The sequence below is a fragment of the Pinus tabuliformis genome, chromosome 5_2 (assembly GCF_031772625.1).
Source record: "Pinus tabuliformis cultivar Carrire ecotype Pingquan chromosome 5_2, CPIR1, whole genome shotgun sequence".
Lineage (NCBI taxonomy): Eukaryota > Viridiplantae > Streptophyta > Pinopsida > Pinales > Pinaceae > Pinus > Pinus tabuliformis.
In genome coordinates, this window is record NC_142306.1 from 884294559 (window position 1) to 884366647 (window position 72089).

Here is a 72089-nt window from a genome sequence, read left to right on the forward strand (position 1 = left end):
CGGTTGATCCTCCTTAGTTACAGCCCTGAAACATTGGGCCGAGTACTACTGTCAAACCCTTATGTATATTGCGATTTGTAGCACCTGACACTCCTCAAGACCATAGCTCCCTTTTCTATCTTGGGATCACACATCATCTCTGCCAGATCCGCTCGTGCAAAGGGGCACAATAGCATCAAACATCAGTCCCACAGTTTCGACCAGCCATTTCAATCTATTAGATCCATCAGATCTGCAACAGTAATTTGTTCCGCCGCTCAGAGCTATTCGATCTGCCATTCAGATCTCTCAGATCCACCGAATCTGAGTAGTTGTGCGGGGTTCCTATACCGAGGCGCTTATTGGTGATCTAGCCCATCGTAATCAAGACGATGAGCTGAGCACAGTGGTACAATTCAATTCTTAGTGAAAAAAAAATTTGGCGGTCCCAAATTTCAAGAACATCAGGTTGGTTCATGGTAGAAACTAGAGCTCAAGCTATGGCCAAAGAAAGGATGGACAAACTAGAACAAACCTTGCAACCCCTCCAACTTCAGCTTGATAGACTAACTAGCATAATCCCGAAGGGAAAGGAGGAAGCCCACGAGGAGGCGTATATTGGCAATGAACAGAGTGACGGTGAGTCTAGCCACTCGCTTCACCTCTGGGGCCCCCACCAACAATCCCGTCCGTGACCTCCCAAGTTGGATATGCATAAGTTTGATGGTTCTCACCTGGTAACATGCATAGCACAAATGGAGCAGTATTTCAATCTAAATAACATCTTATATAATGAGACTTAGCTTATGGTGGGGAGCATGTACTTGGACACTGAAAGGTGGCAATGGTGGGAATGGCATCAACGTTGCAATGGACCTTTTGTGACTTGGACCACCTTCAAAAAATCTCTTACAGACAGCTTTGACCAGGAATCTTCTTTTCTGCGTCGTCTTACTAAGCTTCGATAGACTAGCACAGTGGATGAATATGTTACAGCCTTTGAAGCCTTAGTCTTCTGCACTAGGGGTCTCTCAGATGTGTTCTACATGGAATGTTTTATCAGTGGTCATAAAGAAGCCATAAAAGCCCACGTCCTACTGCACCACCCTCCCACATGGACGGAGGCTTGCAAGGTAGCTCGTAACGTGGAATGTGCGTTAGCAGCCCAGTACAGTCGCCCAAATTTCACAGCTAAGGGTCGCCCCCCACAGGCTCACAACAGGACTCAAACACTTAAGGTTCAAAAGGTGTCACCTGCAGAAATGGCCAAAAGAAGAAAGCAAGGATTATGTTACTACTATGATGAAAAATACTCCCCAGGTCATAAATGCAAGGAGCCCAAATTTTTTCAAATTGATGCCACTAATTATAGCTCATCGGAGGAAGATCCACCACTGGAGGAACATGAGGCGGTAGAAGAGGACAACGAAAAGGACAATGTCCCTGACGAACCCGTTATTTTGCTGCATGCTTTGGCCGGGATTTCTTCACCTCAAAATCTCAAAACTAGAGGTTTTATTAAACATCGCCCAGTAGTACTCTTGATTGATAGTGGAAGTACACATAATTTCATCCATCAAAAAGTCGCAGAATTAGTGCATTGTTTTGTACGAGCAGTTTCTAACTTCCAAGTCCAAATTGCGGATGGGGGCACAATGAAATGTGAAGGCCGCTGTGAAAATTTCAAACTTCAAATGGGGGATTATCAGTTGAAGACCCACATGTTTGCCATACACATGGGAGGGTGCGACATTGTCCTCGGTGCTAAATGGCTTTGCACCCTTGGGCCAATCACAATAGATTTCCAGGAGTTATATATGAGTTTTAAGCAGAACAACTCCACACATACCCTCCGTGGACTCCAGGTGGGAGCTCCATCTATCATCAGCTAGCATAGGATGGAAAAATTGCTAAAAAAGGGCCATCATGGAGTTATGGATCAATTTAATGCCATCCAGGCAGTCGAAACCAAGTCTCTGCCGATTCATCTTGAGATGCAACAGATTTTGAATAACCATCTGCTGGTCTTTGACAAGCCTCATGAGCTTCCACCCTCGAGAGGGGAACATGATCATAGCATCACCTTGGTTCCAAGGGCCCAACCACCAAATGTGTGCCCATACAGATATCCATTCACCCGAAAGAATGAAATAGAAAAAATAATCAAGGAACTTTTGGAAGCAGGTGTCATTCGTCCCAGCATTAGTCCTTATTCATCATCGTTGGTCATGGTGCTCAAGAAAGATGGGGAGTGGCATATGTGTCCAGACTTCAGGGCCCTCAATAAGTTGACAATCAAAGATAAATTTCCCATCCTGGTGGTTGATGATTTCCTGGATGAACTCAATGGAGCTCAATTCTTCACTAAGCTGGATCTTCGCTCAGGCTACCACCAAATTCGCATGAAGGAAGTCGACATTCCAAAGACTGCTTTCCGAACTCATGAAGGTCATTTTGAGTTCCTGGTCATGCCATTCGGTCTTTGTAATGCCCCATCTACCTTTCAGAGCCTTATGAACCACCTTCTCAAACCATATCTCAGGGAATTTTTCCTTGTCTTCTTCGATGACATCCTCATCTATAGTTGCACTTGGGCCGCACATCTTTAGCATGTAGATCTACTCTTGCAACTGCTCCGCAAGCATAAATTATTTGTTAAGATGTCCAAGTGTTCGTTTGGCATGGAAGAAGTTGAGTATTTGGGCCACATTGTGGGGCATGAAGGCGTCAAGGTGGACCCCAAAAAGATCCAAGAAGTGCATGATTGGCCTCAACCTAAGACCTTGAAGAGCCTAAGAGGATTTTTGGGTCTCACAGGCTATTATCACAAATTTGTCCGCAATTATGGTCGCATGGCGAAGCCCCTCACTCAACTCCTGAAGAAAAATTCATTCTTCTAGAATGAGGACGCACAACAGGCATTTACAACTCTCAAAAATGCCATGTTTTCCACTCCAGTCTTAGCACTCCCTGACTTCATCAAATATTTTGTCATTGAATGTGATGCTTCGGGTACGGGTATTGGGGCGGTCTTAATGCAGGAAGGGCGACCTTTGGCCTTCACAAGCCAACAACTATGTGGGAAGAATCTGGGCCAATCTACCTATGAGAAGGAAATGATGGCCATTTTACATGCATTAGAGACCTGGCGACCTTACTTATTGGGGCGATGTTTCCAAATCCGCACAGACCATCACAGTCTTAAATATTTTTTGTAGTAATGCCTATCCTCCCCACAACAAAATAAATGGCTTGCCAAAATTCTGGGATATGATTATGAGATCATTTACAAGAAAGGACAAGAAAATAGTGTAACAGATGCATTATCTTGCCAATTTGAGGAGGGAAGTACCCTGTTAGCAATTTCCCTTCCCATTCCAGAATGGATTGAAGAGGCTCGCAGGGAATGGTTTTCACATCCCGGGCTCTCCCAACTCATTTCTCAATTGCAGGTGGATCCAAATTCCACCAAGGGCTACTCGTGGTAGGATGAGATTCTTCGCTACAGGGATAGAGTCGTAATATCACCAACATGCACCCTCAAAAGTCGCATTTTGGCAGAATTGCACTCATCCCCCATTGCAGGCCATTCAGGATTTTAGAAGACATATGCTCGCACCAGAAGATCATTTTTTTGTACAGGCATGAAAAAGGACATCCTTACTTTTGTAGAAGAATGCGATGTTTGTCAATTCCACAAAGGGGAGACCGTTAAAGCACCAGGCACATTACAACCGTTGCCTATCCCGACAACAATATGGACGGAGGTTTCTATGGATTCAATTACAGGTCTTCCAAAGTTAGGAAAAAAGTCAGTCATCATGGTGATTGTAGACAAAATTTTGAAGTATGCTCATTTCTGTGCCCTACCCCACCCGTTTACACCAACTTTGGTCGCTCAATATTTCATGGATCAGATCTTCAAATTGCATGGCATGCCCACTTCTATTGTGTCTGATCGCGACCCGATCTTCACCAGTAATTTTTGGCAGGAACTCTTCAGGTTATAAGGCACCCACCTAAAACTCAGTACTCCTTATCATACACAAAAATATGGTCAAACTGAAGCCGTCAACAAATGTCTGGAAACCTACCTTAGGTGTTTCACTTCAAAAAAGCAACATCTTTGGGTACAGTGGTTACCTCTGGCTGAATGGTGGTATAACACCAACTATCATGCCACCACCAAAATGACTCCCTATGAAGCAATATATGGTCAACTCCCTCCTTCTCCTACTTCTTATATCAAGGGGTGCTCAAAGGTACAAGCAGTGGATCAACTCCTACAAAACTGCGCAACCATGCTCACCCATCTTAGAGAGAATCTTCATCAAGCTCAAAATCGCATGAAGCAACAGGTAGACCAGCATCGCTTAGAGCACCAATTTCAAGAAGGGGATTAGGTCTTTTTGAGGCTGCAACCATATAAGAAAACATCACTCAAAGACAAGGGTTGTCAGAAACTATCTCCGAAATTCTACGGACCATATTGAGTACTTCAGCACATTGGAGAAGTAGCCTACAAGCTGGCTTTTCTGCCTACTACAAAAATCCATCCAGTTTTCCATGTCTCATGCCTAAAGAAAGTGATTGGGAACAATTGCAGAATTCAAACCAGTCTACCTGAATTGGACGAGGAAGGGTCAATCTAGCTCCAACCTGAACAGGTCCTAGACGCACGAGAAAGGCACCTGTGTGGCCGCATGATTAGGGAAGTTCTCGTCAAGTGGAAAGACACCTCTCTGAAAGATGAAACTTGGGAACTAGCCACTATTCTTCAGCAGTTTCCACAGCTTCAGCCTTCAGGACAAGGCTATTCTTAAGGGGGAGGGCATGTTAGGGTCCCACCCTAACCCCCTTATTTATGTAGTGGTATTGAGTCATAGTAAAGAGTCAATAAAGCCCATATTAATAATTGTAAGTGGTTAACCCGCAATTAATGACAGGACCACAGTTAGTTGCAAATGGGCCATGGTATTAGATAGATGGTATTAATAAAACCCATGGCATTGATCTATGGTATTGCATGTATGAGTCATATATAAAGGATAGAGACTCCCTGCGAGGAGCATCGTGTCTTATTTTTGTATCGAGCTCTGCTCTATTGGAGGTTGCCCCCTCAAAGAGGCCAGTGAACATTGCTTTTTGAATAATAAAATATTTGTTGTGTCTCTCAGTATTCTACGTTCTGGGTATCTTCCTTCGCATATTTGGTATTTGGGTATTTTTTTGCAGGTTAAGAGCATAAATTTTTTATAGGGTAATTACTTAATAATATAAATTAGCAGTTAATATGACATAATGAATGGAAAAAGCGCTAAGTCTAAAACATTTTCATGTGTGTATTTAAAACTTAGGCTAAGTGAAAAATGAGGGTTTTTATGGAAAATATTTAAATTTCCCTAAGTAAAATAGGATTTTAATTAGGAAAAACTTTATCAAGGGAATGTATGACTTATGAAGGGGTGTGATCATTGATGAATGCATTAAAGTACTTAGGCATTATAAATTATTGGGCTGAGGGTCTAGTCCCTCCAAAAGTTAGAGAAATTCTCTGAGCCCCTCTAATTTGATAGATACCTTGGTACTTAGGGGAAATTAGTGAAAATTTGGGGGAAATGAATAGGGAAGTTAATTATTCTGACTTTTCTTGCTTGATGTGCCTTCCATGTGATACATGCCTTTTCTTTATAATGAAAATAAAAATATTTACACATTTAGACATATCATTCACCACATATTATTCTGCAACCATCATTTACCTACCCTACCTACTTAACCTAGCATTTTCACTTCTTTATTAGGGTGCACTTAGACTGGCAAACCCTTATCAAACTTTCTTTTCTTTTACATGGTAATTCCTATCTATGTTTGCACTTATTACATCCAAGGGCTCAGATTAAACTATTGAGCTCCTTTTTAACTCTACCTATCTACTTATTTGCCAAGATTACACTGTTTGGTCAGATCTTTATTCTTTATTTCTACAACTTGAAATTGAAATATGAACTAGCCAAGTTTAAACTGTTTGACTATTCATGAATTGTGGCATAAGTGACAAGCTCCACACAATTTTTTATTATACAAAAGTAAAAAATTAGTGGCATTTAGACTTGCACACTTTCCTATTCTTTATTTTTGTTGGGGTTCATTTTCTTTCATCTTTTGACCATCTTTTATTCTTTTTACCCTTTGATTTTTCTTTGGGGGTATACCCTCTTTACATTTTTTAAATTTTTTGATCTTTTACAAATATGGAAAACCTTTGCAACAAGTAAAGGTATGAACATATTACATAGCTACAAGTCAATCATGATATATGACACCCATTGTTATAGGGGCATAACAACATGCACATCTATTCGATAGTTAATGCATAAATCTTGAGACTATTTGAGCCTTCATTGATTGAAGATCCCGAAGAGCAGAGTCAATTATCTTTTGTTAATGATCTGTTGCCTAAATATCTCAATGAATTGTTGGAAGATACAGTTCTGGACAAGAAAGTGAGAAATACATGTAGAGGGGATGTTGAGTACCTCACGATTGGACTCAAAGGTTCAAAACAAAGTAGTGCAAAATGGATAGAAATTGGGCAAGCGAGAAATCTATACCCTTACTTGACTGATGATTAAAAACCAACTTTTGGTGGTCCAAAAGCTCTTTCAATGGGAAGGTAGTGATCTAAATTGGATCCTAGAACACTCTCTAAGTTTTCATGAACTTTGTAAAATTCATGCCAAAGTTTCAAAGTCTTATAAAGATCAAGCTCATCACAGATATTCTCGTAACAGTTGCAATATGTGATCAGTGTGGAGCAATGGGGACCCTTGGTCAAGCATGCAGACCATCGGCCCATGGTAATGTGCGCTATCAAAAATTAGCAAAACTAGAGGCGAGTCGAGAAACGGGCGCAGTTTCTGATATGCGATATGCAATTCGCTAATCGCATATCGCAGGGCAAACCCCTCAAAGAAGAAATGGGCCACAAACACCTAGACCTTAAAAATCATAAAATACAATGGATATCGCTCTGATTCTGCCAAAAGCGGGGTCCCACAAAAACTAGCAGAATATCGGAGGGGCTTCGAGCAGTAAGTGATTTTGGCCGAGTTCCAACCAATTCCACACAGCATTCGCCATGCATCACAACGGGGAGAGAGAAAACCACTCACATCGGACAGGTAAACGCCATGCGACTTAGCCGCCTGATATGAATGATGACTGTAGGATCTAGGGCCCCCAGATCAACAGCGAAGGTGCGTTCCGACGGATGACCAGACCTGACGAGGTAAAAAAATAGAGTTGTATAGGATTTGAAGTTCGATATGGACGATGCGTTGGTAGAAGGTTGTGTTTCGTGGGCATTCTTAGAGTGAATGGAATAAATTGTCATTTTGAAAACGTCCAAGAGAACTGACACTCAGTTTGTTATGAAATAGGTGGCCACTTCCCTGTGAGGCGTTATATAGTGGCGATTACACAGAACAGAGGGATTCAAATGGATAGAGGTAGGGGAACCGGAAAGCCGGGAAGCAGAAACAAACAGTCAGAAAGAAGATTGACTTAAATCCACGAACTGACAGAGAGAGCAACAAGTAGTAAAGTAGAAAGTGAGTTAAGAAAACTAAGAGTAGAGAACAGAGAGAAGAAGTCGAGCTGACTTGCAAGAGAAAAGGCAGCATCGAGACAAAGACAGAGAGAGTCAGAGAGTCTGTGTACTCTAGAAACGGCTTGAGAGGTTCAAGCAAACTCCTTTGTATATGCATGTCATGTATTGAGTCTCAGATCGGACTCATACCATTGTGAAAAATAGAGGTCGAGATTCAGTAAGGAGAGTCTATGTAATATAGAGACTTGGGGGATCCAAGTACAGTCTTGTTGATTTATATCTGTTGAATGGGACTCAAGTTGAGCTCACTGTTGTAAAAAGTTTGCTTTGAAAACATCATAGAGAGGCCACCACTGGAGGCTAGACCTGGACACGTAGCCCAAGAGTATTGGGTGAACTCCTTATTAAACTTGTTGTGTTTATATGTTTTCCTGTTTTGTTTTGTTTAACTTCTTTAGTGTCTGTGTATTTCTCAATCTTATCAATCCGTTGCATAAAATAACATAGACACATCCATGCACATGAGTCTGTAATACCTTATTGTTTGTCTTAAATAAATTTCAGATCAGAGATCATTATGATGCACATTCACATTAGTGCCATCAAGATCAAGTTTGTGAGATCATCTTTAATACCACCATTCACTGAGATATGAGAGTTATATCGAGATCAAGTAATGATCCTATAACTGTCATAAGGTTGTAATTAAGAACATATCATAGAGATCATTCTTTATCATTGAGTAAGTCATATCCTTGCAGATGCCGAGATATATTATGAAATCATAGTGATCTTCTATACTATAATAGTTATGCAGAGAACGTAGTCCTTCTGTTTCAAACCCTAACCACTGCTAGCCATTATGCTGAGACTGCTACTGGAATACCACCTAGATCTACTTCATCAATGGTATGCCAAGATTGTAATGCTGCTTCAGTGATGACTAAGATTGGGAGGAGGCTAAGAATATAACAAGACAGTGAGGAGGTCGAAACTCCATGATTGTGTATAACTATCTTCATTAACTGTGCATAAGGTGTTTCTATTTCTGCGTATAAAGGGTCTCCATGACTGCGTATAACTATCTCTATAATCTATGTATAAATTCCTTCATGAACAACATATGAGAAGTCTCCATGACTATGTATGGACCTACGTATAAGAGTCTTCAAGAATTATATAGATTGTTATGCGATCAACACAGTCCATTTGTCTGAGATCTTCATCGAACCAAGATCCTTACAAACTGGACCGTAGATGGAGATTGACTGTGGCTCTTATGTGTTTGACTGTAGCTCTCACATTATCACTACGGCTGCCTCTCACTACAACTTCATCTCACTGCAGCTACCATCTATGCCTACGGCTCCATCTCACTGCGGTTGCCTCTCACTGCGGCTTCATCTCACTACGGTTGCCATCTATGCATGCGTCTCCATCCCACTGTGGTTTCCTCTCACTGCGTATAAGAAGTCTCCATGACCTGCGTATAAGAATCTTTATAACTACGTATAGAGTCTTCATTGACTGCGTGTTAATAAGTCTTCATGACTGCGTTGGATTAGGGCATCATCATACTAGGCCAACGTATCCTTTAGTGTCTCTCCTTCTCCAAAAACACAAGATGTGGAGAGGAGATCAAATGAAGAGTTTTTTCAAATGACTTCAAATCCTTTTCTATTTATACTAAAACCTAGATGATGAAGAGACATGAATATTGGGCTTCTGAGCCTACTCAAGTTGCTGGCTAACTTGACAATTTGTTTTATAACATAAATAAATTCATAACTTCATAAATACTTATTGGAATCGGATGATCTTTAGATCAATCCTACACCTCTCGATCAGAGGGATCCAATAAAAATATCAGCTATCATAAATAATATGACCCACATGGAGTTTGACCCTAGTTTCCAATTTTAATAATAACAGACTATGCATTTAGCATTGCATTCGATGTCATCGCATGGAGCAATGAAAAGCAGAACATAGTATCCTTTTCTTTAGTAGAAGTTGAGTATCAAGCAATGTTTACAACAACTTGTGGAGCAATTTGGTTGAAGAGACTTCTCCATGATGCCGGAGAAGAACAAAAAGTTGCAACAATTATCAAATGTGACAACCAGAGCTCTATCAAACATGCAAATAATCCAGTATTTCATAAAGACACAAAGCACATTGATACATAGTTTCATTTTGTTAGGAAGAAATTTCAGTCAAAGGAAATCCATATTGAATATTTTAATGCATGTTAAAATGTTGTTGATATTTTCACTAAGCCTCTCAGTAGAATCAAGTTTGAATTGTTTAAGGAAATTTTAGGAATACTTGTGAAACCCTTTCTCCATTAACGAGGAGTGTTGAAGATAATGGAGAATATGTAAATATGGATAGATTCGATCCACTGGAGCCTTAGATTAGGAATTAGTTCCTACTTCTTAGGTAGTTGTTCTAACTTCCCTACATGTGTGAAAACTATATACTTTTTTATTGTAAGATGAAGATTGTAGAGTATTCTGCCATAGGTAGTCTCCACATTGAGCTCAACACCTGTGAGCTGCCCAGTTTATCAATAAAGTTGATTCTTTAGTTTTTAATAACTATTAATATTATAAACCCAAGGTATTAATAAACCCTAGGGTTTTTTAATATTATAAACCCAACAAGTTTAGAAATTGAAGAGATAGACATTATAAACCTAAAAGGGATTAATATTAAACTATAGGACTAATATTTCACCATTAATATTTTGATATAATAAACCCAAGGGATTATTAATATTATAAACCCAAGAGATCAATATTACCAACCCAAAGAATTAGAAAACTCTAAGTATTATTGTCATAAACCCAATGGACCAACATACCCATGGAATTATTAATACTATGAACACAAGGGATCAATAAACTCAATGGAGTATTAATATTATAAACCCGACATATTAAAATTATAAATACAAATCATTAATAAACTCAAGCGATTAATAAACCCAACAAACTAACATTAAAAACCTAAGTGATTAATAAACCCTAAGAATTAATATTTTAAACTCAATGGATTATTAGTATTATAAACCTAAGGCACTAATAAACCCAAGTGTTTAATATTATAAACCCAAGGAATTAGTGAACACAAGGGACAAATATTAAAAACCTAAGGGATCAACAAGTCCAAGGGGTCTATATTATAAACACAAGATATTAATAAAGCATAGGAATTAAAATTTGAAACACGAAGGAGTGATAAACATCCGTGATAATTAATATTATAAACCTAAACAATCAATAAACCTTAGGGATTTTTTTTTTTCTAAATAAGATTAATCTATTAACATAAATGGAGTAAAATTACAACGTGACCGAAGTCAAAACATTGCCGTGAAGAGAGGCAAAGTTTTCAAGAGAAGCATGGAATGATACCGCCGCATTTCAGGGAGCTCAGTCTTGAACCATTTACTAAGTTTACAAAAATTCAAAAAAGAACTGAAATTCCATATAACAGTCTAAACAAAGACTTTCCCAATAGTATGGGCTGCATGGCATGCTATCAAGGCAATAATGAGCAAACTAATCATCTGGCAGTTCTTCAGCAATCCGACACCAACCTGTATCAGGCATGTCCCCTACAAAAGTTGTTGTAGAATTGGATGGACCAGGGTCAGCCGACACCATTACCACCTCGTCAACGCTGCAAGCTTGAGCATCTGGAACCTGTAAAGATGCGCTGCCAGTCCCCCCCTTGAAGTTCGAATCTGGAACAGAAACAAAGCTCAGGCCCCCCTGAAGAGAGCTAGACTCTCCCTGTTGGACTTCCTCATGGAAGACCACCGAAATGTGAGCGGTGATCCTTGGGCGGTTTAGAGAGATACAAAAGGTGAAGAGCGCAAAGCCATACATGGGATGCCCTCTCCCACTTCAAGTGCGAGGGTAATGGCCAACGGAGAAGTCGCTTGAAAGGGAGGGCAACTCCGTGTAAGGGCTGGAAGGCACCCATCTAGGCTGGCCTCGGCGAGACCTCATTCTATGGCGACGGTGATGCATTCGGGAGACAGAAGCAACGGGAGGACAGCGAGGCCTGGTAGTAACAAAGACAAGGCCAGAGGAAATCAGTAAAACGACAATGCGAAGGCCTGAAGCCCAGGAGAAAAACCAAGAGGAAGACGGAGGTAGCTCCACCGAAAAACTAGAGCAATGCTTCAGAGCAGCCTCCCCTTTCAATCTACAAGAGGGAGCAGAGAGGATGGAACCCACATGAGATAAGCAGAAGTCAGAGCTGCGGCCAGAAACTGGATAAATCTGCGGATGGATCGATGGACATTGCTCCACCCCAAGCTCATAACTGAGCCTTAAAGTGGCAACCTCCTTCAGGCATCAAGATACATCTGTCATAACTACAAAAATGAATGGAGCCAAGTTCTGAGACGAGCCAAAGCGTGCGAGAGCATAAACCAAGGTGCCGAATAGGGTGGGAGATTCAGAGCCGCTTAACATGGAGCAAATGAACTATGCATATTCCAAATTCTGAGAACCTCCATTCATAAACCGTGTTATCATACTGTACTGGGTGGGCATGTGTCGTCCCTCCTCACACCACCCCTGTCCCATCCAAATTGAAACCTGTTTAAACATCGGCATCCGGGGAACCTTAGGGATTCTTAATATTATAAACTCAACAAATTAATACGCTGAAAGGATAAACGTTATAAACCTAAGGGATTAATAATAAACCCTAGGACTAATATTTAACCCTTTATATTAGGTTCTAATAAACACAATTGATTATTAATACTAAAAACCCAAGCGATTAATTATTTTTATTATCTATTTTTGAGGTCTCACCCAAGAGAGACACCAAATTGGTGTATGAGACCCACTTGTTTGTGGGCCAAGGGATCCACTTCCTCGCAATGATTTTACTGCTAAGTCTAAAAATGCATACATACTCTACCCCCCTCTAGTTTTGAACTTGTGACCTCTTAGGAGGAAACACATGCTCTTAACCAAACCAAAGAATTAGAAAACTCAAGGGATTAATATTAAACACTAGGACTAATATTTAACCCTTAATATTGGGGTTTAATAAACCCAAGGATTATAAATATTTTAAACCCAATGGATTAATATTACCAACCCAAAGAATTAGAAAACTCAAGGGAATTGTTATTATACATTTATGAATATAATTGTCAATATATTTTTTATATTTACTTGGAGCATATTAATAACATTAACTATATGCACAATATATATGAAACTGAAATATGTCATACTAATACTTCGATATATATATATCATACCCTTAACCAAACCAAAGAATTAGAAAACTCAAGGGAATTAATAACATTAACTATATGCACAATATATATGAAACTGAAATATGTCATACTAATACTTCGATATATATATATATATATATATATATATATATATATATATATATATATATTAAAAAGAAATTGTTAATATATTAATAGTTATAACTCAAACTATAATATAATTTAAATATAATGTAATAACAGTATTTTATTATTATTATTTATAATAAGTATATATCTTTTATCAATATCGTCAATAGTTTTTATATATTTCTTAATATAATTGTTAATATCTTTCATATATTTATTTATATTCAAGAGAGAAATAAACCAAAGGGATTAAATTATAAACCCAAGGGACTAACAAAACCAATGGTTTAATATTATAAACCCAAGCATTTAATACTACAAACCCAAGGAATTAGTTGTCACATCTCCCATTCATTGCCTAATTTTTATTTTTATTTTAAAGTTTATAGAAGATGCAGTATTCCATTTCCTAGGGTTACGGTGTTACATAGAAAATTTTAATGCATTGTCCTCAAAGTTTGAACTCTTCAAGTGAATAAAATTATATCCCCTTTTCCATGTTCTGATCCCTTATGAGAAGTATAAACCATGTTCTTGTCTAGGTGATAGGGTTTCGGGTTTCCAGTTTATAAGTGGGATACTCATACACCCTAAGGTTGAAATAACTCACTCGCGAATTTTCCTATAATGCCACATATAAGGTTTGTTACATCATACCATTGTATGTTTTCTCCATAATTGTTTCTCAACCTATGCATAAGTCCTTTTCCTCCACCTTACCCTAAATTAGCTACATATAGCGCTTATGGCATACTACTGTATTCAACTAAGTATTCCCTTGCCTTTACATATAGTTTAATTAATGTAGAGGGTAGGGGAATACTTCATCTAATGTATGATACCTATTGTATATATATGAATTTCACAGTGAACCTTAGTTAGGAAGTATATGGATGCCTGGACATTTCCCCTATTTCATTATACATTGGTACCTCGAACCCATTCTAATAGGTAGCACAACTTATGGTTGTGGAATTCGGTGTTAACAAAGGTCTATACATGGTTAGAGATACTCTATTTCACTTATTACCCATGATGGTTATATAATAATTTTTTTACACCCTTCTACATCACCCTTTCGAAGCCCTTAACTATTTTGATTATACATTAAGTCACTCATAAAAATATGTACAAGACAATAGCGATTTTAACCAGTATTCCAACGTCCCCCACTCCCCATACACAGTACCCTTACCTGAAGTGTCCCTCCTAGGTTAGATAATTTGGTGGCAATCTCATGGGTTTTAGGGTTTTTGGTACAATGTCCAACAAACAATTGCGATGTGTGCTACTAATACAATGGTGCTTGTAGTGTCTTTGGACCCCTAACTTTTTTTTTCATTTTTCCTCTTCATTCCACCTGATTCATTTCTTCTGTCTCCATGGGGCTATTGCTCTAATATACTCAGAGTTCATGCCAAAAACAACCTCTATTAATGTAAGGGGTTTACTTGCCAGAGCATTGTAGCTTACTCCTAGAATGACTACATGTTCTTTGCGCTACAACAATCTGTTGGTTTTCTTTCCCTCTTCGCCTTCTATCCTTGGAGATGATATCAACGTGGAACTAAACGTTGATTATACCCTCTATGATTTCCCCATCGTACACGGAAATGGTATGATCCCTTCACCTCTGAACATAATTTTATTTTTCTAATTATTAACGGCTACATGTTAAACTCACCTTCTTACCTTTTTAAGATTTACATTTCTATGTACCTTCTACTTCCAAGACACCAATGTCACATGAATTGCAATTTCTAGAGCAGGTAAAGTAAAATCATTCGGTCACATGGATTGAAATTCCTAGAGCAGGTAAAGGAAAATCATTCTTAGAATAACACATGGCTTTTTTTTTAATCTTCTATATACCTATTTTGTTCCATTCTCACTCATAAATGTTTTTTGGTAGCCTAGAGTCAAGGCTTCTATGGAGCCAAACTGGACCACGGTCTTCTTCTATAGGTGAGTCTATTTATTTATTTTTTTCTTTTTCTTCCTCCGTTGTAGCTTAAGCTTACTTCCTTTCTCAAGTTCTGTAATACATGCATATGGCATTGATGGACTAATTTTTTGTGTTCTTTTTTTTTGTAGGTACCTTTGAACCCTTATTATCATGGCTAACCATCGGTACCATTATTCCATCGCTAACAAAATCCTATTCTTGCATAGGTCGGTGTTTCTCCTAAACACCAAAGGGACAATTATTTTCCTGGATTTCACTCCAGACATAACATAGCTTGGGGGTTTGATCATTTTTCTCTGTTTTCAAATGCTCTTATGACACTTATAGTATTTTTACTTTTAATTTCTAATTTGATATTGTAGACTCTCCAAATTTCGAGAGATATCCACTCAGAGGATTGTAATTCACAATATATTTCGTTTTCCTTTTGGGGAAATTTACACACAACAATCCTATACACATAATATATCAAATTCCTATTTTCCAGGATTCTGTATTCTCTCTATGAGAAACTTTCATTTCTTTTTAAACAATAACTTATCAACAATTTTGATTTTCTCTTTTACTGTTGCAAAATTTACTTCAAGTAAATGGTGTGCTCGTGTAAGAGATAACTTTCGGCGTTTGGTAGTAATTATATCCATAAATTCGGTTATGCACAATACCAACACAATTTTTAATTAAAAGTATGGTTTCCTTTTGGGTTTTCTAGAAAATGAATTTATATGTTCTAGAAGTGGAGACATATTTACTTCCCCTCCCCTCCCTCCCAAGCTTAGCTTGTTACTAAAACCTCGTGATATAGAATTTAAAGAGGTAGTGTTGGTATTTATCATTCAATGTTTTATGGGTCCTTCTTTTATAATGTGAGCATCGACCTTGTCTTGTCATGATTTCAAAATCGCTTTGCAGTTCTAGGAATAAAGTTCATTATTGTCTTGTAGCATGGATAATTAATTTGCACAATATTTTATTTAATCACTGTTTAACATTATGGCCTATTGGCCGGATAATTAAATCTTGGAGACAAGGCCGATCTCCCTAGTATAAGAAGATAGTCTAGCAACAAATAGACAAACAAACCTATCTTTCTCTAGACATATGCAATTTATAAATAAATACTATAAAGGTGTTAAGACCCTACCTTAGATCCAATGCTTGTTTTTAGTAGCCATCCTTCAATCGTTCGAAAGAGTTATCTTTGAGGACATACAATCACAAACAAACAAACATTAAATAGCAACTACATAGAAAATATCATAAATCATGTCTATTATGGTGATCAAGGAATCCATAAAATAAACCATGAATCAACAGCTTATTGAGAAAAACAAACTTATTTGTATTAACTTTGAAGTAGAAGAGCCTTACAAGCTTTTCAGCCTTGATGTTGAACAAGCTCTTCCTGGGATCTGAAACAGGAATTTCCTTTACTTTGACAAGCCTTTCACTCTTCCAAATGAGATCTTAGAGGTACGTAATCTCTCCTCATAAAAACTCAACTAAAGAAGATTAATTTCCAACAACATTTCACCTCAAAAATATTAAGCTTCTAACCTCTCCAGTAACCAGCCCAATGCTTCCTTTTATAATGCAGAGGAGGAGGTTACAGGTCCACCTATGAAGGGATAGAATCCTCCTTCAAAGGGATAAGCTCCTCACATCAAGGGGTTAGCTCCTTAAGGTATGTGATGCATGAACCTTAAGAGAGCAAACTTGTCACCTCAAGATTCCTTCTAGAAGCTTCTAGAAATGACTGAAAGTGAGTTTTTCAGAATATACTCATGCCTTTTTAACTTTTACAGGGGTTTGCACCCATAACATAGAGACAAAGTGGTCAGGTGAGCAAGAGACATGACCATTAGGTGCGGGACCACAAGTAATGTAAAGAGAAAGTGCAGAACCAGAGTTTTAAAGACTTTTGAGGGCTTTCTCTTATTTTCAAGGCTTGATATGAGGAACTGAGGCTTAAGACTTGTGAAGGAGTAAACTATGAGTGGTAATGGACTCACACAGATTGCAGAATGTTAAGGTGACAATTTTTAGTGCAACAGATTGCCCCTTAAAGTGTGAAGTCTGTAATAGATGTAGATAGAGTATATCATTTATGAAGAGTGAAGTACTTTATCATTTCAAGGATAAACCTGTGGACACCCCAGTCAGAACCTGTAAAAACATTCAATGAAAAATATATATATGTAGACATATCATCGCTGAGGTAGGCATTCCCATACTCAGAACAAAACTGACTAGAAAACTGACTAAATTGTTCTGATACAACAATGATTTTGTAATACATCAAGAGTATAGACATATGTAGATACAGTATGGACGGAGCCATCTATTTATGAATAGTCCACTGTATAATGCATAAAAATATTCCTCGCGGCCTGGATGGTAGAAACTAGATCCAGGGTCTTGATTTCTGCTTCCCGAACTAGTACGATTCCGTCCATGTGAATGAATGTGTCGAAGTCGAGCATGGTAGAAACCACTTGATTACTAGTTAATGATGTGAACTATTAACAAGTGTGAGAGAAACCACCAGTAATGTCAATGGCTCTCAAGGTACCCAGTACAATCCACGAAATGTGAATAAATGAACTGAAGTCGAACATGTCATAGAATCCTTTGATCGAAGGTCAATGATGTAATCTATCATCGAAGGTGAGAAACCTGCCATTAGGGCATGTAGATTTCAAGGTACTGACGATTTCTAGATCAACTTCCTAGATAATGAGCTGATGTCGATAAAAAGCGATCCATCGTAGGCAAGCCCACAACACGAAATCATAGATCAAGTTTTGAAGAAATATATCGGCAAGGACTGACTTAGGGATGGTCAAAATGGATGACAGATATTTTGCAGATGAATGGTTTGTTTGAATTGACCTCTTGAACACATAACGACACTACAGATGGCTTGGTGAAAATTGACCCAGAGCTAATACCCAGAAACCGACTGAAGACTTTCAATGTGGTTTGATTAACTGTTAGGCAAAGGATTTCCCAACCTAGGTGAACAAAAAGTGTCATGTTCAAGAGTGGTTAACAGTTTTTCTAAAAATCAAAGTGTAACAAACAGGTTCATTTTTCTCTCTTTTCCCCCACCATTTCTGACAAGTACCTCTTTATTTTTGACAAGCTTGAGGAGGATAACATTTGCTTGTTTATAAGCACATCCTTCGGATGAGTCCAACTTAGTTTAAAATTTGAACCCTAAGAAGGAGTGGTTTGTTCATGTTTAAAAATTGAACAGGTCTGTTACTGTTAAATTTTAACGAGTCCAGTATATGAAAAACTCGGTGTTTTTCAATTTTAGGGAGTCAGAAGAAAAAGTTAAGAAAACTCCATGGGGGTAATTTTGCATAAATAATCCCTTAGGTCCAAAAAGGATAAAATAATACAGGAGGGATGACATTTCCAATACTTTAATGAGCTGGAAAGGATAAGCGCTCGACAATATTTTCATATTTAACAAGTCTGAAAAGGGTTAAAAGAGGACTCTAGTCTCATCATGGTGACGAGTCCAATGTCGTCAACATTTAACAAGTCCGACATAGGTAAAAATCAGAGTCTTTTTCATGTTTAGAGAGTTTGAAAAAGAAACGGAAAAGAAAAATCCAGGGGGGTCCTTTTTCGTAAATTTGTGTCCCTTGAGCTCGAAAAAGTATAAAATACTCGAGAGAACCGCTTGACTATTACGATCAAGGAATACTTTTCATAATTAGTGGCTTCAATCCGAAAAAGTAGAAAAGTGATAAAAGACACATCGTTTTGTAACCAGTATCGAACCTGAAACGACAAAAGTCCAGCGATCTTTTCATGTTTATATTGTCAGAAAAGAGTTGAAAGTAGACCGCCTTTTTAATTCCGTTTAATGAGTTAAAAAGGGAAAAACTCGGCAATCTTTTCATATTTTACAAGTCAGAAAAGAGCTTAAAGAAGCTCGTCCTAGAGGAACGAGTGGTATAAAGGGTAGTAATTGGTTCCGACAATGGTGGAACTGCTCAAAACATGTAATGGTTAAGAGGCTGGCTAATAAAACCACTCATTGCTGCGGTCCCTCAGGAAAGGAAAAACAACCAAGAGAAAGCATATGATCAGCCAAAGAGATGGTGGTGATGGAATAAAAACAACCAAGGCTCATCTAACATAATTTAGCAGATAAAAACAGCAATCATGAGATGTAAAACAGGTATGGGTTCATTTTTACACAAGCTTGAACCATAAAGAACTTTGCTTGGATTCGGTTTCATGTTTACACAAGCTTGAAATGAAAAACTATGCTTGTTATAAGTCCGCATTCCTCGAGCATAATGACTCAAATCGAGGTACATGCCCCCCAAGCTTCATTGCATTCAACGCGGTGAATGAAATGAAAGTTAACTTTCGAGATCTTGGAAAGACTCGACTTGGATTTTACGAGATCTTAATCAAAGACTTGATTTGGAAAGGGAGTTGTCTCATTTTTTAATGAGTTTGACGTAGGAAACGAAATATCCTCATAACCCTTGTTTCATTTTTTAACGAGCTTGACACAAGACAAGGAACTATGCTCAAGACACCCGGTTTCATTTTTTAACGAGGTTGACACAGGAAAAACTATCCTCAAAACACCCTGTTTCATTTTTTAACGAGGTTGACAGATGAAAAAACTATCCTCAATACACCCGATTTCATTTTTTAATGAGGTTGAAACAGGAACAAATTATCCTCGAGAGACCCGGTTTGATTTTTTAATGAGGTTGACACAGGAAGAAACTATCCTCGAGACAGGTCAGAATCAAAAAACGACTGTACAACCTGATATGCAATTTCAAAGGGACTCAAAGGCATTGCGCCATCAAATGAATCCACCTCAGAATCAGATGTTACGATCCAAGAATCATGAAAAGTAATAGGATTCGATGAAATCATATGAATATTTGCAATCGAAGGCAATATGTTAGGAGGATGGAAGGAAAACGTTCCCAGTAAACTAGAATCTTTAATCAAACCTACGCCAACATCCTTGTAAGGGATAGTTGTTTTATGGACGTGCTGAACACTATCTGTAGAGGTTGGGTCGGATGAGAAATAGGTCAGCTGGTCTATCGTAACGACCTTTCCGTTATTATGAAACTTGATAAGCCGAAAGACCGATGAAACAATAGAAGTCATAGCATAAGACTAACTGTGACCTAGGAGAAGGTTGTAATCTAGAGGGGCATCAACCACTTCCACATCTAGATTTATGGTTTTGCCTTCGACCCCTATAGGTAAATCCTGCAAAATACCAAAAGGATGGAACCCTCGGCCATCAAAAGCCTTTAGAATTGTTGGAGACTGATTGAGTGTAGGAGAACCAAGCGATCTCCAACACTGGATCGACATAATACATGTAGAAGCCCCTTCATCAATCACAGTCCGAAAGCAAGGTCTGTTTTTGACTAAAATTGGAATCTGGAAAGCCATTTGATGAGGTAGGCGGGGTGTACTATTCTCTAAATCAAATATTATTAGGTTCGAATCCTAAATATCGACAGCTCCTATAACAGACAATAGTAATTTACGTTGTGCTGGGCACGATTGCAACACTTCCAAAGCTGACATTGTTGAAGGGGAAATAGCTAAGTCTTCAACAATGTTATAATTCTGAGCAGCTCTCGCATGTGGATTGAAAGCTAATTTCTGAAATATACCTTTAGCAGGCATTTTGATTAGTAAGTCAGGGTTGGGTTTCTCGATCTGTAGTGGACCAGAACTAGGAGGAGGTGTAGTTGATGTGTTTGAATTAGAAGATTCTACTTCTTTTACACCAACAAGATTTTTACTATCATAATCTTGCGATTGCATCGCAATCCTGATATGAGACATCATCATAATGGGTTCTTCTAAGGCATTCGAGGAAGAACCAATCATCTTACTATCTTGAGTAGGAAAAGGATCCTTCAAGACAGAAGGCATTTAAGAACCTTTAACGATTTTTGAAACCTCTGCTAGATGTGGGCAGTCTTTAGTAAAATGATCCTTATCACAAATGAAACAAGGATAGCGAGGTTTACGTTTTTCGTCAGTAGATTCATTTTTATCTGTTTTATCTTTTGAATTTTGTTTGTTTTCTTTCTTCCCCTTCTCTTTACAACCATATTTGGTCGTAGATGATTCTATGACATGGATGTCAGCAAAAACTTCAGCGAAAGAATCTCCTTTCGAGGAATCAGGTAAAGTTATTGTAGGAGAAGAATTCTTTGAAGATTTCTTGTTTCTTTTATTACTAACTGAACTAATCATACCATCAGCAACATGAGACCCTGAAGGAGCTATAGTTATTTTACTGTGTTTTGGAAGATCAAGGAATTTTTCATGTAAAGTACCTGACTACGTGTAGATGAGGTCAAGGTACTGAGCCTGAGCAATGACTTGCTCTTCAGTGACAACTCCACCCTTAGCTATATCTTCAATGATTTTAGGTAACAATGATTAATGAACCATTGCACTAAAATTTGATCCGGAATGAAAAATTTCACTAAACGCCTTCTATGTCACCATTCATGAATATGATCTGAAATATATGTGGACGTGGATTGTTTCATTGAAGTTAACAGTTCCGTGCCATTTTCGTATCTGATCGGCAACTAAAAATGAATTAAGAAAGTAGTAGCTAACTGATTGAAATTATTAAGAGAGGCTCGTGGTAACTCAATGTACCATTTGGCGGCACGACCAATAAGAGTTCGTTGAAAAAGATGCAATCAAATTGAATCATCAATGATTGAATTAGATGCACACCAGAGGTGATAATTCATAATGTGATTTGGCAGATCCTCTCCCGACTTACCCTCGAATTTCGGGATATCACTGGGCAACTTATTAGGTATTGGCGGCCAATACGAAAGATAGTAAATCAGATCGTTCGTAAGGCATGAAAAATCAGGTAAATCCAAAGTTGAAATAAATGGTAATTGACGATTAGGGTCGCAAAAACCTTGAGTAATGAGACCAGCTCCAAGAGGAGGATATCCAGGATAACCTGGAATTGGATTTTCATTAGCAATGTTATAACCTCCTGGAAAACCAGGATTAACAGGACCAAACAGAGGTTGTTGAGGTTGTTGATAAGTATAGCCAGACTATGGTTGTGTTGAAGCCCCAAAAATCGGGTCGACAACAAGGGGGATACCCACCCAGTCTGGACCTTGGTTGGCAGCTCCTTATCCGTTTGGTATAGCGGGTCCGACTGGGGATAATGGGACCAGTTTCCCAATCTAAGGGTGCGTGTGTGTGCAGAGTTGGATGTTGCTGATCTAAGAATACTTAAAGCTAATCTAATTCAAACTTTTAAACTAAATCTATGCTATTGTAATCTAATGAAAAACAACACATCTAATCTATGCAAACCCGGGGTGTATTTCTTCTATTATGCGATCTAAAAAGATTTCAAACAATAACTGGTAATAAAGATCATTAAGCTATCATAAGAATAGAAATCAATTAAGATGAACTACTTTGCATAAAAAGTTAGGCAAAACAGTTGTGAAAAACATATCGCATAACAATTTATTCATATATCAGACATAAATAAATGGCTCCACCATACAAAAGTGCCAAATGGTAACTCACACATTCATGCAATAACATATAAACAACTAAAACTGTATATCACTTTCAGAATATAAGCAGAAATGGCAAAGAGATAAAAGTACCATTTATGACTCATCCTACTTATAAGCTTCAAGCAAAAATGATTTGTCTCTACTTGTTCTAACATCTACTAAGAGTACAAAAGTGCAACATCAGTAGCAGACATCAAATGCAAACATTAATAAACCTCGATCCATCCATTCATCAAAACCTCCTCTGAGGGTGCAGAAGTGCATATTCTGAGGACAAGTTTTTGACAAATTTCTGGACCCTTCTCCAAATGAATGAGAAGGGTTTAAATACTGCTAACTAATCAGCTTAATTACATAAATTTAGGATACGGTTTAAATCACCGCCCTTCTTCTAAAGCAAAACTCTTTCTAAAAACTGAATCTAATTCCTAACTATTTCTGCATTTGCTCCTTAAATGTTGCGAGCATTCAACATTCGCCTGGGAAGAGTCGGCTGGTTGCCTTCTGCTTTTGTTTGAGTTATGAAAACAGAAATGGCAAGCGCTGGCACCACTTTTTAGTACACTAGAAGATATTTTTGAGAATTATCTTCTGGTTGGGCGAATTTAATGCATATATACTTGGAAACAACCCAAATTTCCCTCAAACTGTTTCTGCTTTTTCTATTTCAGTTTCCGGAATTGTGAATGACTAAGCAAGTTAGGGACTTTGCTTTCTGAACAATTTTCTTAGCGATAGGCGATTAGCGCTAGGCGCTAATCGCGCATCGAAACCTGCCTCTGTTATTTGATTTGGGCTTTTTTGGTGTGTTTTCCTTCTTTAGCGCCTTTTTTCCTTTATCGGGTAGAAGTTTCAGGATTTTTTGTAAACATGCTGCTTTTGTGAGCTTTCTGACCCTGAATGTTGAATCACCTATCGACCTTAGCATCTGTTGAGTGATACTCTGGAATCTATGGTTCTGTTGCATGCGACATCCGTTCATGAAGGCATCTCTTCTCTATTCTCCGAGCATTGACGCTTTCCCCTTTTCCTTAGATGTTTCCTGCTCATTGCTTCATATTGTTTCCTGTTTTTCATTCCTGAATTTCACGCAAAGGAAAAGAGTAATGATAATAAATATTGATACGAAAGCTCTAACCTCTATGAATGTATAAAATCATGACACCCATCGTGAACTGACTCTTCGAAAAACACAAAACTGTCCTTCACTGACACTTTGGCATATGTTCATTAATTTCCTTTAAGGCGCGCGCCTAATTTTGGTTTATAGACAGCTTTTTTTGAATGTTGAGCCGAGGAAATTTGCGATGGGCGATAGCAGCATCGCGTCATCGCATTACCTAGATGTGTCATCGCAAATTTTTTCAGATCGGATTATCGCAGATCGCAGATCGCGTTTATCGCAGATCGCAGATATCGCAAGATCGCGTTTATCGCAGATCGCGTGAGTCATTAAATCATTGTGTGCTGCTTATGCGATATTGCGATATGCGACGTCGCACATCGGCCGTCAGAGATTTCTTAAGATTTTCATTTAAAAGTTCTTCTTAATGTGTGCGATGCGATGAATTTCGCGTCGCTTCTTCGCAGTTTTTATTATGCTCATAAGGGGGTGTTTTATCTTCTCCACGCAATGCGACATAATTTCAAGGAGTAGAATACAAAAAGTTTTATAAAATGTTTTTTGAATTTTTTATTAAGGGTCCCCATTTGCTTAGTGTTATTGCTAATACTAAATAAAGAGGGGGGTTGTTGGTGGCCACAACAGATTGATACTGATAAACTAGGTTTTGTATAGTAGGACCGAATTGATACTGTCCCTGGTATGGTTGATAAGTGAATTGCGGTTGACTTGTAGCAATCGTACTTGGACCAACTTGTCTTGCAGGCATCTGGACCGAAGTCTGAACTGTAGGTCCTAATTGTGGCATAGAGACTTGAGGAGTTTGCACTGAAGCAGGGATAGTAGAAACCGGAGCTACAGGTACTCCAGAAATAGGTGTGGTAGGTTGAACAGAAGTTGCAGTAGTTGCAGCAGCAGTTTGAGGCAGATTCTGAGGTGAGCTAGGCCCAGGTTGCTGAACTAAACCAGGTGTAGGGGTTTGAATAGTAGGCTGGACAAGTTGCCGGGTTGGAGCAGAAACCAAAGGTTGTCTAGGTTGATTAGACAACTACACATTAGGTTGCATATTCTATTGAGTTTGAAGTGGATCCCATGCCATATTCATTCTGGAGTATGGACTCATAAAAGGTTGTGCATATGGAGGACCATAACCTGGTTGAATGTAGGGTTGATAATTAAGCGGTAGATTTACAGCTCCTTGTAAAAAAAATTGACCAGAAGGCGGTTGGAAACCTTGACTTGGGTATTGACCTTGAGGTTGATAACCCTGAGGCATGTACTAAATCTAGGGTTGATAAGCATCCTGAGGAGTATACTAAGTCTAGGGTTGACCTTGGGGTATGTACTGTCCTGAAGGTATGTATTGTCCTTGAGGTTGCCCCCCAGGTGATAACTGATTACCTTTAGGTTGCCCCGCAAGGAGGTAACTGACTACCTTGAGGTTTCCGCCTAGGCGGTAACTGACTACCTTGAAGTTGCCCCCCAGGCGATAACTGATTACCTTGAGGTTGCCCGCTAGGTGGTAACTGACTACCTTGAATTTGAGGATTAGGAATACTACTAGACATCATATGGATTTTCTCTGTGTTCAACGTTTCAGTTCCCATACTCCCAAATGATAATTGATGTTCAGTCGGTCGAGGAGTTGCTCCTAAAAAAGTACCATAGAGTGACTGGTACCCCGAAGAAACAGAAGGACCGCCATATAAAAATGTTTTCGGTGATTGGGAAAACATAGATGACTTTCTTGACATGATCGATGAAGGATAATAACCTCTTGGTGTAGGATGAAAATAATCACATGCAAAAAAAGAAAATTTCAATAAAAGCACCTAAAGTCTCTAAAGAAACAAAAAACTGAATCACACGCCTAAAAAATCTAAGAGTTCAAACCACACACAAACAGTAACTCCCCTTACAAAAAACACTAGTTGGTGATGACATCCAACTTCGTAGAAGTTTAATATAGAAAAGGTGGTTGGAACAATTACCTTGACAACCTACTTAATGAAACAGACTGGCACAAGTTTCTTCACAAAACCATCTCAAGTGAAGACAACCCCCAAGAGAGTCCAAGTGAGTCTAGTTGACGTTTGTTCCAGGTACAATGAGTTCCTTCTTTCACCATCACCTTAGGAAATAATCTTAAGTTTATGGACACTAAGGTTACCAATAGCAACAAATGCAACTGGGGGAACAGTCTATGATCCGATCTCGCACAAGGGTAGAGTAACAAAGCTCAATCCCCTTGAAGGCTCCTCAACACGGGAAATCCGAGGTTTACCAACAAGTGACCCCAGGCTCCTCGACAATGGTTAATCTGAGGTTTACCGTTTATAATATGTGAAAATCTTCTATCTTTCCCAATGAAACAGAATTGATTGTCTCAAAGTTTCGGACATGATCTCGTGATTGACTCCTTTAAGAGAAGCTTCCTAGAATGTATCAATTACAATTGGATTTATTTCCTACCACAAGATGTATCTACTTGTTTGTTTTAACTACCTCGGAGAGTTAATTACTCCCTACTCCAAGATACTAGCTTAAGCTATATTGGTGATAAGAGCCCTAGAAATAGAAGAGATTACTAGATCAATTTAATTAAGCGTTGCTTTTATGGGTTGTTCTTTAAGTCGATAGGTATGGAAATGAAATTTTGATGGTGTGAGGACTCGACTCCAAAAACACTAAAAAATGCACCTAAAATGATAAGCAATTCGTTTTTCTTTCAATGAAATTCTAGCTAAAAGAAAGAGTTCGAGAATTCAATTATTTAAGAAACAATTCTTTCTATCAACATGGAAATGGAAAGAAAATATTTTTGTCTCTTTTAATAAGAATTCAAAACGAGACTAATAATTAATGCTCACAATAAATCCCTTTCCCTTTTCAAAACTCGAAACTACAAAAAAAACAAACAATTTGCTTCAAAAGAGATCTACGAGTTCTAGAAAAACACTCAAAACTACAAAAACTAATTTTGAGATCTAAAAAATTTAAAATTCTAATTGAATAAAAGCTTCAATTCTTTTTTAGGACATTTTACTTAGTTGTTCAGTAAACTAAGGATTCATTTTTTCAGAATAACAAACCAATCAAAAAACGTCTAGATATGTTTTCTTTTGTAAAAATGAAATTCAAAACTTATAACAAAGTTTGTTCAAAGATTTGCAACGAGAAAAATAAATCTATTTCTCACAAAGGATAGATTTCACAACCAAGTCAGACTCATCAAGAAGACAAAAAGACACCATGGTGATCTAAGGTTTCTCAAGCTTCTGATCTTTGAGTCACTACAGAGAAAAAGTGAAAACCACTCCAGGCATGCAAAACTTCTAGAAAATCATCTAAAACAAAAATACCATCGGAACTCACACACAAGAGATTTTTGACAGGAAGAATGCAGATCTGGGTAGACACTAAAAACCCTAAATGAAACCTAAACTTAACTGGAAGAAGATATTTTAGGTTTTTCAAAAAATTTACAGGGTCCGTAGGCTTCCAGAAGAAACAGGTGCAGTCCCGCTCTATTTACTAAAGGAAAAGTGTGGAGATGCCTGCACTGTCTGTAACGAGAAAATGTGGTCCCCTGAAAACTTAAAAAAAAACAAAAAATAATCCAGATTCTAAAAACTACCCAAGCCAACATATGTTATGAAACCAACTCAAGAGAAGATAGAAAAGATAGATCAACGCCTTAGAATTCAGCCTCTTCGAGGGGGCAACCTCCTTTACATTACATAAATGAACAATTATTTGATGATTGAAATGACAAAACCTCCTTTCTATATATAGTAGTCTAAGGAGTCACAATATAATCCATCCGACCTAACAATAATAATATAAAGCCACAAAAATAACAATAGAGGGATTCTATGGGGCACAATAATAACAATATGGGGGCAATAGGGGCACAACAATATTAATAAGGGGTATAACTACAATATTAATGGGGTAATCACTAGTATTATAGGGACCCAACATGCCCCTCTCCTTCAAAAAAGTGTTGTCTTCAACTCTTGAGTAGTTCTAGATACTTCTGCATAAAATTCTCATCCTCCCATGTGGAATCTTTAGCGGATAAGTTCTTCCACTTGATAAGATACTCTGAAATTGATCGATTTCGTAGCTGTCGAGTTCTTGTTTTTGTGACTGCTTCCGGTTCCAATATAATTTTTCCTTCCTTGTCAAGTTCTGGCAATATTGTTTGAATTGGAAGCTTGTCGCCTATAACCTTCTTTAAACATGAAACATGGAAAACTGGGTGCAATCGAGAAGCTGCAGGAAGCTCCAATTTGTATGCCATAGTACCAATCTTTTGCAACACCTTGTATGGACCATAATACTTTGGTGATAATTTATTATTCTTCTTAGCTTGCTTGAGGGAAATTTGCTTATATGGTTGTAGCCGTAGGAATACCCAATCACCTACATCAAAACTTCTTTCACTGCGATGTTGATCTGCCTGTTGTTTCATTCTATTTTGTGCCAACACAAGGTTATCCTTTAAGAGTTGGAGGACTTGTTTTTGATGCTCGATGTGATGTTCCACTGCCTAAACATTAGAATTTTCTCTTAAATATGATGTCATGGATGGTGGTTGATACCCATAAAGTGCCATAAATGGGGTCATTTTTGTTGCTGTATGGAAGGAAGTGTTATACCACCATTCAGCAAGAGGCAACCATTTGACCCATTGTGTCTGTTTATTAGATACAAAGCAACGAAGATATCCTTCCAAACATTTGTTTACTATCTCAGTATGCCCATCAGATTGAGGATGATAAGATGAGCTATGAGCTAACTGAGTACCAAGACAAGAAAATAATTCTGTCCAAAAATTTCCAGTGAAAGTGGGATCTCTGTCACTTACAATAATCTTTGGGTTTCCATGTAGCTTTTGAATTGTTTCCATAAATGCAGTAGAAACTGTACTGGCTTTAAATGGATGTGATAATGCACAAAGTGTGCATACTTGGTAAGTCTGTCAACTACCACCATGATGACACTCTTTCCCTCAGACTTGGGTAAACCTGTGATAAAATCCATTGAAACCTCCTCCCAACATTGGCTTGGAATGGATAAAGGTTGTAATAGACCCGATGTCTTAATTGTTTCAACTTTATTTTGTTGGCAAACCAAACATTCCGCCACAAACTTTTGAATATCTGATTTAAAGCCATCCCAAAAAAATTCCTTCTTAACCCTGTTGTAAGTTTTTAAAAATCCTGAGTGCCCTCCTAACGGAGAAGTGTTCAATTCCATAAGAATCTCTTTTTTAGCTGGGAATTCTTACAGAGGTATAGGCGATCTTTGTACCATAACGAATCATTTTGCCAGCTAAATGTATCAGACGTATTGGAATCTTGTTGTAACTTTTGAATAAGTGCCCACACTTCTTCGTCATTCTTCCATTCCTCCCTTGCTTCGTTTATCCAATCTGGTTGGATAATAGAAATGGCGTACAACAATGCTTCCACATCCTCATCCTTTCTTGAGAGTGCATCTGCCACCACATTTTTCTTCCCTTTTTTGTAGATGATTTCAAAGTCATAACCCAACATCTTTGTGACCCACTTTTGTTGCTCTTCAGAGGATAATCTTTGTTCTAAAAAGTATTTAAGGCTATCATGATCCATTTTTACTTGAAGTGTCTTCCCATTAGGTAGGGTCGCCATTTCTTAAGTGCATGGAGTATTGCCAACATTTCCTTCTCATAAATAGCTTTTCTTAAAAAATTTCCCTTGATTGGACGACTTTCAAAAGCAATGGGTCTTTCATCTTGCATTAGAACAACACCAATTCCATTTCCTGAAGCATCACATTCCACAATAAAGGTTTTTGTGAAGTCCGGTGTAGCTAAGACCGGTGCTTGGCACATTGCCTCTTTAAGATGTTCAAAGGCCTTTGTTGCTTCCGGAGTCCATGAAAATGCATCTTTCTTCAATAATGTTGTTAGAGGTGCTGCTATTCTCCCATAATTCTTAACAAACTTGCGATAATACCCTGTCAACCTGAGAAATCCTCGCAGATTCTTTATGGATGTGGGGATTTTCCATTCCTTAATGGCTTTAATTTTTCTAGGGTCTACCTTAACTCCTTCATGAGATACAATATGACCCAGATATTCCACCTCCTGGACTCCAAAGAAACATTTGGATCTTTTTGCATATAATTGTTTCTCCTCCAATAGTTGTAGCACCTTGTCAACATGTTCAACATGATCCTTCCAAGACTTGATGTAGATTAGTATATCATCAAAAAATACTAACACAAATTTTCTAAGGAATGGTTTGAAAATTGAATTCATCAAACCTTGAAATGTTGAAGGTGCATTGGTAAGGCCAAAAGGCATGACCAAAAATTCATAATGACCCTCATGAGTTCTAAATGTTGTTTTCGGAATGTCTTCAGTCTTCATTCTGATTTGATGATATCCCGAACGAAGATCCAACTTGGTGAAGTAAATTGATCCATGCAATTCATCCAGTAATTCATCAATGACAGGAATGGGGAACTTATCTTTAATAGTGAGCTTGTTGAGCTCCCTATAATCCGGACACATGCGCCATGATCCATCCTTCTTGTGCACCAATACTACTAGAGTAGAGAAAGAACTTTGACTTGGTTGAATTATACCAACCTCTAGCATTTCTGCAACCATACGTTCAATTTCACTCTTTTGGACAAAGGGATATCTGTACGGCCTGATGTTTGGAGGAAAACTTCCTGGAATAAAATGAATAGCATGATCATGATCACGCATAGGTGGGAGACATTTGGGAGTCTCAAATACCTTGGAATGATTTTCCAGGAATTTTTGGAGATCTAGAGAAATAGATGATTCTGATGTGGAAACATCTAGCGAACATAATTGTGCAATTACACCTCTTTGCTCCTTTTTTAGAAGCTTTGTCATACCATTAGAGCTGATTATCTTTCCTGGTTTCCGTACAATACCCCTTAATTCAACTTCCTTTCCTTCCATAGAAAATTTGATGAAAAGTTCTTGAAAATTAAAAGCTATTGTACCCAAGGATTGTAGCCATTGGACTCCTAGTACACCTCCCATTGGAATGGAAAGCATTGGGCTAGTCAATACATATTCTCCCATGGATAGCTTGATATTATGGCACTTTCCAGAGCAATTTATTGTTCCTCCATTTGCAATCATCACTTGACACTCTGGTGCTGGATATAGGAAGCAATTCAATTCTTTTGCTACCTTACAATGAATAAAATTGTGGGTGCTTCCTGAATCAATCAACACTATTACCTTTTTCTTCTTGATTTGTCCTTCTATCTTGATGGTTTGAGGAATGGTAATTCCTGCCAATGCATTACAAGATATGGTTAGATTTATTTTTTCTTCATCTAGGCTTTTTTCCTGGAGTATATCCTCTTCTTTTGACCTTTCTTGCTCCTTTTCTTCTTCCTCTTCACAATCTATGTAGAATAATTTCTTCTCAGCACACTTATGACCTTTAGTGTATTTGCTATCACAACTGTAACAAAGCCCTTTTTCTCTTTTTTCTTCCAATTATTGTGCTGTCAACCTTATAGGTTGTGGAAGACTAGGGGCAACAACACTTCCGTCTTTATAGTTGTGAGTGGTATGCTTCTTGGTTGCCATAATTTTGCTTTCCATTTTTCTTGCTAACCTGAATGCCTTCTCTAATGAATCAGGTTCCCAAAGGCGAACATCATGTTGGATATTATCCTTTAAAGACCCTATGAACACATCAATCCTATGCTCCTCTGGAATATCTTTTACCCTTATGTTCAATTTTTGGAACTCCTCAATGTGCTCCATTATTGAACCCTTTTGTTTGAGACTTATCAACTGGCTAAAAAAAGTGTTGCTTTTTGTATCCTCATAATGTCCTATCAATTCTTCCATAAAAATTGCCCAAGTGATAAGTTGTTTATGAGAGGAAAGCCATTGATACCATACAAACTGATTTGGTTCCAAATATAAAGTTGCCATACGTACCTTTTGTGTGTTTTGCACATTATTGAGATCAAAGAATTGCTCCATCTGTAATATCCATGTGGCGGGATCCTTGCCATCAAACTTCCTCATATCGATTTTTGGAACATGGTGAGTCTTCGATCCAACATTAGAGTCTATGGAATCATGATTAACATTTCTTTTGTTCTCATCATGAGTTTCCTTTAGTACCCTTAGTGACCATTTCTTATAGCAACTTATTCATATTTATCTTCAATTCTTCCATCTTATCATCCATGCCATCAATTTTAGCGTCCATGCCATTCACCTTAGCTTCCATGCCATCCATCTTAGCTTTTACGCCTTTCTTTAAACCATCCATCTTAGCTTCTACATCTTTCCTTAAACCATCCATCTTAGATTCTGTTGCTTTTTGTGCAAGTGACACTTGTTGCACTTGTTCTTGTAATTTTGATATATCATATAGCATTTCTTCTTCTTCTTCATGAGTCATGATAGAGATTTCAGGTTCCTTACTAGGTGTTTGCATTTTCTTTCCTCAGGGAATCAGTTACCGATAATAATTCTCTATTATTCCCTTTGAATTCCTTCAAAATAAATTTTCAAACCGAGCTTAAGCAAAAATTTAAGAAAATCTACACACCTTTTTTCACTTTGTAGGAGCTCGATATTGCCTCTGATGTATCTATGTACTTTTCGATCATCTAGTTCTGAATTTGTGACCTGAAGTAGCCCTATGTGTCCTCTTTCCAATGCCACAAGTCTGATCCAAATTGGATTCTCCAAGGAAGAGTTATGCAAAATCTCCCACAGTGACTTGATTATAGACTAGTTCAGTAGAGTGAACTTGTACGAAATGCCGCGAGTCACTGTTTCAATCTTTGGATCTAAAAATATGCATACAAGAAACTACAGTCTGTCCTCTTTCTGTACCTTCTTATGAAATTTCAATTCAATCCCTAGAGAGAAAGTTATGACGATTTTCCCCAGGTCACCTGTTTGGAATGTAATTCAGGAGTCTGCAAAAAGACCAGCTTCCTCAGATCATATCGCCGCACATATAGCGTGAAAAGCTCTGAAATTCGGACTCGAGGTTCCGCGCGATTTCTTCTCAAATGGGTTTTCTTTGTAACTTCTGAAATGCCGCAGAAAAAATGTTATAGTGAAAATGCCACGATGACCTGTTTGGAGCAGCGAAACCCTAGAATCCAAACCTTTCATACCAAATGTTATGAAACCAGCTCAAGAAAAGAGAGAAAAGATAGATCAACGCCTTAAAATTCAGCCTCTTTGAGGGGGAAACCTCCTTTACATTACATAAATGAACAATTCTTTGATGATTCAAATGACAAAACCTCCTTTATATATATAGGAGTCTAAGGAGTCACAATATAATCGAGTCGACCTAACAATAATAATATAAAGCCACAAAAATAACAATAGAGGGATTCTATGGGGCACTGTAATAACAATATGGGGGCAATAGGGGCACAATAATATTAATAATGGGTATAACTACAATAGTAATGGGGTAATCACTAGTATTATAGGAACCCAACAACATACATCAATCAAACCCCAGAAACGAAAACAAGTTTCTCAAGTCAAAAACAAAGGAGAACCAAAAACTAAATTAACTCCCCAGTGGAGTCGCCAATTTGTTGGCCGGATAAATTGATCTTGCGGACAAGGCTGATCTCCCTAGTATCAGAAGATAGTCTAGCAACAAATAGACAAACAAACCTATCTTTCTCTAGACATATGCGATTTATAAATAAATACTATAAAGGTGTTAAGACCATACCTTAGATCCAATGCTTGTTCATAGTAGCCATCCTTCAATCGTTCGAAAGAGTTACCTTTGAGGACCTGCAACCACAAACATGCAAACATTAAATAGCACCAACATAGAAAATATCATAAATCATGTTTATTATGGTGATCAAGGAATCCATAAAATAAACCATGAATCAACAGCTTATTGAGAAAAACAAACTTATTTGTATTAACTTTAAAGTAGAAGAACCTTACAACCTTTTCAGCCTTGATGTTGAACAAGATCTTCCTGGGGTCTGAAATAGGAATTTCCTTTACTTTGACAAGCCTTTCACTCTTCCAAATGATATCTTAGAGGTATGTAATCTCTCCTCATAAAAACTCAACTAAAGAAGACTAAGTTCCAACAACATTTCACCTCAAAAATATTCAGCTTCTAACCTCTCCAGTAACTAGACCAATGCTTCTCTTTATTGTGCAGAGGAGGAGGTTACAGGTCCACCTATGAAGGGATAGAATCCTCCTTCAAAGGGATAAGCTCCTCACATCAAGGGGTTATCTCCTTAAGGTATGGGATGCATGAACCTTAAGAGAGCGAACTTGCCACCTCAAGATTCCTTCCAGAAGCTTCTAGAAATGACCGAAAGTGAGTTTTTCAGAATATACTCGCAGATTTTTAACGTTTATAGGGGTCTGCACCCATAACATAGAGACAGAGCAGTTAGGTGCACTGGAGACATGACCATTAGGTGCGGGACCACAAGTAATGCAAAGAGAAAGTGCGAAAACAAAGTTTTAGAGACTTTTGAGGGCTTTCTCTTATTTTCAGGGCTTGATATGAGGAACTAAGGCTTAAGACTTGCAAAGGAGGAAAGTACGAGTGGTAATGGGCTCACACAGATTGCAGAATGTCAAGGTGACAATTTTTAGTGCAAAATGGCCTGCTTGGATGTCTCTTAATTCAACCTTCAATAGTAAGATAATATGTCACTCGAGGGTTGTTCCAACTTTCAGATTCAACATTTATTCCCCACTCCTGGAAGAGGCAATTACATCTATTGGAGATTTGTTTTATATTCGTTATGCTAGTAATTTATATTTACTTCTGTTTCATTTATGGGTTCCCAAATAATTATTTTTCTATCAACTCCTTCATGTTTTTCTTTTGCTTGAAATCTTCTGGATTCTTGTACTTGTTTAAATTCATCAAAACCAATAGATTGTCGACCCTACATAATATTTTTTGTAATACAAATTCACCATATTTTTGTTTTGTGAACGATGTCTAGGTCTTCTTGTTTTAATGACTAAACCAGTCGTGCCAATAGACATAAGTTCTACCATCTGAATAATAGTGAACAAAAGATTATTTTCTAACCATTTGTCCATAGCATTGTTTCCTTATTGACAATATTTTCCACTAATCGTTAACATTGGAAATATGGATTGTATATTCAGATATCTATACTCATGTAATTTAGGTCCAATAAATTCCTTTTCTATTTATACCATACCTCCTACATTCATATACCATCTAGGCTATGTATTTAAACAATCCTATAGGAATTTGTCTCTTAAATTAGATAACTGAAGTATCCTACTTCACATACCATGTACTTCATATACCATATAGGCTATGTATTTTTAAAATTCAAATACACCTCTCAAATATAGCTAAACTGAATCCAATGACAAATATGAATTTACATTCATAAAAAACCATGAAATAAAACATGTATGCTGATGAAACACAAAATTACCATGGAGGTTATATTTAACATTCAAAATAGATATTCCCACTATATCCATTCCCACAACTGTACTTGAGAAAAACTCGTTGTCCTCCCATCCATGGATCGATCCACTGGTTCTCCCCGAGCTATGATTCAATTGCTAAGGAATACAACAACCCCCTTGTTGATCCATTAAACATGTATTGAATACCTTTCGTTCACGATAAGGTTTTCGTTAGCGACATCTCGATTTTATGGATATTCTTATCCACTTGCCTAGGCTTTTCCATAAAAGTCTGCATTTCTCTCCCACGATTCTTTTAGAATTTTCTAAGCTTAGCACCTTTCTCTAGCTAAGAAAATTAATGTATCTTTCTGTCCCATCCATTAAGATTATATAGAATTTTATTCTAGAATACTTATCATGAAAGAATTATCAAATTTCATTTATCAATGAGATTTTATCTTTATTTTATTTTGGCAAGAATCTCATTTCTAGGTGTCTCATTCCCAAGTACATACATCTCGTTTATTTATTTATTAATAAATAACCATTTACTTAAGTAATTCAATATTATTCTTTTGATTTTATGCCATTCATCTAACCCAAATCAGTCTAACCAGAGCGGTTTTACCACAACAGAGGGATATTACATTCTCCTCCCCTTTTCTTAACACCGTGTTGGTCTCGTTGTCCAGTTCATTTTCCCTCAAATTTTTTGGACCTCTTTTCCCTTTTCAGGATTTTTTCCCTATAGTCTCTTTGAAATAAATTATTTCATTGCACTTTATCTTGATCAACAACTCAATTCTAGAGCCAGATCTCTTTTTAGTCAGAGATGCACCGAATCCCACCATTCTTTTTCTTAACATCACCTATAGCATTTCTAGATCAATTTGGTAGAATCTAAGATATACTTATTTCTTAGGTAATGACATATACAATACATTACAAATAAATACTAATCAATCATTATGGTTCCCATGTTGTGGGTTCGGTGTGCGGGTAATGTTTTGTTATATTCTTCATGCTGTGAGAAACCTTCATTTTTTCTTAAGAAGAAATATTACTTCCTATCTTTCCCACTTCCAATCAACTGTTTGTTTTCACCCCATGTGATGACTCAATTATGGGGCATTCATATTCTTGCAATTATGTCATGTTCCTCTTGTGACACATCTTCATATTTGTCGAACATGTGCGTCCTGTTTTTTTTTTCCACGTGTACTCAACATCCTATTCACATACATTCATCAATGTCAGTACCATTAGTATATTACTATACTAAACCTAGTGGCCATATCTATGAACTTCAACATACAAATTTTTATATTTCATTTTACATTGCTTCAATAAAGTAACAATTATTAAGGGACGTATGTAACATGCTAAGCCTAAAATATTATAGTGTCAGTTGTGCACTTACTACTTTGTCCCTTTTCATGGCTACTACATCATGATTGCATCATCCTTCAATTGCTTAGCTATATCTCGCTTTATCTGTTTTTAGTGGTAGAAGGAAATTGCCACCTTTTCCCAGTATATGCTTGCACTCATGCTAACACTTACTTCCTGCAGTTCGTCTACATCTATCAAGCCATTCCTATGCATTCAAACAATGTTATTAAAATTGAGTATAATGTCGTGAAAATGCTATAAATTTCCTTTTTATGTTGTGAGTTCATTACTTGTGTCCAGTATGCAACCATCATGTATATTTCAATGTGAGTTAATCTACTACTGATCAGTTCGATTTTCTTTTTCTTTTTACAAAGTGACCTTAATCAATTTCCATTATTTGACTTTATTTTTCTTCAAATTATGACCTTGGTGAGGTCATTTCCTTTTTAACACTACTACCAATTATGAGTTTTTTTTTGGATTTTATTAAAATATAATGTGATTTGTAACTTTTTTTTGGTACTATTATATCCACTACGCATATGTGTCTTGCCTATTTAGGTGTAGAGAATTCTATTCAAAATTTTATACCTCGTGGACGTTGTCCCAAATGGTTTAATCTGGCCCATTCTTATGGGTTTTCTACTTGTTTTCTTGCATCATAGTTATCCCTCCACATTATTATTATTATGGTGGATTAAACATTGGAACTCAATCTATAAGAATTCCTTTTTAACTTCCTCAATCAAGGGCATCACCAAATCAACTACTGGCTTCCTTGTAGCGAATTCCATTTCCTTTTCAAACTCTTATCAGTTATCTACAACAATTTTTACTCCAACCATCTTTGGTAGTTAAATTATCATATTTTTATTTTTAAAAATAAAACTTGTATATGCTTGTTGTATGCTATCAATTCTGAATCCTTCTTTGAATCTTCTGAGCAACTTTTTATAACAATTCTTATTAGTTGTTTTCTTTTATTCTTCCTATATCTAACTTCATAATATGACCTATTCTGGAGTACCTATTCTTTTCCTTACATAGAAGTTATAATACTTACCAGACTATTTATACCAGCCCATTTTATCATGTGGGTCCATTATCTTTTTATCTGAATGTCTTTATTATGTGTATTTTAGTGTAAGATAATTTACTTCCACCTACTTTGGTCTCAAAGTATACTTAACCAAGATTAGTATAATTATTTTTTTACATACTTCCATATTGTTCCACTAAATCAATTCCATACCTTGATGAAAATATAAGATCACTACTAACCTAGATATTTATAAGTATCTTAACATGCAAGGTCTTCATGATTAACTATAACAATTGATTGCCTTGGATGCATCCATGAAGCAGTTTACTTTTACATGGATATATGCTTCAACATACAATATGTTAATAACATTGTTGCATCCATTTCAAAATTCCTCATTCTCATGTTCATACAATTTTATTCGCTGAAAAAGTGTGATTTTGGTTATCTCCTTCTATTATTTGACTATACTCTTCCGCTTATTTGAGTAGGCTACTCCGGATAGTCCCTACCTACTCTCCTAGTTTATCTAGTGTCACCCTCCTTGTAGTTGGAATAACTTAGTTGTTGAGAGTGTGGGGATGTTAACCCCCAAGGTTAGTGGTTCAAGTCTTCCCTCTAGCAACACTCTACGTAGTTATTTAGGAAATGTGCCATTATAGTTCACCATTTCTTAATCACTCTTGGTTCAACAATATTCTCATCTTGGAAATTTTTACTAAATCTCCAGTAGTAAATTCTAATTCCAACCAAAATTTTTCTTCAATTTAATTCCCAATTTAGGGTTTCTTCCTAATTTTTGTGTTTGTTCATGTATTTATTTTAGTATCAAGCTGATAATTCCTTCATTATTTATGTACTATCTTCTTGTAGATTGATAATTGTGCAACTTTTTGAGTAGTAGTTTTCCCGACTTTTTTAGAGCCACACTATTTCCTCTCGCTATATAACCCATATTTATTTAATCTTTCACATACGGTTCATCCACCTCATTGTAATGTTTATATTAATCATTCCATTTCCCTGGTTAGGATATCATGTTTATAGAAAATAATTCGTCATAATCATTTATTGGCCAAATTTTAAATCCCAACTGTTGTTTATAGGTTTCTTTCTGAGAACTTTCAACAACACTTTCCCTTATTTCCTCATTATCTTCAATACTTATTGTCTGATCACTATGACCCACGAGTCCTTTTACAAGATTTTATAGTACAAATTGAAAATATCTTCTGTAAAGACATGTTCCTTAGAGTTGTGTTGTTTTTTTCTTCTCTTTTTTTCCTTAACAATACTTCAGACTAAGTACCATTTTATTTTTCCCCAAATATGAGCTAAGAGTTAGATTGAATGATACTTTTCTAGATACCTAATTGTGTATCCAATGTTGTCTTCCATTTGCAATCCTGCTTTATATTTCTTCTTTTCCAGTGTATTATATACTATAAAATCATACATTCCAGGTAATGGATTTGCCGAAAACCTCAAAGAGGCTATAACATAATTTCAAGGAATCAAATCATCGTAGTTTTCATACCTGCTTTGCTATACAGGTTATGGTCACATCATTACTTATTTTTACAGAATGAAAATAATGAACTACGATGTAAGTTACCATAGGAAAATTTATCTATTCCACCTGAGCCCGATGTTATTTTCCAACAACTCTCTTTAAATTTAATGACAAGATTATATCCTGTGAAATGAGTTATCTGAGAATTAGAAATTGGTTAATGGTCACTCCATCTTTACTTACTATATGTACAAGTTCCACCCCTCATGTTTACTTAACTCATATCACTAAGTTGTAATTCCTTATGAAAATTCACTAGATCATTCGTATGGTCAAATATTTCACTTAAGCATCCATGTTTTTCATGTTTCCATCATCCCAAGTGATAAATTTAAAGCGTACAGGCACAATATAAAATTCTTAGGACTTACTTTTTTTCTTTTGAATGATATATTATAGTACAAGTCACTTAGCTGGTCAAGTTTTGTCTTCTTTATTTCATTTTTTATAATTTTATTACCCATTCGGTCACTACCACAATATACAGTCGTATTTCTATTAGACACTTCATTAGTTGTCAGTTGAAATGCCCATCTAACTGCTAAGACTGTCTCCATACTTCCTTGTCTAATGTGCACTTAATGCTTTTATGTTACCTTTGCCATCCAACAATGTATTTAAGATGACAAGTTATTATAATTTCTTTGGCCTTATTACTATCATGACACCAAATATAAGCCTAGTAGTCTATAGGGTTCATGAAATGTTCCTTTGAAGGTAAGTACTAACGTTATAGTCAACAAGTGATCAAAAAATTCATTTTCGGGAAAAATATTTACAAGAGTTGTATGGATACTTTACCATTCTTATTTTAGTGGTGATTCCCATTAGGCCTAAAGTTTGAATCTAAGATCTGATACCATCTGTCAAATCTCTCATTATTTGCCCCTTTTTTTATTTATTTCACTGCAACCATACTATTTTGTTTCCCTAGGTTCTTGTATTACATAGAGCATTTTAACACCTTGTCATCAAAGTTTGAACTTTGCAAATGAATAAAAATCTATCCCCTTTTCCATGTTTCTATCCCTTGCGAGAAGTATAAACCTTATCCTTGTCTTGGTGATAGGGTTTAGGCGGTTCATTTTATAAGTGGGATACTCATATAACCTAACCTTGAAATAACTCACTTGCGACTTTTCCTCTAATGTACACATGTGTATATAGATATATGTGATAGGTCACATATAGGGTTTTTCCATCATACCATTGCAATTTTTCTCCCTAATTGTTTCTTAGCCCTTGCATAAGTCCTTCTCCTCCACCTTACCCTAAATTAGCTACATATAGCGCTTATGGCATACTATTGTATTCAACTAAGTAATCTTATGCCTTTACATATCGTTTCTTATTTTTAACCAATTTAGAGGGTACGAGAATAATTAATCTAATGTATGATACCTATTGTATATATATGAATTTCACAATGAACCTTAGTTAGGGACTATATGGATACCTCGATATTCCCCCTATTGCATTATACATTGGTCCCTATTGCATTATACATTGGTACCCGGAACCCATTCTAAGAGGTATCACAACTTATGGTTGTGGAATTCGATGTTAACCAAGGTCTATACATGGTTAGAGTCTTCTCTATCACTTATTACCCATTATGGTTATTTAATACCTTTTTTTACGCTCTTCTTTCCATCAGAGATACAACCCAGCAACACCAACTAGAAGAATCTTCTCTCGATTCTTTTAGCACTACATCAGAAGAAGAAGTGCAGGTCTATATGGGCCAGTATTCTGAATCAGACTCATCAGAATGCCCATGCTCAGATTCAAATGAGTGTGCTTGTCATGCTATATACAGAAGTGATCTTGAGTATTACACCAGCTCCAGTGAAGAAGAAGAAAAGTTTAAGCCGCCAAAAGAAAAATTTCTTATGGCATCTACTGAAGAAGAAGCAGAACTGAAGATTTTATCCCAAATAAGGGCAATGGAAGAAGGAGATATGAAGAATCGCTTGATTGAAGCATTCACTGAGCAGCTCAAAAACAAAGCTTCCAAAGAATCAGGTAAGAAGCCTTTATTTATTGATGCATCTTATGAAAGAAATGCTAAATCATTTCAAATGCATCATCAAAAGCCAGGAAACATGAGATCACTTACTCTTGGGGAAATCAGTGGTGAAATCCACCATCTCAAAACAGAAATCTCTGCAATCAAAGCTCAAATTGCAGAAATACAGAAATGAAAACAATCTACAAAAGAAAAAGGAGATGATTCCTGGAATCCTACTGCATATCACCAAGAAGTACAGATTGCTGAAGGAATGCAAGATCCACATTTTGGATTTAAAGATATGAGGTTGTTCACAATCACCTATCAGCAACATCATGTTAAGGTAAAAATTTGCATCCAAGGGAAAATTTTTCAAATGATTGCATTATTGGATTCTGGTGGAGATATTAACATCCTTAATATCAAAAATATTCCAACAAAGTACTGGGTATCAGCTGAAAGGGAGGTGGTAGGCCTTGGGAACAAGAAACTCCAATATGAAATTCCCAAAGTTTCATTGTGTTTTGATACTCATTGTGAGCACATGAAGTTTGCTATTGCAGAAATTCCTGTTGAGTGTATATTAGGAAATGTCTTTCTAGCTACAATAGAGCCCCATGGCTTAGCCAGGCTAAAAGGAGGGAGAGCCAGTTATTTCATTTCTGTTGCTGCATCAAAAGGTAGGAGAAAGAAAATTGAACTCCCTTATGTTTCAAGTCCAAGGATTTCAACAATGGTCCAAGCCATGCAAAAACTGGAAAAAGGAGAATCTCAATTAGCAGATCTCAAATATCTTCATACACACTAAGGGTTGAGGAACAACTAAAATTACCCCAAGTCAAAAGAAAAATCCAAGAGCTGAAAGAAAAATTGGAGGAAACATGCTGCTCAGAAGAGCCAAATGCCTTCTGGCATAAGAAGCAGCATACTATCAAGCTGCCATATAAAGAGGGATACACCTATCCCGATGAGCAAAGAATATAGGGATCTTTGCCAAAAAGAAATGCAGTAATTGCTTGATAGAAGACTAATCAGAGAATCCAATAGCCCCTGGAATTGCTATGGATTCTATGTGAATAAGAGAGCTGAACAAATTAGAGGAATTCCCAGGCTTGTTATAAATTATAAACCTGTAAATTCAGTTCTAGTCGATGACACTTATCCGATTCCACACAAGGGAGACTTGATGAGAAGGATTGTAGGCGCCTAGATATTTTCAAATTTTGATCTCAAAGTAGGATTATGAAGCTGATAAATTCAAGTCTGCTTTTAGTATTCCAGCAAGGCATTATGAATGGAATGTCATGCCATTCGAACTCAAAAATGCTCCTTCCAGAAAGTCATGGATGATATCTAACTATTTTCGGTATACATTAATTGAGTCATAAATATATGTACACGACTATAGCGCTTTTAACAAGTATTCCAACATTCTCCACTCCTCGTACACGGTACCGTTACCTGACGTGTCCCTCCTGGGTTTGATAACTTGGTGGCAATCACATGGGCCTCAGGGTTTTTGGTACAACGTCTAATGAACGATTCCAATCTGTGCTACTAATCCAATGGTTCTTGTAGTGTCTTTGGAACCCTGCCTTTTTTTATCATTTTTCCTCTTCATTCCACCTCGTTCATTTCTTTCATCTCCCAAGGGTTGTTGCTCTGATATGCTCACAATTCATGTCGAAAACAACCTCTGTTAATGTAAGGGGTTTACTTACCAGAGCATTGTAGCTTATGCTTGGGATGGATACTTGTTCTTTGTGCTACATCAGTATGTTGGTTTATTTTCCCTCTTTGCATTGTATCCTTGGAGATGATATCAACGCAGAACTGAGCATTGATTGCACCCTCTTTAATTTCCCCATCGTCCACGGCAGTGGTATCATCCCTTCACCTCCGAACATAATTTTTTTTTCTAACTATTAAAGCCTATAGGTTTACTTTTCTTCTTATTTTTTCTAGGTTTAGATTTCGATGTACCTTCTACTTCTAGGACACCAAGGTCACATGGATTGCAATTCCCAGAGCAGGTAAAGGAAAATAATTCTTAGAATAGCACATGGTTTCTTTTCTTGTCATCTTCAATATGCCTATTTTTGTTTCATTCGCACTCATAAAGGTTTTCTTTATAGGCTGCAGTCAAGGGTTCTATGGAGCTGAGCCGGACCACGATGTTCTTCTATAGGTGAGTCTATTTACTTTTTTTTCTTTTGCTTCCTCTGTTGTAGCTTATACTTACTTCCTTACTCAGGTTCTGTAATACATATGTATGGCATTGATACACTAGTTTTCTAGGTTCTCGTTCGTTGTAGGTACCTTGGAACCCTTATTGTCGCGACTAGCCACCGATACCATTATTCCACTACTAACAAACTTCTACTCTTGCACAGGTCAGGGCTTCTCCTAAATACCATAGGGGGTTATTGTTTTCCTAGATTTCACTGCAGAACCAACATAGTTTGGGGGTTTGATAATTTTGTTGTGTCTAAATGGTCTTACGACACTTATTGTAGTTTTACTTTTAATTTCTAAATTGATATTGTAGACTCTCCAAATTGTGAGAGATATCCACTGAGAGGATTGTAATTAACAATATATTTCCTTTTCGTTTTGGGGAAATTTACCCATAGCAACCCTATAAACATAATATATCAAATTCCTATTTTCCAAGATTATGTATATGGTTATTCTCTCTATGAGAGACTTTCATTTTTTCGGAAACAATAACTTATCAAAAGTTTTGATTTTCTCTTTTACTATTGCAAAATTTACTTCAAATACATGGTGTTCTCGTGTAAGACCTAAATTTCGATGCCTGGTGGTAATTATACCGATAAATTCGGTTGTGCATAGGAATGACGTAATTTTAAATTAAAAGTATCGTTTCTTTTTAGGTTTTCTGGAAAACGCATTTATATGTTCTAGAAATGGAGATATATTTAGTGCCCCTTCCCCTCCCTTCCCAACTTAGCCTGTTACTCCAACCTCTGGATATAGACTATAAATAGGTAGCATTGGTATTTATCATTTAACATTGTATGTGTTATTCCTTTATAATGTGAGCGTCGAACTTGTCTTTTCGTGATTTCAAACTCGCTTTGCAGTTCCATGGTTAAAGTTCATTATCGTCTTGTAGCAAGGATTATTAATTTGCACAATATTTTATTTAATGAATGTTTAAAATTACGGATTTCTTGGTTGTCTCTCAATTCGACTTTCAAAAGTAAGGTAATATGTCGATGAAGGGTTTCTCTAATTTTCATATTCGAAATTTTATTCCCCACTCTTGGAATACGAAATTACATTTGTTGGACATTTATTATTCGTTATTCTAGTCATTTATATTTACTTCAATTGCATTTATAGGTTCCCAAATAATTATTTTGCTATCACCCCCTCCATGCTTTTATTTTGTTTGGAATCTTCCTCATTCTTGCACTTGTTTAAATGCATAAATAACGTGATATTATTGGCACTACTTAATACTCTGTTATACTATAAATTTACCATATTTTTCTTTTGTGAACTATGTCTAGGTCTTCTTGTTCTAAAGACTAAACCAGTCATGAATAGTGAACAATAAATTATTGTCTCACTATTGTTCCATAGGATTGTTTCCTTATTAATAGTATTTTCCACCAACTCTTAACAATGGAAAGATAGACAATTGTATATTTAAATCTCTATGCTCATGTAATTTAGGTCCAATAAATTCATTTTCTATTTATAATTGTACCTCCTACCTTCATATACCATCTAAGATACATATTTAAACAATCCTATAGGCGTTTGTTTCTTAACTTAGATAATTGAAGTATCCTATTTCATATACAATACACTTCGTATACCATATAGGCTATATAATTCAAATACACCTTTTAAATACAACCAAAATCAATCCAACTACAAATGTGAATTTACATTCAATAAACACCATCAAATAAAACATGCATGCTAATGAAACAAAAAATTTCCATGGAGGTTATATTTAATATTCAAAACAAATATTCTCATTGTGTCCATTTCCATAATTGTACCTGTTAGCTTTGAGGTCCAACGCTACTAGTTTGAAGACTAAAGGAAGAAGATGGTTTGCTTTGGTGTCCTAGAAAGGGCTCCACATGGGCCATCACTCCACTTCCCTCCACCCCTCCACTTACATTCTATCCCTCTAATATCTCAACCCGATCATCACTTCATAACAAAACCCTCTTCCACCTTATCCTTAAATAAATTAACCCAAAAACCCTCGAAAAGCCTTAATTTTCCGTCCATACGCGTCCTCCGCACATTTCACGAGGACATCCCATACCTCCGTATCCCCTCCACCGTCGATCTCTCCCATCGATTTGACGACCCACATTTCACTCGATCAATGAAACATGCTCGATCGATCTCCACCGTTAGATCACTCCCGCTGGATCTAACGGCTATCGCTCATATCGCGTGGGCAACTAGCGAGAGAAACGCCCGCTTGATAAAGGCGATTTTTCTCTCTCCTCTGCTGCTACGTGTCATCTGCTATGTGGAATCGGGCGAGCTTTGACACTTACCACTAATCTCCCAATGCCCATCTGATGGAAACCACCCCCGCCTCAAGAAAATTCCCTCGATTGTTATTCGCCAAGAACTTCTTCTGCCCGACTACCATTAGATCTGTCCACCTGAGATCTAATGGTTCGGACTTAACCCGCTCCCATCATGGCTGCAAGCCTCATGTAATCAATCTCCTTCGTCCATTCCTTCCGATCCGGGGGCCCTCATTCATGACTTCTCCTGCTTGTCCTTCACAACCTTGCCATTACTCTCCCCGTCTAATGTAATTCATCCAACAACTACCCGCCTATCCTCCACTATCCATGCACCTCATACTCCACTTCCTATCAGTTACCAGAGGAGGAAAGTGGTCGAATCTATCAGTATTGTAATAGTGAGGCCGCTGAACAGAATTAACCAAAAGCATGGCCGAAAGAGGAAGGACGCAACACGATACAAGCAAATAGAATTAAACATTCATGGAGCTTCACTGTCACAATCAAGCCAGCCACCTAACAGGGTAGCACTGTACTATAATTAATTATTGTTTTTGTGATGGAAGGAGAATTGTGTCCTTGTACTCAATCAGGAAGTTAAAGACAGTAGAAATAGATTAAGACACCTCAAGCCCTAAAAATATGGAGAGCATTGTAAAGAGCTATAAATAGCTTAAAGTAAGATGTAATCAGGGTTCAACTTCTAGATACTGTTAAGACTCTACTACTTGAGCTTCTCATCTTCATTCATCAGTAATACAAGCTTCTTTTGCTATCATATGTTCAATATCTCAATTTCCCTTACGTTCCAAGCTTGCCCTTGAACAGGTCATTCAGGTTTCTTCTGTGTGTAATGCCAGAAAACTGTCATCTTATCTCTGTGTTTATGTATTATATTTGCAAGTTTCATTTACTTTTTGTAGCTGACCATCATATGTTTATATATGTATCTACTGGTATGGTTAGTATTCTCCATTCATTCACCTAATCTACACACTATTGAGCATTGGTGGTCTAAAGCCTTGTAGGCTGAGGGTGTTCATGCATGTCTTGAGTAAAAACAGAGTCAAAACAGTGATCTGGCTTAATCCAAACCATCATCCATTCCGATAGTTATGAGAACATATCGAAGATTATATGCTACTAGGAATCTCCGAGCCACAACCATAAGAGAGTTTCTTGGAGTGATAACATAATTGGGGCCATTGCCGGGGAGATGAGATTGAAGCTCATCTTCCCTGGGAGACAACACAAATCCAACTTTGATGATAGACAAAGCCTGACCACTATTCTAGTTGTAATCATCTATCTGGCTACTCTACTGGAGGATAACCCTCTTGGCGACTCCACTCCATAATCCTAGCTCAGTTTGGAAGGCATACTCTGAGAAATCCTCAGAAGCCATAAGCTGACCTAGTACTTGACCCTGAAAACATCATCAAAGAAAGGAAGGCTTTCTAGAGAGGAGCATCAGGTGTAGGTAAACCTAAGCAATGTTCTATAGATCTTCAAGAAAACCCTATGATAGAACAAATACATGTTGAGAGTATGGTATCTAATACTAGTAGTGAAGAAAAAATCTTAGAGATATGCAAAGCTCCTGATTCTTTAGGTTCTCCTTTTTTTGTAAGGCCAAAGGGAATCTCACCTCATATCCATCATTCCACCTTAATCTTATCAGTCACTCCTCAGCCCTCTGTCAGTCAGACTTCCAGTACCTTTCTAGCCACCACAGCTATGGCAAGCCCATAAGCACCCACCAAAATGGAGAGGATTATAGCTGCTAGGTATGGACCTTTAGTATTGCCCGTTCCTTTGAATGCTATGCCTACTCGAGAATATCAAAAATACTGGGACAAAAGGGGTTACAGCTGAAGAACATCTTGAATCATTCTATAGCTATGCTGATAATAATAACAATAATAACTATTGAGAGAGAGAATATGTGCTACTTTGGCTGAGATGCAGGATGCAACCTTGGAGGTAGAATCCAACATCGCGGCTGTAGAGAAACTCAAAGGACATGGTGATTGAAGGAGACAGAGGGGCGAATCTTCATCATCTTCAGATCCAAAGTTAGATAAGATGACCAAAATAATAGAGTCATTAGCCTCTGAATTCTCTAAGCTAAAGATGGAATAGCACTCTGGGAAAGGAAGAGCTCCTAATGCCTTTACTTTTAGAAATCCGAACCCATACAGAAGAACAAATGAGCAGTTGCAGGTTCCTCGGAGAAACAAAGATGCAAATGAAGACTAAAGGATGAAGACCCCCCTGTAGAATGTAGTCATGGATCAAGATCAGTATGACGAAGACAATGAGATCAATTGTCTAAAAGACAAGGGTAGTGCCTCTTTTTTTACGCTAGCCACATATGAAGAGTCACTATCCAAGGACCAAAACATCCAAGAGTGGGATGGTGGGGTTGTTATGCAAACTGATGACCAACACAGATACAATCTAAGGTCCAAGATGAATACTGCCTAGGAAATCCTTGTTCAAAGGGCTACCATCCCTACAATGCAGCAAACTAACAAGAAAAATCGACCAGCAGCTGATCCCATCATTCTCAAAGCTCTAGCTCAAGAGGTAAGAGGTCCTGACAAGTTTCCTTCTCCCTTCAATTTTTAATCAGAAATCCAAAAGCTGAAGATATCTATACCTCTGATGGAACTAGTGAAGAATGAATCTTTTAAGAATCCCATCCTTGAGGCCCTTGAGCTTAAATAAACACAAGCATCCCATGACTATGTGAATTTGCAAGATGACAAACTAGCCATTGTCCTCAGCCCAATGATTGAACATGCTCATGACAATTCCCCATCATTTTATGTCTCCTTGACCATTCATGACAAAACCCTTCACAATTGTCTGTTGGACACAAGTTACAATAATAATCTAATGTCGAAGACTGTCATGGAAGAGTTGGGCCTGGACATCACTAGGCCGTATCGTGACTTGTTTTTTTTTTACTCTAGAAAGGTGAAATTTTTGGGGTTAATCAAAGATCTAGCCATCACCTTATCTCAGCTACCCATGAAGAGCATGATGATGGATATTGTGGTAGCAGATGTCCCCCATAAGTTTGGCATGTTACTTTCTAGAGGATAGATTAAGAGATTAGGTGGGACATCGCAGAATGACCTATCCTATGCCACCGTCCCAGTCTTTGGAGGTGAAAACAAGAGGTTATACAGAGAGGCTCAGTTAGCTTATATTATCAGTGATGAAAGGAATCCTACTAATCATCCCATCTATGTTGTTGATACTAATTTTGGGTCCTGTATTTTTCAAGTAGAAAAATCACAGCTGGCCTCCATGCAGCTTAGAAAGTTGGTTTGCCATAGCAAACAGGAGGAAGGCCCACAAATCTGGGAAATGTTCTTTGATGGAGCTTTCTCTAAAGATGATGCAAGAGAAGGTGTAGTTCTTCTATCCCCCACAAGAATATATACATTTGTCTTTCAAGCTAATGTTCCAGGTCACGAATAACTTAGAAGAATACAAAGCCTTGATGTTAGGCTTAAATGCTGCTAAAGAAATAGACATCAAATATTTGAAAGCATTTGGAGATGCAGATATGATTATTCAAAAAGTGAACAAGACATTCCAAGCAAAGCACCCTAGGCTGAAGGCGTATAAAGATGAGGTATCGAAGTTCAAGGATTCTTTGAATAGCTTTAGTATTTCATACATCCCTAGAGCTAAGAATCAGCTTCCTGATTCCCTCGCTGTGTCTGCTAGCACTTTTATCGCTCCATTGCCTCCTAAGTTGTCCTATGAAGTCCAAGTGAAATATAGACCATCCTTGCCAGATAATGTAAAGTAATGGAAAGTCATTGAAGACGATGATGAAGTCAATAGGTTTCTGCAGGTCATTTTCAAATTCTCTGAAATGAAAATTGACCAAGAGAATGAGGCCATTGAGGAATGCAGCTAGTCCAAGCTGAGAGACAAAATTGGCCAGGATAGTATTGTGCAGTTGCCTAGTAATCATCTACCCAAAGGGTTGGTCCCCTTAGAGAGGTTGTTTGCTCATAACAATGTACCTTATAAACCTACTAAAAGGAAAAGTGTGTCTACAGTTTAGGAACATAATATAAGGAGTCCAGCCCATCCAAAATATATCAATTTGTCCACTCACTTGTCCTTTGTCCAAAGCTTTGAGTATTGCACCCTGATGAACAATTTGTTGATGTCTTCGTTTGGGAACATAGTGACCTTAGGACCTATGACACCGGCATTATTCAACATAAGATTCCACTGGAGAATAACACCATCCCCTTCAAGAAGAATTGAGGCTAGTTAACCCTCTCTTGTTACCTTTGATTGAAAAGGAGATCAAGAAGTTTCCAAATGCAAAAATCATAGTTCCCCTAAGGTACTCGAAGTGGATAGATAATCTTGTGATAGTAAGGAAGAAGAATGGATAAATAAGGCTTTGTGTTTATTTCACGAATCTGAACAAGTGCTCTAAAAAAGACAACTACCCCTTGCTCAAGATGGAACATTTGCTGCAAAAAGTTTTAGGGGCTAGAGTCATGTCTTTCTTGGATGAATTTTCAGACAATCAGATTGTCCTGCACCCAGAAGATCAGGCAAATACCGCATTCACTACTCCTTGGGTCACTTTCATGTACTCCAAGATGCCTTTTAGACTGATGAATGTTGGGGCTACTTTTTAGAGGGCCATGGACATAGCCTTCATGGGTGAGAAGGACAAGTTTGTCCTTATATATCTTGATGACATAATAGTTTTCTCCAGCAGTCACAACGATCATTTACAGCATTTGAGGAAGTTGTTCCTAAAGTGCAGAATGTTTGGGATTTCAGTAAATCTTTTAGGGCATATTGTTTCTGCTGCAGGTGTCAAAATTGATCTAGAAAGAGTCCAAGCAAACAAACATTGTCCATCCCAAGGTCAAAAAGGGACATTCAATCCTTCTTGGGTAAGATTAACTTTGTCTGAAGGTTCATTCCAAACTTTGCAGAGCTAGTGAAGCAATTCACTTCCATGATAAAGAAGGGGTCAGAGATAAAATGGATAGAGGCAACAAGAAGATCTCTTGAAGCCATAAAAAGAGTTATCATGGAAGCTCCCACTTTAATCCACCCAAACTACACCAAGGAGTTTTATATCTTCTCTTTTGCCTCTTATTATACACTTGCAGCAGTCTTGTTACAGAAAAATGGTGAAGATGTAGAGCACCCAGTGGCCTTTTTTAGCAAAACATTGAGAGATGTTGAATTAAGGTATGACCTTATTGAAAAGAAGGCATATGCTCTTATAAAGTCCTTAAAGGCATTTCGAATTTACATTCTGCACTCCAAGGTGGTTTCATATGTGCCTTCATCTTCAATAAAGGATGTCCTAACCCAGCCATATGTCGATGGAAGAAGAGCCAAATGGATTGCAAAACTCATAGAATTCGATATAGAGGTGAAGCCCACCAAGATTGTCAAAGGACAAGGCTTGGCCAAGCTTATGGCCGAGGAAAATTGTAGTCTTCTGGACATAAATTGCATGATCTTAAATTCAGATGGACAGCAAACAAAGGAAACAACAAGAAAACATGAACAGAAACAGACTCTGGCTGCGAATTTGGCCACTTGTGAGTGCTATTCCAATATAGTTCATTTATTGTTAAAACTAGAAGTCCCTCCAGGGCTTAGCTCAAGTCAGGCCAGGACCATTAAGCTTAGATTAGATAAGTTTTGTATTAATAAGAACCTAGTTTATTGGAGGGAGCCATATAGAGTCCTCTTGAGATAGCTAGACAAAGAACAATCTGTGGAAATTATGCACCAGTTTCATTCTAGCATCTGTGGAGGGCATCATTATTGGAAAACCACGACCCAAAAGATCCTTAGGGTTGGGTATTATTGGCCTGCCTTGTTCTCTAATGTGTTTTCATTTGTGAAATCTTGTGATAAATGCCAAAGGTTTACAAGAAGACAACAATTAAAATTTCTACCCTTGAATACAATACACACTAATTGTCCCTTCCAGCAGTGGGGTTTAGATTTCATAGGGGAGATTAATCCACATTCTAGTGGCCAGCACAGGTGGATTTTAGCAGCCACTGACTATTTTACCAAATGGATTGAAGATGTACCCACTAAGAAGGCTGATCACTAGGTTGTCATGAAGTTCCTGACCAAGAATATCTTCACTAGATTTGGCTGCCCAACCAAACTAGTCACTTATAATGCAGTAGCTTTCAGAGCAAAGGAGTTGGTGGACATGTGTCAATCAATGGGCATTAATTTAGTACATTCTACCTCATATTATCCTCAATGAAATGGATTGGAAGAATCATCAAATAAGAGCTTGGTGAGGATAATCAAAAAACTACTGGAAGACAACAGAAGGAGCTGGGATTCCAAGCTGAAGTTTGCACCGTGGGCTGACAGAGTTACCACCAAGAAATCCATAGGGAACTCTCCATTCAAGCTGGTGTATGGTAATGAGGCTATTTTTCCTATCCAATTGACCCTCCGTGTGGCCAAGTTCTTGCAAGAGGAGTTGGATGAAGGAGATGACATGGCAAGGAGGATGAGTGATTTGGTTGAAGTCTAGTAGATTAGGGAGCAATTAATTGAGAAGTCAGCAATGTATCAAAATAAGATCAAGGAAATCTTTGATAAAAAGGCAAAGTTAGACAGTTTTCAGGTTGGTGACTGGGTCCTCAAGTGGGATGCGTCCAAGGAGAAGAAGGGAAATCATGGCAAATTCGACGCATTATGGACGGGACCTTTTGTCATCACTCAGGCCCACACAAACAACACCTTTGTCCTCCAAAATCTGGAGGGGGAAAGTGCTTTCGATGGCCCAATCAACGGGCAATTTCTCAAGCTTTATTTCATTTAAGGTTGTAAAGGCCTTAACATTGTAAATATGTTTTTGTTTCAGTTTTTATTTTTATGCAAAATAGACTCTGTGCCTAATGGAACATTAGGAGGAGGATTTGATTGTAGTTTTACTGAAAAGGAAGTGGTCTATAGTTCTTGAAACCTCACAGGGAGGCTTTCATCCCCAGATGGAGCCAATGTGTGCTCTAAGGTCCAACGCTACTAGTTTGAAGACTAAAGGAAAAAGATGGTTTTCTTTGTTGTCCTAGAAAGGGGCCCACACAGGCCATTACTCCACTTTCCTCCACCCCTCCACTTACATTCTATCCAACTCATATCTCAACCCAACTATCACTTCATAACAGAACCCTCTTCCGCCTTAGCCTTAAATAAATTAACCCAAAAACCCCTGAAAAGGCTTACTTCTCGATCCATACGTGCCCTTCGCACATTTCACGAGGACATCTCGTACCTCCATATCCCCTCCGCTATCGATCTCTCCCATCGATCTAATGGCTCGTGTTTCACCTGATCGACGAAATTTGGTCGATTGATCTCCACTGTTAGATCACTCCCGCTAGATCTAACGGTTGTTTCTCATATCGCACGGGCAACTAGCGAGAGGAATGCTTGCTCGATAAAGTAGGTTTTTCTCTCCCCTCCACTGCTACGTGTCATCTACTAAGTGGAATTAGGAGGGCTTTGACACTTACCACTAACCGCCCAATGCCCGTCCGATGGAAACTGCTCCTGCCTCAAGAAACTGCCCCCGATTATTATTTGTCAAGCACTTCTTCTGCCCGATTACCATCATATTTGTCCACTTGAGATCTAACGGTTCAGTCTTAACCCACTCCCACCATGGTTTCAAGCCTCATGCAATCGATCTCCTCCATCCATTCCTTCTGGTCTAGCGGCCCTCGTTCATGACTGTTGCTACTTGTCCTTCACCACCCTGCCATTACTCTTCCCGTCCGATGTAATTCATCCAATAGCTACCTGCCTGTCCTTCGCCATCCATGCACCTCATAATCCACTTCTTATCAGTTACTAGAGGAGGAAAGTGTTTGATCTATTAGTATTGTAACAATTAGGTTGTTGAACTGAATTAACTAAAAGCATGGCCGAAAGAGGAAGGACGCAGCACCATACAAGCAAACATAATTAAACATTCATGGAGCCTCACTGGCGCAATCAAGCTAGCCACCTAACAGGGCAGCGTTGTACCAGAATTAATTACCATTTTTGTGATAGAAGGAGAATTGTGTCCTTGTACGCAATCAGGCAGTTAAAGACAGTGGAAATATATTAAGACACCTCAATCCCTAAAAAGCTAGAGAGCATTGTAAAGAGCTATAAATAGCTGAAAGTAAGATGTAATCAGGGTTCAACTTCTCGAGACTATTAAGACTCTGCTACTCGAGCTTCTCATCTTCATTCATCAGTAATACAAGCTTCTTTTACTGTCATATGTTCAATATCTCAATTTCCCTTCTATTCGAAGCTTGCCCTTGAACAGGCCATTTAGATTTTTTTTTTGTGTCTAATGCCAAATAACTGCCATCTTAGTTGGCCATCATCTGTTTATATATGTATCTACTAGTATGGTTAGTATTCTCCATTCATTCACCTAATCTAAAAACTATTGAGCATTGGTGGTCTAAAGCCTTATAGGCTGAGGGTGTTCATGCATGTCTTGAGTAAAAACAAAGTCAAAATGGTTTTTTGGCTTGATCAAATTATATGTTACCAGGCATCTCCAAGCCACAAACATAGGAGACTTTCTTGGAGTGATAATAGTACCTGAGAAAATTCATTGTCCTCTCATCCATGAACCAATCCACTCGTTCCCCCCTAACCTATGATTCAATTTCCAAGGAATACAACAACTCCCTTGTTGACCCCTTCAACATGTATTTAATACCTTTTGTTCACGATAAGGTTTCATTTAATAGTGTCCCACTTTTGTGGATATTTGTATCCACTTGCTTAGGATTTTCCATAAAAGCTCGCCTTTCTCTCTTGCAGTGCTTTTATGATTTTAAATGCTTAGCATATTTCTCCAGATAAGAAACTTAATGGATCTTTCTCTCCCATCCATTAGCTCATCTATAATTTTATTCTAGATTACTTATCATGAAAGAATGATCAAACCTCATTGATCAATGAGATTTTATCTTTATTTTATTTAGGCAAGAATCTCTTTTCTAGGTGTCTCATTCCCAAGTACATACATCTCGTTTATTTATTTATTAATAAATAACCATTTACAGAATTAATTCAAAATTTTCTTTGTCTTTTCTGCCATTCATCTAACCCAACTTAGTCTAACTAGAGTGGTTTTACTACAACGGAGGGATATTACATTAGTAAAGCCAAGGGATAAATATCATAAACGTGAGGGATCAAAAAACCAAAGAGATCAATATTAGAAACACAAGGGTTTAATAAAACCTAGGAATAAATATTTTTAACGCAAAGGACTGATAAACCTATATGACTATTAATATTATAAACCCAAGGGATCAATAAACCCTAGGGATTGTTAATATTATAAACCCAACGAATTAATCAATTGAAGGGATAAATATTATAAACCTAAGGGATTAATATTAAACCCTAGGACTAATATTAAACCCTTAATATTGGGATTTGATAAACGGGATTAATACTACTAGCTTAAAGAATTAGAAAACTAAAAGGAATAATGTTATAAACCCAATGGATCAACAAACCCAAGGGATTATTAATATTATAAACACAAAGTATCAATATTAAAAACACAAGGGATTATTAATATAATAGACCCAATAGGCTAATATTATAAATACAAATCATTAATTAACTTAAGAAATTAATAAACCCAATGAACCAATAAATTGAGTAAACTAATATTAAAAACCCAAGTGATTAATAAATCGTAAGAATTAATATTTCAAACTCAAGGGGTTAATAAACCCAAGGGTTTAGTATTATGAACCAAAAGAATTAGTGAACCCAAGGGATAAACAAGTCCAAGGGATTTATATTAAAAAAAAGATATTAATAAAGCCTAGGAATCAATATTTTAAACCTAAAGGATTGATAAACTCACATGATTATTAATATTATAAACCAAATCATCGATAAACCTTAGAGATTTTTAATATTATAAACCCAATGAATTAATAAACCCAAGGGATAAACATTATAAACCTAAGGGATTAATATTAAATGTAGACCTAATCCTATCTATGTGATTAATCCAGAAGACTTATGTCTAAACCCAACTCATTATTAATATTAAAATCCTAAGGGATTAATATTACCAACCCAGAGAATTAGAAACCTTAAGGGATTAATATTAAGCCTTAGGACTAACATTTTACATTGAATATTGGGGTTTAATAAACCCAAGGGATTAATATTACCAACCCAAAGAATTAGAAAACTCGAGGGAATAATGCTATAAACCCAATGGATCAACAAACCCAAGGCATTATTAATATTATAAACACAAGGGATCAATAAATTGAAGGGATTATTAATATTATAAACCCAAGTCTTTAATATTATAAATAGAAATGATTGATAAACCCAAGGAATCAATAAACCAAGAAAACGAATATAAAAAACCAAAGGAATTAATAAACCTTAAGAATTAATATTTTAAACTCAAGGGATGAATAAACTCAAGGAATTAAATGATAAATGAAAGGACTTATTAATATTGTAAACTTAAGGACAAATGAGCCTAAGAGTTTAATATTATAAACCCAATGAATTCATAAACCCAAGGGAAAAATATTAGAAACCAAACAGATCAAAAACCGTAAGGGATCAATATTAAAAACATAAGGGATTAATAAATTCTGGGAATTAACATTTTAAACCCAAAGGATTCGCAAAACTTCATGACTCTTAATATTATAAACCCAAGGGATCAATAAACATTACAGATTGTTAATATTATAAACCAAACAAGTTAATAAACCAAAGGGATAGCCATTATAAATATAAGGGATTAATATTAAACCATAAGACTAATATTTAATCCTTAATATTGGGGCTTAAGGAACCCAAGGAATTATTAATATTACAAACCCAAGGGATTAATATATATATCTATATATATATATAGACAGAAACGGTTAGTTTGATATATTGATTCTTGGCAGAAATGCCTCATTTCAGGATACAATAAAATACGAAGAGCTCAGATTTCTCCTCGGATATGAACCAAATGGCTTCCCCCACAATGAGCCTATGGCTTCTATAGACTATATTTCTAGAGATCTTCTCTATCTTTCCTGATTTACAGATACAAACAAACTGTTCCAATAAAAAACAGTAAAACATTTTAAACTAACAATTAAGGGATGGGATCCTAGCCTTCATCTTCGCCTCTTAGAAGGACTCTGAGTGGGAGGAGAACCACTTTGTTGGCTTCATCATCAGCTTCTTTATTTTTGTCTCTCTTTACATGAAGGAATCCCAGGTTCTGAAAGGAATTTATCAGGGATCTGATTCTGCTCATAATTCTTGATAGCCTTAGATCATAAGGAGAAGAATTGTCCATGACGGTCTTAATGATAGACTGGGAGTCCCCAAATACGGTTGCCTCTTTGATACCCAGAGAAATGAGCTGCTTAAGACCCTAGAGAAGAGCCAGAGCTTCGGCTTGAATACTTGTATTGAAGCCCACTCCCTAGGCATATCTTAATTTAGTTCTGCCCTCTGCACTTTTGACTACTCCACCTGCACCAGATATACCAGGATTACCTTTTGCTGCTCTGTCAAAAAAGAGAGCTCTTCTTTCCTTCTTGGTGCAAAACTGAGAGAATTCTACAGCCTTAAGGCGAATTTGCCATTTTTTTAGAGGAGAGGGATGCCTGGCAATATCAATGAATTGGAGATCAAGATAAGCACCCCATACAGCTTCTTGACCACTTAGATCTACCTCGTCAATCTGATCTCCCAAACAATCTCTTAGATGGCTTTTGATTTTCACCCAGATAAGCTTGAGATCGCTCTTCTTACCTCTGAATATCCTCTGATTTCTTTCCAGCCATATATGCCAGCAGATTAATTTGGGGAGGGCAAGCCAAGTTGTGTTGATGTGGGCATTCTGAGCAGTGCCAGCTGGCTACCTTAACTTCCAGTTTGAAAACAAATCGGAGCAGTGGTTAGGAAGGGCGAAGTCTATGCTCCATGGTCTTAAGGCTTCTTTCCATAGTTTAGAAGAAAACTTACAGTGGAGCATTAGATGGGGGGCGTTTTCTTCATCGACCTCACATAAAGAGCATTGGGATGGTCCTATGTAGCCTCTTCTTCGAAGCCTGTCATCTGTCAAGATTCTTTGATGGCACAAAAGCCAGCAGAAAGAGTCTATTTTAGGAATCGTAGATCGAGACCAAATACCTTGCCAGGGCTTCGGATCTGGGGGAACATGAGGTTGCAGAGAGAGTTGTCTATATCCTTGTGCGACTGTGTAGTGCCCAGGGGTCAGACCCCATCCTCGGATATCAGTTTTTCTATTGTTCATTGGAGCTTTGCTTGTTAAGGAGGATCAGAAGATGTCGTAGTCGCTGGAATGGTTCTGAGGGACCTCAAGATTAATCCAACTCTGCCATTCGCCATTTTCCCAGTGTGATATGTCCCACAATGTTTTGAGACTCGCTCTATCCATCCATTCTCTAAACAGAACCAGAGATCGATCTTCAGACAGGGGATCACTGCCCATGATACGATCATCCCAGATTTTGATGCGCTTGTCATTTCCAGGGATACAATGTGCATGGAGGTTAATCAAGGAGAGCACTTTGGCACACAATTTATGAACCATCATTCCAGATATTGGTTTGGGATTGTCTAGACAGTGCATTCTCTACCCACATAAGTTTTTTTCCACATCGCTAGCTGAACCCAACCTGGATTTGGAGCAATTATCCTCCATAGTAATTTTTCACCCAGTGCAATGTTTTGTTTACTGATGTTCTTGAAATTCAGGCCACCTTCCATTCTAGGCAATGAGGTTATGTCCCAATTTATTAGAGGGATTTTTTTCTCATTTTCTTTGCCGCCTTTCCAGAAGAAATTCCTTATGTAATCCTCCATTTTCCACATGATGCCAATAGGGATCACCATGACTGTAGATTGGTATATAGGAAGACTGTTCAGAATAGATTTGACAAGAACTATCTTGCCAGCCACGTTAAGCCAATTGAAGCCCCAGGAATGGATTTTGAGCTTGAATTTTTCCAACAAAGGCAACCAATCTCTACTGGGGGCCCTTTTTTGAAAAACAGGGAGCCCCATATACTTGAAGGAGGTCCATGAAGATGAGGTTGCGAAGCCAAAATAGCTGGAGATAGCTTGAAGGGATCTAGCAGTGGAATTCCAACAATAGATGTGACATTTTCCCTTGTTGAGTTTGCTTCCCGAGTCTTCACAGTAAGCATCCACCACATCTTTGAAATGTTTAGCCGTGGTCAAGGTGGCAGCACCCAGCAGAAGGGAGTCATCCACAAAAAGCGCATGATTTATATTTTTGACAGCTCTTGTGATGTTGAATCCCATTATTTCTTGATCAGTCTGGTTTTTGTTTAGGAGGAAACTAAGAACAGAAGCTTGAAGGACAAAGAGCAAGGGGGAGAGGGGACACCCTTGTCTCAGCCCTCTAGAGGCTTTGAAAAATTCAGTAGCCCTCCCATTCACCAAAGGGGCAATCCAGGGCTCGCTAATGCATTCCCTAATCCAACTGATAAATTTGAGACCAAATCCAAATTTGCGGAGGACATCAAATAGGAATCTATGTCTCACCCTGTCAAAGGTGCTTTCCAGATCTAGTTTGATAACTATTCCTTTCTCTTTCTTGTTCAAGCTTGAGTGAATCGCCGCTTGGACCAGGATAAAGTTGTCCACAATTTGTCTTCCCTAAATGAAACCTCCCTGGTTCTCAGGTATGATGTCAGGAAGGATGGTTTTCAGTCTGTTTGCAATCACTTTTGTTATTAGCTTATAGCCTATATTACGAAGGGAAATACGGCAAAATTTGGTGAAGGAATTGGCGCCTTTTTCCTTCGGGATAAGGGCCAGGAAAGCCGAATTGGTGCTTCTCCCCATTTTCTGACAAGCTTGAGATTTCTGAACCATTCTGCATAAATATTTTTCCACAATCTGCCAATAGTTCCATAAGAATCTGGTAGTAAATCCATCTGGGCCCGAGGCCTTATCTGGCTCCATTGCAAAGAGAGCAGTTTTTATCTCATTGTTGGTGACTTTTGCTTCCAAGAGATGATTCTTACTAGTAGTAATAAGAGAGGGTACCTCATCCACTAAAGTTGATGCGTGCCCCAAGACCTCTTCTTCATTATATAGATTTTTGAAGTGAAGGAAGGCAACCTTTTTTATACTTTGTATGTCTCTGTGATTTATATCCTATTCCTTGATTTCTGAGATGGAGTTGAAGCTTTTCCGAGCTTGGGCTTGCTTGTGGAAGAAGGAGGAATTCCTATCTCCAGCCTTGAGCTAGAGCCTACGGGATTTAATCCTCCAATACTCTTCCTCGGCCAGACTTGCCTTGAGAAATTTTCTTGGAGATCAGCTTCCTTATCTAGAGTTTCTTTTGTGATCTCTTCATTTTCCGAATTCAGATGATGAATCTCAAGACATTCTTGGATATTTTTCCTTTCCGCTGCTGGGTTAGGGAGAGATCTTACCCAAGATTTCAATGCAGCTTTCACTCTCCTGAGCTTTTCCTCCCAAACAAAGAAGGCAGAGCCACTGACTGGTTGCTTCCACGTATCTTTTACTAATTGCATAAAGGATTGTTCTTTAACCCAAAGAGGACTGAATTTAAAAGGGATAGGACCTTGATCCATATGAGCCAGCAGATCAAGTTTAATGGGTCTGTGATCAGAGACACTGCATGGGAGGATATGCATTCTAGATTCCAATCCAAGAAGAAGGAAAGTACTTTGAACAAAAAAGTGATCTAACCTTGCAGCGATGTGTCTCGGGCCGAGTCTTTTATTGGACTAGGTATATTTGCCCGCTGAAGGTTTTATGTCAATCAAGTCCCAGTCCTGAAGTAGGTCCTTAACCCATTCTCGCGCCGGATCTTGTACAAAGATTCCTCCACGCTTTTCAGCTAGGGAAAGGGTAATATTAAGGTCCCCTGCAATGATGATATTCACTAGATCTTCCGATTCTGCCATGCTTGTGATAGATTCCCAATAGCTCTTTTTCTCACTTGCGCTGGATGGGACATACACATTGAAGAGACAGATGGTCTCATCTAAATCTACATGTTGCAGCTTAGAGGGCAGCCAATGGGTGTTGGCGACCTCTTTGATACTTGAAAATTTGTTTGCATTCCATAGAGTGCCCAGGCCTCCTGATGCACCACGAGTTGAAACCGCTTGTCCTTCACTTCTCTTCCACAGTTTTATGGTGATATGGAGGAAGGCCTTGTCCTCCATTTTTGGTCTCCTAGATGAGGAGTATATCAGGAGATTCGGTTCTTGTCAGGCTTTTGATGGCTTCTTCTTTTATTCTGCTCCCCATACCCTTACAATTCTAGGAGATAACCTTCATCACTTGATTTTTGAATGGAGAGCTCCTTTAGAGCTCTGGGATTGGTTTCTGGTCGTCTTCATAGTTTTTGCCAGGAGTTTCTCGAGGGTTGGTTGGCTTCCTTGAAGTTTTTCTTTATAAGTCTCATGTTCTCTTTTTTCACGGGCAGATTTTCAGCCTCTCAATGATCTTCCAGCCGAGTTTTGCGAATCCCCTATTTCACCTTCTTCTTCTGCGTCCTCAGATTCTTGCACTTCCTCAACCTCTTCTGTGGGTATCTCTTTCGGTCTGTCTGTATTATCTTCAACTTTCTTTAATCCCGAGGGGGCCTCTTTGTGGAGCGATACTTCATTCTGCCTCTCTGTTTCTTGAGGATCTTCTGTTGCTGAGCTTAATAACGTGTATTTGTTTCCTTGTTCTGCCATGGGGGGTGTTTAAAGCCCAACGCCTCCATGGGGGGCTTTGCCATTCTTATTTCCGGTTCTAGGGGCTTTGTGAATGGATTTGGTCCTTTTTATCTGAGTCCATCCTTCCTCCTTACCTTTCTCCCCTTCACTATTCTTTGGGTAGCCTATAGCAAAGTGGCCATAGACATGGCATTTTTTGCACTTGAATGGAAGCTACTCATAGTCCAGCTTTTGGAGATGTGTCCAGTTTCCAACCTTAATCTTTATTGCCTCGGGCAAACCAACCTCGAAATCCACTTCAACGCAAATTTGAGCACAGTCGTATTGGTCTTTGTTGTTAGCTCAATCAATGAACTTGCCCAAAGTGTTTCCGATGTGCTTAAGGGTCTCCCAATTCCAACAATGCACTGGCAGATTGGGTAATCTAACCCACACAGGGATGGCTATGGGAACGTGAACTGCTGGATCAAAATCAGGCGTCCACTTATTGAGATATAACCCTTGAGGGCCCATGAAATAGGGTCCATTTCGGAATATCAGGTCCTTATCCTCCTTTTCAGAGAATTCAAATAGGAAGAAACCCCTCCCTAAAAAATAGGAAGTGACTTTGCTTTTGATCAGCGGTGCCCAATTCCTTTCTACCCAGCTCTCCGTGGTTTTGGGGGAGGGCTAAAGACCAGTGAACTATCCAACCAAAGCCCGCTCTGCCAGTGAGAGGGCGACCTGAATTAGCCCCTTAGGAGGGAGCTCAATCTCAGGGATGTCATCCAGACGGTTGACAAACTTCGCAGCCTCAGTCGCTTTCTTCTTTTGGAGAGAATCCAACAGTTTTATGAATGCCTCAGCATCAGAGAGGGGAGGCGGCGGCGGATCCATTGCAATGGCGTCTTAGCTTGGTCGGGGAGAGCGTACCCAAATTTCAGAGTTCATAATCCTTCAATCCAACCCAGTGGAGGAACCTCCAAATAGATAGAACAGGGAGCGCGCTGTTTGGGGTTCAACTCAAAGAGGGAGCGTCAGGCAGAAGGAGGCGCCGCGCAAAAAATAAACCTCTGGAGCGGCCATAGGGCCGAAATCAAGGTCTCAAGCGCAGATCAGTTGCAGAGCGAGCCGTTTCGTTTGCCTGATATTGGAACCAACCCAAGGGATTAATATTACCAACCCAAAGAATTATAAAACTCAAGAGATTAATGTTATAAACTCAATGGATCAACACACCCAGGGAATTATTAGTATTATAAATGCAAAGGATCAATAAACCCGGGGGATTATTAATATTATAAACCAAATGCAAATTATTGATAGACCCAAGTGATTAATAAAACCAAGGAATCAATAAACCCAACAAAGTAATTTAAAAAACCCAAGCGATTAATAAAACCTGAGAATTAATATTTTAAAATCAAGGGATTAATAAACCCAAGGGCTTATTAATATTACAAACCCAAGGAACTAATAAACCCTAAAATAAACATAGCCGGCCATGGCCTACTTTCATATAGAGACAACCTTTGTTGCAATGCAATGTTCCACCATGGTTGATTTTCATATTGGCAAAATGTTTGTCACAATGTGACGTTGGACCATGGTTGACCATGATTATAAACACAAGGGATTTATATTAAACCCAACAGTCAATATTATAAAACCTATGAATAATATTATACCCTTGTAATATGAAACCTTAGACCAATAAAATAGATGGATTGATATTACAAACCCAAGGGATTAACACTAAAAAAACAAGGGTTTATAAACCCAAGGGAATAATATTAAACCCAAGTGATTAATATTATAAACACTAGGTATATAAACCCTTAGATAAATACTATAAAATTGGAAATAAACATGGTTGACCATGGTTTACCATGGTTGATTTTAACATTGACACAATATTTGTCACAATACGACGTTCGACCAAGGATGACCATTGCCGGCCATGTTTGATTTTCATATTGAGACAATATTTGTCACAATATGAAATTTGACCATGGTTGACCTTGATCAACCATGGTTGATGATGGTTGACAATGATTGACCATAGTTGATTTTCATAATGAGACAATCTTTGTCATAATGTGACATCGAACCATGGTTGATATTTATATTGAGACAGTCTTTGTCACAATGCGACATTGGATCATGGTTGACCATGGTTCACAATGGTTGATTTTCATATTGAGACAAATTTTTTCACAATGTGAGATTGGACCATGGTTGAGCATGGTTGAACAAGACCATAAACACATCAGCTTTATATTAAACAATGGGATTAATATTATAAACCTTGGGAATAATACTATACCCTAAGAATATGAACCCTTAGATAAATAGACACATGAAATTGATATTTCACTTATCATTTAAAACCCAAGCGATTTATAAACCCAAGGGTTGACCATAATTATAAACCCAAGGGATTTATATTGCATCCAAGGATTAATATTATAAACCCTAGGAATATGAACCCTTATATCAATAAACCCAAGGGATTGATATTATAAACCCAAGGAAGTAATAAACCAAATGGATAAATATTAAAAAACCCAAGATATTATATACCCAAGGGAAAAATATTAACCCCAATGGATTAATATTATAAACCCAAGTTCTTTAAACCCCTAGATAGATATTATAATCCAAAAAATAAATATCGTCAACCATGCTAAACCATCTTTAATTTTTATATCGATACAATCTTTGTTACAATGCGACGTTTAACCATGGTTGACCACGATTCACCATGGTTGATTATGGTTTTCATATCAAGATAATCTTCGTTATAATGCAACGTTCAACAAGGCCTCATGATGGTTGCATTTCAAAATGAGAGAATATATGTCATATTAAATATTTTAAACCCCTTTCCCTAAATCCCTAGCATCAATATTATAAACGTAAATAATGCAATAGTAATAAACATGAACTGCAACCAATATAAGAACTACATTGCAAACCATTAAGACATTTGTGCAAAACATTAATATGAATACATTAATAATAATACAATATAAACCATGAAAACCTGATAAACCATCAACAAATTAATAATAACAAATTTATATCAATATATTATAAACAATTAATAAATTTTAAAGCATAAATACATTAATATCAATACATGATATATTAATAATATGAATCTCAAGAATATTGATATAAACAACAAGAACATGAAGGTCCAACGTTAGTAGTATAAAACTTAATAATATTTTCATTTATGAAAGGAATCAACAACACAAAGGGAACCATACAGAAAAACCCAAACAATTACAAATCCAAGAGAAGAAAATAAAACAGTTAACACCACCATTGGAGCAAAGGAACATTAATGCAACAAATTGAGGAATAAGTATTTTGAGAGAACACAAAGTCAAAATAGGAAAGGAAAAAAACATTTAAATTGAACACATTGGATTTAAATAATAACAACACAATAGGACATATTAAGACTACAGATATGCGATTTTTTGCATAATAACATTGACAAAAAAGTTCAATTTCACCAGCATTGCAATTGAAGAAAGAACATTGAAATTAACATATATTTTTTGTTGTCTTTACATCAACTAATTCCATCAAAATCATTTATTGAATAGGCTCTACCAAAACACAACGAGATCGATGAAAAAAGAATTACTATTTAAAATCAATAGGATAATGATCACCATACTTCATGCTCTCCATCCAATCCCTTCTTGTTTTCCTATGAGACTCCCTCTGGTTCACATGCAACAAGTATTTTACATCCCTTTTCATTTCATCTAGCACATGAAAATGCTCATCAATGAAAGTAGGATGGAAACCATGTTTTCTATTAAGCTTTTTCTAAATATACGAAAGAAAACTTATCGCGGCATCAATATTGTGCACCGCTTTGGCATAATAGATGACATCATTATTCTCCATATATGTATTTCAAAGGCAAAACGACCAAGTCAAAATTAATACAAACATGCACACATACACATATATATAGATATACATAAAACATAACACCCAAATTTTATTAACGTTAAAAAAATTCATCTTATAAATCCCATGCTATAAAATAATCTAATGCTACATGAACTAAATGTATCAAAATTTCTACAAATATAAACCTCATTAACAATACATATTTCAAACATGAAATGAGTGATAAGACCCTTATTACAATATTCAACAAAAAACAATGTTTATAATTAAATATTATTAATGTTAGTAAGCCTCTATTTGTATTTAAATTAATTTTTATGTTTATATTATTATTTTTGTTTAATATTAATATCAATGGTTTTTTCCATATAAATATTAACATTAAACTCATTTTTATTAATATTAAAAAACTTAATCTTATAAACTTCATTCTATAAAATAAAATTTTATTTCTATTTAAAGGAAATTTGTTATATAAATTAAATGATTATACTTATTTCCAATTTAATTAATTAATATATTATAAATAAAAATATTATAGATTTTGATGTAATTTATTTTTCGGGTTTCTATTTTTTTCCTAGGTGGAAGTTCTTCCCTTCTTTTGTTTTTGGGAATTTTTTTGGACAAACATTTTAGGATTGACAAAAAGGGTAGAGGATAAAATAAAAGACACCACTTCACATACCAAATAGAATAGATTTCACTTGATAGTATGATTTTCAAATAGGAGAAATGGATTTCACTTGACAATATGGGAGAAAGATATTCACATGAAATGGAGGTAGCTACTCCAGTTAATCATAGTAAAAGCACCACACTTAAGGTTTACTAACACTATTTTTACACAGTAAAATCTTCTTTTCATGCACTCACCTATTTTCGCTCGAGACATTTGAAATCCATGCAACAACAACTTAAAACTATATGTCATGACATTAAAATTAAACCATTAGACTGTGAAATTATTTTCAAAAGATTGCACGCAACCATAAATTAATTTTCCAATACATTATGACAATGTGCATTACAAACTCTTATCATGTAGTAAATCCTTGCATTCAATGAGCATACCAATCGTGACAAATATTTCTGGTGATTTTTATTGAAAAATGTCTCACAGGGATGGATACTAGTATGCACTTCAAAAATTAATTTACTTCAGCATTCCTTCAATATGTAGAAAAAATTGCAAATCAATTTGTTTTGTGCTTCCAGGTATCGTGTGTGTGGAAAATTTAATTATGGTAATTGTGATTAATTTCCAACGCCCTCCCTTAATCACAACTACCGATATTCACAACACCCAAACAATATCTTAGATGAACAAAAATTTCCTTTTCCAATGATTTGTTGAAGATATCCCTAAAATTCTCTTGTGGCCTACAATGCTACAAAATGTTTTCTCCATTATTAATCAATTCTCTAATAAAATGATGATTTTTTTTAATGTTCTTGCTTCTTTTATGAAAAAATGAATTCTTGGATAGCACAATTGTAGAATTGTTGTCAAAATAATTTTTTGTTGTTCCTTTTTTCTCATGCCATAAGTCTTTCAGAATTCTTCCCATCCAAATTGCTTGACATGTTTCCCTTGTTGTTGTGACATATTGAGCTCCAGTTTCGATAGTGAAAATATTGGTTGTTTCTTGGAAGCCCATGAAATGGTTCCAAAACACAAATGAAATACATAGCATGATGTGCTCTTTCTATCATCGAAACTTCCTACCTAATCATCATCAGTATATCCAACCAACCTAAAATTATTTCCTGCAATATACAAAAGGTCATATCCTTTTGTTACATTAACATACCTTAGAATTATTTTAGTTGTTTTCCAATGTGTCTCCTTTGGCGTCTCCATGAATCTTGAAACCAAACTCGTTGCATACATTAAATCTAGTCTAGTTGCAGTAAAATACTTCAAACTGCCAACCATACTTTTCTACAATGTTGGATTTACATTGTTGCTACAATATTCTTTTATCAATTTCAAACCCATGGTTGTTGAAGTTGGTGCAAGATTAGTTTTCTTCATTTTAAACCTATTTAAGATGTCTGATGCATACTTTCATTGAGAAATGAAAATTCGATCTTCCATGTTCTTCTTCTCTATGCCTAAAATATATCTTAACGAACCCAAATCTATCATTTCAAACTCATTTTTCATCACCTCTTTGAAATTAGAAATGAAGAAAACATCATTCCCTATGAAAATTAAATCATCTACATATAAAACCATAATTAAAATCTTACTATCATTTTCCTTGATGTAGAGTGTAGGCTCGCCATCACATTTCCTAAGTCCATTGTTCAACAATTATGTGTCTATCCTGCTATACCATACATGTGGTGCTTACTCAACCCATAAAGAGCTATCTTTAGTTCATACACCTTATTTTCTTGCCCTTGAATCTCATAACAATTTGGATTCACCATATACACTTCCTCTTTCAATACTCCATTCAAAAACATTGATTTCATGTACATTCGATATGCCTTCCATTTATGTTGCGTTGTTATTACCAGAAATGTCCTCATTGTTTCCATTCTTGCAATTGGCATGACTGTTTCAACATAATATCTTATGTGATATTATTTGTATCTCTTAAATACCATCCTTTATTTATGCCTGTCAATCCTTCCTTTAGAATTTCTTTTGGTATTATAGACCCACTTCACACCAATGACTTATTTTCCTTATGGAAATCTCACTAACTCCCATGTACTCTTCTTTTATATTGCCTCTATTTTTTATTTCATTGTTGCTACCCATTTTCCCTCTTTAATCACATATTCAAAATTAATTCGATGATCAACATTAGAAAATAGAGAAAAATGAGAATTTAGACCTACACTAATTGCACCTTCATTTTTCTCATCATGGATATCACTCAAATTTCTGAATTTTTTTCTTATACTTTCCAAAGATGGATTTCATAGTGTCACTTGATGTTGAACTTGGAGAAGATGGAGTTGTTGATCTTTACTACGCACTTGGAGGGGTATATTCTTGAATGTGCGACACTATCTTATTTCTTATTGATAGTGTCACTTGATGACTACTTCGTTGAGCTTGAATAGGTGTAGAAGGAGTCACTATTGTACAAGTACCTACTAATGCTAATTTCACTTTGTCTTCTTGTGCTAGACTTGCTTTTACAATGATTTTTTTCTCCAACCTTCCATCCCATGCTTCCTCTTCTATAAACTATACATACATACTAATTATGACCTTTTTGGTTATTAGATTATATAAATTGGATCCATTGGATTCATCAATCTATCACACAAATGTTTGTTTCTCCCCCTTTTTATCCAACTTATTTCATATTTCATCTAGGACATGTGCATATGCCACACATCCAAACACTCTCATGTGAGTGACACTATGATTTCTTCTACACCATGCTTCTTCAGGAACCATATTGTTTACAATTTTGGTTGGGAATCTATCTATAATGTAAGTTTTGTAAGCTACAACTTCAATCCAATATCCTTTAACATACTCCTTTCAATTTCCATAATTGTCCTATTTTCCCTTTATGCAATACCATTTTTCTTAGGTGTGTACCTTGTTGTAATTTTTTTGTGAACCGCAAATGATTGTAATAGAGATAGACTTGTCAAGGAATTTATGTCCTCTTAGTATAGTTTTTGCTATTGCAAGTCCTATTTGTAACAAAAATGTGTGTCTGACTTCATATGGAAAGGAATATTCATGGCCAAAGCAGATGCCTAGGCACACCAAATGTGAATCAAAAAACCTGCTTTTAGTGTGGAAAGCCTCAAGGTTGAGACCATATCTATGTATATTCTTTGACTCAATCTCTTACATGATCAATTCATTGTTTACATAACAAAAAATATCATTTTGTGACATTATGTGAATAGAAACAATTGTCCCATATGGTGAATTCCATGTTGCAAATGACTCACAATTAGAAGATAATGGTGAACTAAGGTGAAGGATCTCGGGAAATAGGAGTAACCAATGATCTAAGCAAACTAGCTAGTGATATCATCGCACATACGATATTTGATGATAGTTTTACAAAGGAAAATACATCTTCAACCAACTTGTATCTCTGCAAACACTCTCATTGTAGGATGGAAAATATCAATGGCTATCCATGGGAAGGTAATGATCCATCTTTGTGCGTTTTGGAGAATCAAAAAAATAATCCAGGGCCACATTTTAAACACCCATTTTGCATTTATTATTATATGTATAGATATTGATAAGGATGATGGTTCTTTCCATTATCCATTGAAAAAATGAAATTTCCTTTCGGCATTGTTTCCTAGACATTTTCAAAGTTATAGGAAACTAGAGGCCCCACTCTAAACCACTTGGGAGTTTATTCCTCGATATATATGTTGAACAAATTGAAATTTTAGTCCTCAATATATATGCTTGATAGAGTAAAATTTATATTTCCTAATTCATCATTGATATGCTCTATGCATGGGGTTTCAATCACAACTTTCCCTTCCTCCCAATTACTAACCAGTTTCAAATCTCCCATAATTTGAAGTTTCTTGATTTTCTTATATTATACCACATATAATAATGTCTACAAAGTTGTAGAATCAACGTTTGTATTTGTAACTAGCCATGAAGAATAGTGAATCAATATCTCATGATTTTGATGGGAAAAATGAAAACACCTACACTGCAATGAGGAGAGTACCCATGACTAGCAACATTAAAGAAGGCCCACTCAACATTCGAGATCAAAGGAGGAAATATAGGGAATCTCTTTTTTTTCCTTTCTGGAAAATTTTAAATTTTTTTGCATTATCCTTAATGATACCAACAACAATTTCTAGCTAGGTAAATTTGGCATGGAAAATAGATTAGCTCTAACCCACCAGATTGTATTAACATAAGTTGCAGGAAAAATGATTTGTTCACTTATTGAAGCATCATTAACCCATTCCAAAACACAATTTGATAAAGAATCCCTATTCTAATTATCTAAAACAAGCTTGTATAAATTCTTTATCGGTTGTCATACCTACACTGTATATTTTCATTGGATAAAAAGATGTGTATTTGTTTCCTCCTGGGATTTACTTAGGGCACATCTACTCAAGCCTGAACACCTACTCTTCTGCGCATTCTCCGAAGTCAATAGTTTATCACTTAGTGCAAGACATAAATAGATATTAGCCTTCTAAGTCCCATTATGTTTCCATAAAAATGACCACCATCAATGTCTATCTCCTAAAAACTATGATTCCAATTTTGCTGCATAACCTAAATTTGTTGTGTACTCTCCATTCCTTGGATTTTTTAAACATGCCAAAATATCACTACTATCCAAATATAAATGAATGCGAGAAGAAAAAATAAAGTTGGTGTAATTTCACCATTCAACGATAATATCCCCTTATAGACCAATTTTGAAGTTGAGCACCATGCTCTCGAGCCATACTCTTGCAAATGATTAAATTTTCCATCTCCTATGTAAACAATCCCATTATTATGAATATGTATTAAAATATATTTGGATAGAACATATTTGTTTCTAGCACCTATCCAAATATCATGTCCAATGCACACACTCTTTCCTTCTCTAATTTTCCATGCCACCTAATCTCTGATTAAGGGAAAATACCTTACTAGTTATTTCCAGATAATTTAGTCAGTTGGTTCTAATTTTTTCAGGTCATGAATCCATTCAATGATTGGTTTTCCTCTGAAATATTTCACATGGATGGTCCTTCCCCATAAAAAATGATCCTTCAGAAATCTCCATAAATTATTTATGGCCAAATATTGACATTAACAATGGAATTTGCTTCAAACCCCATCCTCCCAAGGATTTTGTCTTGGCCATCACAATCCATTTGACTGGGGGAAATCTAGCCTTATTCCTTACACCTTACAAAAGGAGACAAACACATAGGTTGTAGATATTTTCCAAAACACCTTTAGGAATCACTACAATGGATGAGAAGTTCACAAGAATGGACTCTGCTACATAATTTATAAGAATCAATCATCCACCTCTAAACAATAATATTTTCACCAATATGTCATTTCTATCTTCTCTTTTCTTTATCATCCAAGTGTAATTCACATTTTCATATGCATTAGGCTTTAAGTTAAAGCCAAGGTACTTGAAACCATATTAGAGAGAGTATCATTGAAAGAAAACTAAAAGAATTGGAGATATAAGTTTGTGCAATCAAATATTTAATGAAATTTATGAACATACCCATGATCACTTCAAGCTTGTCCAAGATGCCTTTGATAAGAGTCAGATTATGCACATTTTTGGCTAGGAAGAGAAGGATATCATCAAACAAATAGTAAATGAGTGACTATTGATTTTTCAGTTACCTTAATGCCTTGAATCTCACCCTTGGTGATTACATATATAATCGATTTTCTTGGCAATTTCATAACTAACAATAATAATAAGGGAGACAAAAGGTAGCCTTGGCATAAACCTCAAACATCCTACAAAAATTGAAGAGGGTCAACCATGGATGAGGACTACAAAATTTACAGACATAATGCACCCCAAACTCTAGTTGACCACATTTCACTTCATTCCCATCTCTACAAGACATTATTTGGTAAATGTTTAATAAATGTGATTGTTATACACAAACTAT